At 33.1% G+C, this 72089-nt stretch overlaps 2 protein-coding genes and 1 long non-coding RNA gene across 6 annotated transcripts; 1 reads left to right on the top strand and 2 right to left on the bottom strand.

Moving 5' to 3' along the window:
• Window positions 1–12803: 12803 nt before the first annotated feature.
• LOC149539112 (uncharacterized) lies at window positions 12804–16175 on the bottom strand. Its single transcript, XM_089799109.1, has 2 exons — window positions 15274–16175; window positions 12804–13983 (listed from the first exon to the last, which is right to left on the bottom strand). The coding sequence occupies exons 1-2, from the start codon at window positions 15446–15448 to the stop codon at window positions 13139–13141; spliced, it is 1020 nt and encodes a 339-aa protein (XP_089655235.1). The 5' UTR covers window positions 15449–16175; the 3' UTR covers window positions 12804–13138.
• Window positions 13782–50074, top strand: LOC149539111 (uncharacterized). Of its 3 annotated transcripts, XR_016355880.1 has the most exons (5): window positions 13782–13870; window positions 14000–14043; window positions 14128–14177; window positions 14255–14334; window positions 49800–50074. It is a non-coding gene; the product is annotated as an uncharacterized LOC149539111 (long non-coding RNA). The 3 variants fall into 3 exon arrangements; XR_016355878.1 differs by having other exon boundaries at window positions 13868–14043; XR_016355879.1 differs by lacking the exon at window positions 49800–50074 and adding an exon at window positions 21418–21758 and having other exon boundaries at window positions 13868–14043.
• Window positions 50075–64951: 14877 nt separating this feature from the next.
• LOC149539110 (uncharacterized) lies at window positions 64952–70458 on the bottom strand. 2 transcript variants are annotated; one of them, XM_089800446.1, is made up of 3 exons: window positions 68122–70458; window positions 67452–67968; window positions 64952–66029 (listed from the first exon to the last, which is right to left on the bottom strand). In XM_089800446.1, exons 2-3 carry the CDS (start codon window positions 67636–67638, stop codon window positions 65203–65205), a joined length of 1014 nt encoding a protein of 337 aa, XP_089656572.1. In that variant the 5' UTR covers window positions 67639–67968; window positions 68122–70458; the 3' UTR covers window positions 64952–65202. The 2 variants fall into 2 exon arrangements, with proteins under 2 accessions (XP_089656572.1, XP_089656574.1); XM_089800448.1 differs by having other exon boundaries at window positions 67452–70458.
• Between the last annotated feature and the right edge of the window lie 1631 nt (window positions 70459–72089).

The following is a 72089-nucleotide window of genomic DNA, read 5'->3' as shown; positions in this document are numbered from 1 at the left end:
ATCAGATTTATCACTTACATTTGAACTTGGAGGTGAGGCACCTTGCACAAAGTTCCTTGGTGGAGTATTGGGTGTTGATTGAGTCCCTTGTTCCTTTAATTCATCACCACCTTGTAATATTGGTGCTCCTCTTGGGACTTGTTTGTTATCATTTTCATGCCATGAATCTTCTTCTTCAAATTTAACATCCCTGCTAATGATCAATTTCTTTGAAACAGGATTATACAATCTATAAGCCTTTGATTCTTCACTATAACCAATAAAGATGCATTTTTCACTTTTATCATCCAATTTCTTTCTCAATTCAGATGGAACTAATGAATAAGCAACATAGCCAAAAACTCTAAAATGGGATACTATATGTTTCTTACCATTCCATGCTTCTTGTGGAATTGTGTTCTTAACACTCTTTGTAGGACTCCTGTTCAAAATGTATACAGCACATGCTACTGCTTCTGCCAAAAACTCATTGGATAGATTTTTGGCCTTCAACATACTCCTTTCCATTTCTATTATGGTTATATTCTTCCTTTCTACTACACCATTTTGTTGTGGTGTGTACCTTGTGGTAAACTGCTTCTTAATTCCATGAAATCTGCAAAATTCAAGAAAAGCATTAGAATTGAATTCACCACCTCTATCAGATCGCAATACCTTGATGTAGTGACAACTTTGTTTTTCAACCAAATTTTTGAAATCCTTGAACTTTTCAAAAGCTTCACTTTTTTGTTTGAGAAAGTATATCCAAATCTTCCTACTAAAATCATCAATAAATGCAAGGAAATATATACTTCCTCCTAAAGATGGAGTTTGCATAGGTCCACATATATTAGTGTGAACTAATTCCAATGGTGCTCTTGCTCTATATGAACCTCCTACTGGGAAGCTTTCTCTATGTTGCTTTGCCAAAATACAACTTTCACATGAACTTGGTGGTTTCAATATTTGAGGCAATCCTTTCACCATATTCTTCTTTTGTAACAAACTCAAAGCATCAAAATGAAGATGACCATACCTCAAATGCCATAGCCATGACTGGTCTGAGTATAATTTCTTGAAACTAACTTCTTTTCCTCCTTGAATGCAATGAATCTGGAGGGGGAACATTTGATTTTGTGTCATGTTGACCCTTGCAATTAACTTGCCACTAGGATTTCTATCCAATATTGTGCAAACATCATTATCAAAAGAAACTTTGTAACCCTTTTGTACTAGTTGACCAACACTCATGAGATTGTGTTTTAATCTAGGCACAAAATACACATTAGGAATATATCTTTTTCCTCCATTTTTTGTCAAGACATTTATAACACCTTTTCCCATTACAGAGACTTTACTATCATTTCCTAGCTTTACTTCAGATTTTACAGAATCATCCAAGCTAGCAAACAAATCTTTATTTCCAGTCATATGGTTACTACATCCACTATCTAGGAACCATATATCACTAGAGCTTTCTTGAGCAACATTACAAGTTATAAATAAACTTCCTGAATTGTTATCAGATACATCTGAGTAATTAGCACCATTCTTTTCAATATCCTCTTGTTTCTTCCTACATTCACTTGCAATATGACCAAATCTCTTACAATAATGACACTGAATTTGAGATTTATCAAACCCTGATGATGGGTGTTGGAATGAACTTCTGCCATGTCCTCTATTAGAACTCTGAATGGATTGATTTGTTCTCTCTTCTTGATTTGGACTTCCACGTCCATCTATGCTTCTACCTCTTCCTCATCCTCTGTAGTTTGATCTTCCTCTTCCTCTGCCAAAAGATACCTGCGATCTAAATGCATTCTCCAAAGAAGAATTGTTATTTCTGTTCATTCTTGATTCAAGAGATAAAAGTGAGCCCATCAATTCATCAATAAATAGTATTGTCAAATCTTTAGATTCTTCAATGGCAACAACAATGGCATCAAATTTTCTAGGCAAACAACGAAGTATCTTTTCAACAACTTTTTGATATGTCAAGTCATCACCATATGATCTAATTTGATTAACCACATTCATTACTTGATTTAGAAATTGATCAACTGAGTCTGAATCCTTCATACACAAATTTTCAAAATCACACCTTAAAGTTTGCAATTTAGCAATCTTAACTTTTGATGTCCCTTGATATGCTATTTCTAAAATATCCCATGCAATTTTAGACTTTTTAGCAGCACAAACCTTAGGAAAAATTGATTCATCTAAAGATTGTTGAATTAGAAACAACGCTTTAGCATCCTTTTTCCTATTATCTTGTAATTTATCCTTTTCATCTTGTGTTAATGTAGACTCATCTTGTGGTTCAATAAAACCCTTTTCAATAAGATCCCATATGCCTTGAGAACAAAATAGTGTCTTCATTTTTATAGCCCAAAATTCATAATTTTTACCAGAAAATATTGGAATTTTTGGTTGAGCTATACTACTTCCTGAAGCCATATTAATACACAGTTACAACTGCACCTTACAATTTTAAACTTTGCTTTACAAAGCAAATCCACCAAACAAGTCTAAGCCAATGACATATAGCTTAAACAAACAACATTATAATGCTTATTTTCCCCTTTTAACAATTTTTTTAATCATTAGGCTTCACTCCAAAAAATCAGCTCATACCTTCTTCAAACATTAAACTGGGATATTTTCTTCTCTCAATCTTGGCAGCCACTAGTCTCCAACTTTAGAAGCTGATAATTATCTGCAATCAAGAAAACATTAGAAGCTTCATTCACTGCTACAGCAGTTATACATATCAACACATAATTCTTTTTTTCCTAAGCCCAGCTCTTCATGCTCTAATACCAATTTGAAGGCAAAGAGAGACAAATACACAGAGATAATAACTGATTTTATTGCCTTACTGCCTTGCACAAATGCATTACATAAAACCTCTATTTATAGAGATCTAAGAATACTCTAGAATCCACATAGAACATTTTAAACATGTTATATTATATTAAACATGGACTGTTATTTTGTGGGTTGGACGGTGGGCTAGAGCGCTAAGTTGTCTCTTATTTAATATGGATGGTGCTGGAGTGTTCTTTGATTGTGGATGGCTGAGTTGGGCTAGTTGTCTGCTTTTAATGGCAGAAATTACTAACTACTGCCAACATGTTTATGCATACACTTAATTGATAAATAATATATTAATTTATTAAAATAGTTAATTTTTTTTCACAAGATTATAAAATAAATTATTAGCATTTTTTATTTCAACAAAAGAACAATGTTTCTAAATATTGACTATAAAAATATTGAATAGCAGATAATAAAAGTACTTGAAATATAATGTGAATGACTTTACGATCTATCGTTTCCCAATCCAAGTTTAACACATAAATCATAGATTTAGTGCTATACTAATATAATTGAAAAGCCGTGGACCGGACATTTGGGTCCTCAATTTCAACTCCATAAAACATTGTACTTAGTAATGTGTGTGAACGTATAATGATCATTCGATGAACGAGTAGCTATTTTGCAGGTTCAATATTCTTCAGCTATCATAAAGCTCAGGGAATCGAGGTAAAAGTTGTGACAAATAGCCGCGTTAGGGAGAGTCAGGAGTAGGAGCGTTCACATTATGGGCGTTGAATGTGAATTGAGGTTGGGACTGAGTGGATCTTGAAGTTGCGGCTCAAACGTTCTATCCTACTTCCAACAAAAGCATCTTCATTATATTTGAATTGACGCGGAACTCATTGTTGGTTCCGGTGAAAGCGAGGGAAGATGTTTCTAGTTGAAAGTTCCAATTGGCCCTCCTTCCTCCTCCTCTAGAAGGTGCCCAGTCAATTGTTAATTCCTTTGTAACAGCTGTTTTATCCATTGTTTATCGACGCATGTTTCTTTGTAAGAACTTTTCTTTCCTCGTGTCACAAACTGATTCTCTATCAGGTGCAGTTAATGACTCACTCACGTCAAACGATAGGTTTTCAGTCGGCTTCCTTGCGTGGGACCTGGTTTTCGATCTCCCGAATGTAGGTGGTGGTGCGGTTCTTATGATTGTTCTTGCTACTCTACCTTGGCCTGTGGTTGTAGTACGTAGGAGCTTCTCGTGGGAGTAATGGATCACACTCGCCAATTGAGCTTCCTTTCTTGACATTTTATACAATACTTCTGGATAGCCTCTTCTCTGGCCTTGGGTTCTACGCACAAGAACCTTTTCTATAGTCCTTCAGCAAAGAAATAATTGGCATTATTACCATTTTCCTAAACTGTGGGGTGGGTCGAAGCACGTAGGATACTCATCGCACTGTCAGACAACCGTATGGTGTGTCCACCGTATGCTGAGATATCGTCTGGAGCATATGTGCATGTCAGCTTCTTGGACTGTCCAATGAAGGAGTTCCAAGGCTGCTCATAACCGTTTTGTTATGTGACAGTTAATGCATTAGATTGCATAAGGAAATGTAAGTGTGTATAAATCTCTGGATGTTTCGTTAGGATATGTATGGGTCATATTAGGTTGATTGTAACACAATCTGAGCCTGTTAACCATGCAAGAATCTGTAGTTCATTTTATGTAATATTGATTACTGTAATACAAAGAAGATGTTAGGATTCTTGGGTGGTGGGTTTTTTTCAAAAAGGGTTTCTCAGTCTCTTTTATTTATCTTGTGTGCATCGTATTTTCTATGTTCTTGTTTCTTCCATGTGCATCTCAATGTCATAAAGTTTATTAGAACTATTAATTGTTTCCCTTGTAAATTAGCATTAGGAAGTTGTTTTCACATGTTTCTTTTGTAACATGAACAAGCCTTTAATTTTCAGTTTTAGCCATTTTTGAATGATGATTGCTGACTTTAATGTGTAATCTTAATATTGGACTTCTATGGTGGAAGGTAAGATGAAGATTTACATTTGTACTATTGGGTTTTTCCTTGTTTAATAGCTCTCTCGAGAATAGAAAGGATTCCCAACATGCGAGTGATTGGAAGTGAGATTCCCACCCTCTCTTGCTTGGTACCTAGATATTCTCCTTTAATTCTTTAAATGATTTTGTTGATGATTCCCATATTTTACCAAGATTTTATTTCCTTCCCTTACAATTTTCATGAAGTCTACTCACAAATCTATTCCTAATGCCCAAAGCTATTTACTAAAGGTGGACATAGATCCTATTAAATTTTCTCATACTTCCTATGCTTGTGCTTTTGTAGATACTGGTCTATCAAAGGCTTTATCTAGTGAAATGTTGTTTAGGTGAATGAGCACCCATAGTATCAAATGATTATGGGGGCATTCATTTTTAGTGTAAACAATTTTTTCTACTTAACATTTGGCCTCTTTTTGCAAGCTCAAAATGTCTTCCTTAATTATGTGGGAGAATTTTCTCATCATCTCATTATGTTTACTAATAATGTGGTTGATGGTTTGGATGTGGATTGTTGACTCCTTTCATTTCTACTAATACTAAAGTCTATGAGATCACGTCTTCTTCTATTAATTTAAAGATGCTTCTTGTTATTCTTATCTAGCACTATTGGTTGATTATTGACCTTGTAGTTATATGTCTTCCTAATTATTTTTTGTCTCCTTAGGTCTCTCCTCCTTTTCCTTGCTCTCTTATCCAAGGGTGGAGTCTCTTTATTTTTATCTGATGGTGCACCATTTCCTTCTTTGATGTTGTTAATTTTAGATTATTTTTGTTCTTGGAATAGAATACAACGTAAGAGAAAATATCTTCCTAAGAAGTTCACTACTCCTTAGGTTCTTTCATAGGATGCAAAGTTATTAAAATTTAATACAAGCATGGATCTTACTTGATTTTACACTAGTTTTTCATTGTCCATGTACTTTTATGCTTATTCATCTTAAAATTAATTTTGTTTTATTAAGTTTATTTTTCTTCTACATTAGCTGCTATGATTTATATGAGTTAATGTGCTTAGTTTCATCCTCTCTTTCCCTACTTTATCTAGGTAGTTCTTGTTTTGTACGAAGGTCTAGACATTCTCAAAGCTTTGTCTTGTCTTAATAATAAAAGAAGTATCATTTATTTTAGCTATTTTCTTCCTCCCTCTCCTCCTAGTTCTATGATATATCTATTTATTATTTCATCATAAAATTGTGTTCTCTATTTTATCCAATTTGGTTGTATCCCTACTCACTCTTCCTCTCATATCTAAGTATCTATATCATATAGTAATTATGTATAGCAATTCACCATTATAGAAGCATCTTAGATCTACTTTTAATAGTCCTCCATGTAACTACCTTGTTGATTAATTTATTTTCTTAATATTACTAGCACATTTAATCCTACTAGTTACTCAATGTCAAATTGGTTTACCATCATCTCATTAATCTAGTGCTCACTATGTTCTATCTTTCCAAGAATATTCTCCTCCATCTTCTCAAACCTTATATTTATGTTAACCAACATCCTCTCTGAAACAATATAGGTTACTAGTACCCAATTTATTAGTCATTTTATTGTTACAAAAGTGGAAATCCTTTAAAAAAATATCATAGGCCCGATTGGGTAGCATTTTTCTTTACATTGACCTTGTATTCACAATGATCTCCATAAATCTACATTCATGGCTATGAAATTATTTGAAATATTTATGATATTTGGCACTTTACAATTATTAATCCTGTATAGAGTAATTTCTAAAAGGTCCACTATAAAAATATAAGCAAGTTATTTCCAACAAGAATCATATAATTTGAAAATTTACAATCAAAATATGAATATGTCCTATATAGAGAGAAAAATAATAAATATTACAAGGTATAACTAGATTTTATTATACACATAGTTTAAAATACTTAAATACATTTGTATTACATTTTTTAGTTGGTATTCAACACATAATTTGACCAAATTAAAAAATTCTTTTCCATAGAGAATTCATAGAGCTAGTTGGGGAAAAGGCTAAGGTGGGTTGATATATAGAAAGCTATTTGTAAACTCTTTTTTAAAAAAAACTGTTAGAAATTTTTTTTTTTCATAAATAGAATTAGGGATACTCTAGAAAGTGTTATGCATCATTCAAAAGAAATTCCTAACGAACTATATCTATAATTAAAGCATCAATGTAAGCCAAGAGCCTACAACACAATATTAAAGTATGAGTCTCTTTCCTTGGAGGTATTGGGTTCAAATCTATTTGAGTTGAATAAATAAATAATAATAGTTAACCAAAACACACAACAATTAATTTTGGCTTTGACCTCTTACTGATAAAAAAAAAAAAAATTAAAGTACCAATTTAGAGTTTATTTAATCAAACATGAAAGTTCATATTTTGAAAATTTTTGACTTTTCTAAAGAGTCTCTTGGAAATAAATATTTATTTTTTCTCTAAAAGTACTCAATATTTGACTTCTCTCTTAAAATTGATTGAATTTTTCGCAAAAGCTAAAATTAATTGATATATGATTATATCCTTAATAAATCAACCTCGTGGTTCACATAAGATATAGGGAACCTATGATATAGGTTACATGTTATACATTTTCCTTATTTAATTATTTATTTTATGCCAAATATATATTATGATAGTCCTTTAAAAACATTAACTTTTATGTCATCTAGGATTTTGAAGTGTCCTAAATGTCAACCATTTCATATAATTGGATGATGTCACAATGAATTTAGCATAATAGTGTGGATATTTTATGTTCAGTGCTAAAATGAAAGTGCTTTAATAGAATGTAGACTTCCACTTTATGAGGCACTAAGCCATTCAAATATGTGTGTGATGGAAGGATGGGGATTTTAATGTATCATTCAACTTATTATCCAAATTAGATTAGCAAGGACCCAAAAGGACAAGGGTTTTAATATGAAATTGAAGATGTAAAGAGGAATGTGATACAAAGAAATACGCTCTTTTAGATGCTTAATAGGATAATGTGAACTTGAATTATTTTCTTGGGAAATGTAGATTTATATGCTATGTGAATACTATCAGACCAATTAAGATGCAAATATAGGGTAAATATATGAAAGAAAATAAAATATAAAAGAATCACCTTAAAATATGTAGAGGAAGACATATTCATGCTACAAAACTTGAAGATCTAAATTGTATCAGAATATCCATCTATGGATCTTGGAATGAAATGATGAAAGGAACAAAACTCATAAATCTCCCCATAATTTGAAACCAAAGCACTAGGTCAACTTGGGAAGACATGCTATGACCACATTGACATAGTTCGCAATTCAAAAATTGATGACCCCAAAGAGCTTGCAAACTCTAGGTTCTAGATCACTAATCCTTTTTTATCCCAACTTGCAAATCAACACAGAAAAGAAAGGTTTGGTTGGTTTTGTTTGGGGAGGGCTTTCCTTAGTCAAGCCATAGGTTAAGGAATTAATCGTAAATGATAAATGTAAATGTGAATGACCATAAAGAACAAGATAAATATTTGGATTCAGCTTGCCCATGTGTATGTAATGAATTATAGATCATGAACTAGGAATGTAGGTTATCTCCACACTTTGCAATGTATCAACCATAATTACATCATGATTGCATGAATATAAATATGCATCAATGAAGAAGAAGATGCTTTAATCAATGTAGATCTCCTCCCTTGATGACCAACAATATGCTAGATCTTTAAGAGGAAATGCTCACAAAGGATTCTTCAATACTAGATAGAAATATCCTTGCTTAAATGCTTGAAAAGGGCTTGAATACTTGAACTCTTTGAATGTAAAAGGTAGAAATCTTCACTAGAGAGTAGGAGCTTGAATTTCTTGAATTATGATTAAGATGAGAAATGAAAATGAATCCCGCAAGCTTCCTTTAATCCTAGTTTTTAGGCAAGAAAATAACTCAGGCCAATGAGGGAGTAGAATTAAATAATTGGAAAACTTGAGGACTTTCAAGGCCGAATCCCACAATTACTAGGGACTAGGTCAACCAAGGTCTACCTAGTCCTAGACTAGGTCGACCTGGGAGGAATAGGTTGACCTAGTCTAGACTAGGTTGACTTGGATCACCTAGTCCTAGAGCATAGGTTAGAGGGGCCACAAAAAATGCCAGGAGAGGGTAGGAAGGTAAAAGATTGATATGGTCAAAAGGGTCAAAAATTGTACCTAGAAGAACATGTCAGAAAATGAGATGGACAAAAAAAAGTTAAATAGAAGAGGAGAAGATTGAACATAGGTCCATCCATGGTCCAAGACATGAATTATGGAAAAGTGTGTTAAAAGGTCTTAAAATCCAAGTCCATCCATTTTAAGATGGTAAATTTTCAAAATGACAAGTGTGCATTTTGGCCATTAATTTTACCATTAGTTGTGTCATTTTGTGGGCCTATCCCTTTTTGTGCTCACATATATATGTGGGGCTCAATAGCTTGCATCCTTTAATTTCCTCTATGGAAACCATTTTCTTACGATAAAATGGTATGGTTTTAACACATTTGTTAATAAATCCTAGAAATCATCCATCATAGGATATTGTGGATCACTTCACCTACCAATATGTTGCTTTTATAATATAAGGTGTGAGGCATTACCTATATTCCTTTCAATTATAATTATATCCATTAATATAGTTTTGGCATTGGTAGCTTCCACTATGTTGATTTTGTGATATTGAATTTTTAAAATCTTAAAAGGCATCACTCATTACATTTTAAATTTCTTTCCTAAAAGTATGTTTGACCATCTATTATAGTATCACATTTCTTTGCAATTCTATATATGCGACATCCAATAGAATTGGGATGGATTATAAATTACTTTAAGAAAATGACCCTACATAAATCATCTCAATTATCAACATAAATAATAAAGATTCTATTGTACGCTACTAAATCATGCTAAAATAGTGACATACATGCACATTAAATGGGTTATTTTAATGTATACACACACACACACACACATACATAAATTTGTATGTATATATATATATATATATGCATGTATATATAAAATGTGTGTGTGTGACACACACACACGCACACATGCATATGTATGTGCATATGCATATGCACATGTAGATACACACACACACACACACACACACACACACACACACACACACAAAACTTATCAATTGAGATTTATGTAAAAAAATATTTCTTAATCTTCTTTCTAGATAGCAAAGAAACTCCATGTATGTATCCAATACTATATTTCCTATAATAGGAAGATTTTATACAATAATATCTTGGTACAAAAATTCTAATTTTTTTTTTGAATATATGACCATTCTAATGAATATAACTTATAACTTTCTTTTTAATGGATGATAGGTAAAATTAAAAACTAATTATTGTTATTTTATTTTATTATTAATAAGTGGTCAAAAGATGGTTGTTGAGTAAGAAACAAAAGCTAAAATTTATCAGTAAATCACATGCATCACTATACCCCCTTTCTTAAAACCAAAAAAAACCCACATCAAAGTATCTCAGTATCTTTGTCTATTACAATCATCCAACATAGTATTATGTTCAAAATTAAGTGTCTAATAGGTCTAGATACAAGTATTAAAAGTAAACCAAGTCCATCTAAAGATTGTAGATGAAGCCCATGAGGAAGAGTTCAAGTAGTGTAAACACAAGTAAAATGTAAAATGGAGAGTTAAGCTATCTTTCTTCTCTTTCTCAAGCATTTCCAGCAACAAATATGATCAATCCTCTACAAATAACTAGTACAAGGATCTCATTGTATCAACACATGCAAAGGTTGCAAACCCACATTTCTTGATATGAAGGAGGCATAGAGTGATGGCCTATAAATGCATAACCTTGATAAAAATGTTGACCATATTATCAATTTTTTGATCAATGTTATCATGCCTCCTCACAAGTCTTTCAATTTTTCCCATGAGCTTGATGGTCACTTCAACACTTCTCTTTCCATCATCTCCCAAAGTTACTTGGGGATCATTCCCATCTTCTTCTTTGTCTTTATCCTAGTATTTAGCAGGGGAGGTGATACTACAAGGGTTAGGTGTTGTTAAAGATCTATCTCTATACTAAAGAAATGTAATTTTCTCTTATGGTAGTTTATATGTTGACCACAGACTTCAACATATTGATTCCAAAGCTCTTTTAATGTCTTGGCGTCACTTGTTATTATTTGCTAATTAGAATTCTCATATAAGAGACTCATGATTTACCATTGAGCTATAAGCTATTACACAATTTGTTTATATGCTATTTTATTTATAATTACGCTCTTTCAAAAAATATTTATTAATTTATTATAAATTTATAATTGAAACATTGAATGAAATAAATATAAAACATAAAAGATATAAAAATAAATAATAAATAAAATCAACCCAAAAACATATTTCCAAGTCAAATGCCCACTATGAATATTAATAATGTTTTTTAAATTTATTTAATAATATTAAATAGTTTAATTTAATAGGAAGGAATTATTACAATAAGTTTGGAAGAATTTGAAATGTCCAATTCTAATATATACCATGAATCTAATAAATTGAAGAGGCTTTTGCATGAAGACATAAATTATTTGCAACATTTCATATAGAAACACTCAATATTATTGGGTGAAAAATAAAAGTAATTAATTTTTTTATTAATAATAAGAGATAATAAAGATTTTAATCTTTGAATAATACTAATATTTTTTTTAATTATCAATTAATTTAATAAGATTGAATAATTTTAAATAAAGTTTATTGAAAAACTTATATCTTTAATTATTAAAATTTAACATGGCATGTCAAGATGTAAATAATTTTACTCAAATATTTAATAGTTTAATGTTTAAACTTGGAAGGAAAAAAAATATATGATAAAAACAATTCACATTAATAATTAGATATTATTTAAGAATTTCAATATTCGATAGTTCTAACATCTTATTTTAGACAATGTCTTGTCTCATTAAAATATCTAATAAAATTAAATTTATTTATTTATTTTTAGATGTTAAATAATATTATTCATTCCTAGAATAAAAATACATAGTTTAATAGAACAATACAAAACAAAAATCTTAGTTTTATAATCAAGATATTGTAAATTTAGATTAATAATTTGTATTTTAAGATGTACTTCACATAAATATTTTAGAAATAAAATTTATTTTTTATGATAATCATACATATTTAGAAATCCTATAAATGGTATCGTGTGATTATAATTTTAAATTTATAATTAAAATTTATTAGAATATAACAACATATATTGGAGAGAAGGGGAGAAAAAAGGAAACATGTAAGATAAAATTAGAAAGTCAAGAGACACCTTTACATTGACAATGGGGAGCACAAAACTATTAAGATCCCCCAAAAAATTGGAGAAACTAGTTTTAGTGTGGGTAGCGTGGATCTCCTAGTGTGGATCTCGTAGTCAACAAGAATACCCTGGACACTAATGACAATTCCCCCTTTGACTACCATTTCCCCTCTAGGAAGGAGAACTCTATGTGGTTAGATAATAGGATGTTGAACTCTTGTAGTTTCTTTTGTGGTCTTTAAACTTTATTCAACTAATAGTAGTTCTATCACTAAGCTCTCATTCCTTTTGATCTTATCACAAATTTTTTTATTACTTTTTAATATCAAAAATAATATATAATACACATGTATCTACCTACCTATCTATCTAGCTAAATTATGCATGCAAGTTAAAAGAATACTTTTCATTATTCATATATTGTCATTAATATATGTATAAGACTATATAAAAAAATTGAAACTTCAAAAATTCTCAACAAATTTTATAAATTGTATTACTTGATATGAAATTCTATTGATTTTTTCAATTAAATTTTGAAGTTCTATCAAAATCAATTTTATATTATAAAAAAATTATCTTTGAAGTAGTAGAGAAATCTAAAAGAATTATAAATCTAAAATTAAATATTTTTATTATATATTTGTAAAAGTAAGTTTCCAACACAAGATGTATTGCCGCGGTCATTTATTTCAGAAACCCTAGATCAGTAAATCCTTCCTTCTATCCTACTACATTAAACAGATGCACTTCCCTTGAATATTTCTTACTCCTTAGAATTAGTTAAAGGATTCCATGAATTCCACATAGAAAGTTCCATTATAAGTACCAAGTAGATATCCCATGAATATCAAGTACATATCCCACGACGATGAAATAACAACAAATTTATGAAAACAATTTACCCATACCTACAAGTTGAAATTCCTTTCCCGCTGTTGTATCACGGATCTTTGCACTGCAAGTTTTGCGGTGCATAACCCGTTGAGAGTTCCTTCTTAGATTGAACATTCTTCTCTTGCTGTTTCAGAGTGCTCACTGGATGAGTTAAAACTTGTGGAACAATCACCTGATGGCGTCGCTGATTATTTAGCATTACTGAGTCCCGTTGCGAATATATTGATGGATTCAAAGCAGGACTCCGGTAATATCGTTCATGAGATACGCGTTCACGGCTGTTTAAATGAGAAACATGAAATTGGTCTCCTTTCTGCCATTGATTTGCATCATTTGGAAGAACATTCTTAGCTTTGTTCAGATCTATTGTTGAACCACGCTCAGGAGACTGAGCCAAACATGTTGACGAATAACCGCGTCGAAGAAGGTCACATGAATTAGACGTCCGTGTTGACATTTGAGGGTTGAGTAGTGTGAATGGGAAAACACTGGAGGTTGAGGCTACGGCAGGATCTTCTATCTTCCTTCTTTTGAAAGCATCCTCATGATTACTTGATTTCACACGGAACTTGTTGTTGTCGGTGTCGTGGAAAGTGAGGGAGGCGGTTTCTGGAAAGTTCAACTTCGCCTTCCTTCCCCTGAAATATAAGGCAGCATCATCGTAGGCTTTGGCCGCATCTTCTGCTGTGGGGAATGTGCCCAGCCATATCCGAGCTGCCTTGTTCGGATCGCGGATCTCCGCTGCCCATTTACCCCATGGCCTTTGCCTCACTCCTCTGTAATGCACCTTTTCCTGCTCTTTCATTGTTTGAGATTTCTGTTTTGTAATTCGCGCAGGAGCATCATCTTTTCTTTGTAACGACTTATGACAATTCTGCTCCTCTTTCCTGCCTGAATTGCATGAAAGAGCCACAAAAACAACAGCGCGGCATCAGTATAAGGAATACACAGGTAATTAGTTGCATTTCTTGTTCCAATTGAGATAATTCTCCAAAGGTTATTGTATGTGATGATCTTCAATTGTTTCCTGTTTAGTCAAATGGAAACGCTCATGCATCAATTATTTTCTCTACGCATATTTCGAGGTAAGAGATTTTTTACTCCATTTATCAGAAATTGATTTTTAATTAGTCCAATCACTGACTCGTTAATCCGATTTCAGAATAGTTAAATCTTGGGTAAATTTCAGTTAAGGTGGGGGTCAACGCAATGAAGATTTTCCTGATATGTTCTTCCTAACAGGTTAGTACAAGCTTCTTTTCATTATTTTTTCAACACGTAATTGTTTCCAAATCATCAATTTTAGAATTTATTCATTTTTAGTTCAAGGAATATACGCATCGTTGATGTAATTTTTGTATAGGAGAATATTACAATCTTTAAATTTTGGCTGAAAATTTTACGCCGCCCTTAGGTTTAAGAGTATCGTTTACTTCTTCCTACCAGGTAAATACAAATTTAATTTATTCATTTGTTCAACTTCTACTGGTTTTTAAACAACCATTAAAGATTTTACTGATGTTTGTATCAAGAAATCGACTTGCCCTCGGTAAAACGATTTTGTTATAGGAGATTTGAATATCATTACATCTAAATTATAAAATGTTTTTAGAAAATTTTGCGAAGATCTGTATGTGTACTTATGTTAAATCGTTAACAAATTACTCTTTTCTTATTTGCATTTCGCTTAATACAAGTCGATACAACTGTGGAAGCTGTCTCCTTTTGTTAATGTAAATTTCAACTTTAAACAGTAATTCTACCCTAAAGTTTCCCGTAAACGGATAGGTCGGATAAGTCTGTTCTATATTTATGGCTAACTTCCATAACCTGTTGAATTTGATCATCTATGAGTATGCGGGCATACAAAAACTAGAAGTGATCAGCTACTTTTAATTGCTTACGTGCAAGAAGTAAATCAATCTTGGAACTATTTATGTGTTCTTCTAATTTGGCAATGAAGCAGCACCGGAAATCAGTTTTACGATCTTTTTACCGGTGATTGGAATAATTTTCTACATCCCCCCTCCTATTTTAAGGGTTCGGCGTCTCAATTCTTTTAACAGTTTTCCCCTCAATCTTCCGTCGCACTATGAAACCCCAGAAAACAATTTGTAGTGAAAAAGACATAAAGAAAAGAACAGCTAAGTGTAAAGTTTATTAAAATTTGAGGAGATGTACCAGGGAAGTAGTGAATAGAAGATTCTGTATCACCGCTGAAGGGTTTTGCGGAACCCGCCAAGTAGCGCACCTGATCATCTGCGTGTGTGTTCTCTTGAGAGAGTAGAAGATCTGCAATATTTTGAATGGGAAGGTTAGGAGCTCCAGCGTCTACAAGGGAGAGGGCAGATACCATGGCCAAAGTAGCATTTCTAGAGCGAGCAATGGCGGCGGAGGAGAAGGGAGTAGTTTTAACATCGAACCATTCTGGATTCGAACCCTCACAATACTCATTTCTTTGGCTCGCCACTTTGTTATCTGCAGCTGAACTAGTATAGGGTTTCAGCGTACCAGGTTTGATCTTTACGGCGGATTATTTTTCATATCAGATCTTGCCAAGTATGGGAAGCTGTTGACGCGTAAAGGAAGTTCTTTTGTCAACGTCTACCTAGAAACTTGGGATTAATTATAAACAATTAGGGATGGACTTGGAAGTCCACAGAAATTGTCGGCGGAAACCCTTTGCTTGATGCATTTTGGTTCACAGCACCTAACCCCTGCTCAATAATATTTTTTATTAAATGGAATAAGATTCTACGAATATCAACACTCAAACCAATGGCCTTGTATTTTTTTTAGTATCACTTAGAGGAAATAGGAATATTGTATTAATGGCAGGAGCCAGACGAGGACTTCACGTATACCTTGGAGAGCACACTAAACATTTCTCTGTTTCAATGGTATTCTCTGTTACCATTAATTCGTCAGCCTAAGCGTGTATACACTATTTGTCGCGTAAGATACCAAGTTTGCTCACCGTAAACTGATTTATCCACAGTTTCCGGGTTGAATTATCATAAATGACGATCATAAATCATCGCGGTTTATAACTGTGATACAATAATTAAAAGCCAGCGGCATATATGGGGTCTATTTTTTTTTTTATAATTTGTCAATGTTAAAGGATTATTTTCTTCAATTTCTATAATGACTTTTATTAAATTATTTTAATTTTTTTTACAATAATGTTTGTATTTTATTAATTTTATTGATATTTTTTAAGGGTCTTGGATTCTTGGTAAACTTCTTCAAACTCTTGGTAAACTTTTGTATTTTTACTAGTTTTTTAGTTTGTAGTGCAATTAGGTACCTCCTGAAAAGGAGTAGGAGATATCACTGCTCCCCAAAAAGGACTACAAGACATTGTCACCATATGTCAACCCAAAAACTATGGCTAATGTCGTGGACTATAAAACTCCCTTTCCATTCCTTTTTTCTTATGCAGAATATTTCTAATAAGAAGCTTAAATGCATATTTAATATAATTTTTTTCAAAGTAAATGCCATATATTCATGAAAGAACGTTATATAATTACATTTGTGGAAGAAATAGATATTTTATATATAAATAATAATTATAATTTAAACTTATTATTTGAATAAATTTATTAAGTGAAGTAATTTCTATATTGGATGACCTAGTTTGGTTTTGTACTTCTATCTTATGTAGACTTGATCACTTGAACGGATGAAAATGCACAAATTGCAATAATGTGAAGAACAATCCCAAAGTTTCTAAGACTCATTCAATAATCATATAGGTTAGAAATAAATAAAGGTGGTATATGTAGATTTAAATAGGCTAGTTCGTATTAGAACTACTAAACATTATTGAGAGATAAAAAGTTGTCTTTTCCTAACTTTTCAATGTTGTTGTATTGATACTAGTGTTATATCTTATAATATAAGCATGTTTAACTACTAATTGATATAAAATTTTCAAGAATTAATTTGGATGGATGCAAAATATATTCTTACCAATCAACTAGATGACATGAACTACTAAATTTGTTTTCAGAACTGTGAGAAAATAATAATTCAAAAAAATGATTCTTTTAAAGCTCGGTGGGAAACTAGGGTCAGGCAGGTGGGGGTAACCTTCTAAGGAACTCAAAATGGAAAATGTTGGTTCTTACTCAATTAACTTATAGGTCATGACTTCTTATGTGGCTAAACTCCTTGCCCTATTCCATGAGGTTGTTGTGCTTACTAGACAAAATGTGAGGAAGGTCATCATTGAAGGAGACACCTTGAACATCTTAAATATTATAAAAAATATGGTGATGATAGGATGGAATGGCAAAGATGTAATAGTTAAAATCAAACACCTGCTAAGAAACTTAGCTAAGGTGTCTTTTTAGCACACCTTCCAAGAGGGTAATAATGTCATCAATAGGTTGGCAAGCATGGGGAAATTTGTGCACATGCAAAATTTGGGAAGACATTATTTCCATCCCTGCCGAAATGTGCAATGTGATCTATCATTATCGTGCATTAATGAGTTGGTCATTATTATCCTTAATGGGGTCTGTTAGCCATTCCATTTTTATGAGTTGGATTGCTATTTTAGTCAATTGGTTCAAAGTAGCTGAGAGAAAATGCTTCATTTCATTATTCTTCCTACTTGTTGGCTTGCTAGTTCTTCAAGTGGTGTGTGTTAGCTCTATTCTGTAGAGTGATAGTATGGGTGGATACCCTTATCAAATAGAGCTAGACAAATGGGGAGAATACCAAAATGACAAGGAGCTCTAAGAGATCCTTCAGAAGGGTGGCTTGAATAATTATATTACTGGCATGAAGGGTTCCAACCTCAAGCTTTCTCAAAAAGTTGTGGAGTCTTTGGATAATGGTAAGGTCATCATAGGATGTCACATTCATCATCACTCCAGAGTCCATATCTTCCATCACTATTTTGAGTATGGAAGGCATCAAAATTATGAGATACACCAAAATGTCATTCATGGATGCTTTGGAAAGATTTATGGAGCTAGAGAAAAAATCCCTAAAAAGCATCATTAGTTTAATAGACAAGTAATGGCTAGGGAGTGGAAGGCTTTGGTGAAGGTAGTGATTCAATATGTGACTTGTGAGGGAAGGTATAAAAGGTTTCATGTCTATGACTTTCTCATGTTGAATCATTTTCATAGGGAGGACTTATTATATTTTCCTTTTAGGATTTTCTCCTCCTTTTTTTCATCCATTGAAAAATGTAAGGTTAAATAATACGAGTTTCGTTGGATTATGACCCTTTTGGGCTCACTTCACCTTGCCATTGAGCTAAATAATCAAATTTTTTAGGCTATTTCCTCTTTGGTGAGATAATCTCACACTCCTACTACTCTCGCTAGTGGTAGGGCTAGGATCCCCACCTCCTCCGAAAGCCAAGAATAAAAAATGATGAGCTCCCTGATTCTAAAGATGAAATTGTGGAAGTTTTAGAGGACTCTGAGAAAGTCTCCTCCACCACTTAAATTGATTTTACCCCAAATAATTTGTCCCAATTTTTTACCCCTATTTCCTTGGGTTCCTCTATTTACCCACCCTCCCTCATGGTTGATTTAAACTACCTTGATGATTGTACATTATCTATGGAACCCTCACTTGGACTACTTCCTAAAAAAGAGGATGGTACCATTGAATTGGATCTAGTCTTACCATCTACTCTGAGGAGATTTATTTATGCTGCAATAGGTTGAATGCAATGGTTAGGTGGGTCCTATTTCAAATGAACATTGCTTGAAGGAAGATCAACAAACTGGAGGACTTTGTGGAAGTGAAGAGAAAATTTTTAGATTGGATGGTTGGTCATAGGGATGAGGTCTAGTGGAAAGTGGGACGCGAATTGGGAGACAAGATCAATTGTTGGGAAAATTTGGAGGGACACATGGAGGAAATAGGAAAATAAGGTGCCCATTGAGCAATGGAGAAATGAGGTGCTCAAAGATTTGGTGGCAATTAAAAATGAGTAGGCCAAGTAGGGTGAGGAAATCAATAATCAAGTCATGTAGAGTATGAAGGACCAAACCAAAATGAAAGGGGGAATTGAGAATTTGAAGGCTCTCCGAGAGAAGAGAGTAGAAAAGAGGAAACAAAATGAGGAGTCTCCAAGAAAAGAGGAAGGTTGACAAGATACTTCTTTGGTGTTTAGTGTGTTCAAGCTTGCTAGCCCTATGTTCTCCTCGTTAGACCTACTCAAGGAGCTATAGAAATAGGTGGATGGTTTGTGTTCCTGGTTCATGATGATGGTTTTTCTAGTTAGTGATTACTGGTTTGTGTGGTACAATGCTTGGTGTTGGTTACAGGTTTGGTCTATTTTTGGGAACTTGTGTTATTAATTTTTTTTTTTTTTTTAATGTTTTAGCTAATGCTAAATTTGTCTGTCAGAACTTTATGGTTGGTTGGGGTTTTGTTTCAACCTAACATAGTTATGTTGTTCAATTTTATGGTACTTTGTTTGATGATGGTCCTAGTTAGTTAGCTATTTTTGTAGAGTCACTTTTTGTGATCTTTCTAGGCATTTGCTTAGAATTAATGTTACTTTTTGTTTATGGCTTTGAGCCCTTCCCTCTTTAATTGATGAGGACAATGATTCTTTTAAAGACATTGTGATTTAAAAAAATTAAAAGCACCATATTTATATGTCATTATATTAAGGACTATAAGTAGATAAAACATTCTCTAATATGGTTTTTTTTTTTTTTTTTTCTTGTGAGAACTAGTAGAAGAACTTAATGCAATATCTTTTTAACATAGAAAATGTATAATTTTTCTATATATTTTTTAATTATTTTTATTAATGATCAAGATAACCAGATATATATAAAACCTTTTTTTCATTTGATGAAAAAATGATTTATGTGTGATATATGTCAAATGCACTTCAACCCATTTTTCAATGTAACATTGTCTAATAAATGTGGACATTAAAATATTAAGTTATAATGAAGGATAATATTTGATTGTTCAAGACAATTTACTAAATTTAAAAATTCAGAATATCTTGATACTATGAAAGAATGGATTCCAATTATATCATCTGTTCTAATTATTCTTAACTTTTTTTATTTTCTATTTTAATATTTGAAAATTGTGAAAAAACAATTTTCAATATATGTATATCTCTCCATTTTCTTGTTTGATTTGCAAAGTCGAATATTCAATTTAAAATATATTTCTTCTGAGATTGAACAACTATTTTTTATACCTTTAATAATATCGTCAACATTATATGACTAATAAAATTGATTTTCACATAGATTTTCTCATATTTTGTTAATTTTTTAGGTTGAAAATTTCTACCAAGTTTTCCATATGACCATTTTTAATTTTCTATTTTCATATTTGAAAATTGTGGAAAATTTATTTTCAATATATGTATATCTCTCCATTTTCTTGTTTGATTTGCAAAGTTTAATTATCAATTTAAAATACATTTCTTATTAGATTGAACTACTACTTTTTATACCTTTAATAATATTGTCAACATTATATGAGTAATAAAATACATTTTCACATAGATTTTCTCATATTTTGTTAACTTTTTAGGTTGAAAATTTCTACCAAGTTTTCCATACAACATTTTTTATTTTCTATTTTAATATTTGAAAATTGTGGAGAAATTATTTTCAATATATTTATATCTTTGCATTTCCTTGTTTGATTTACAAAGTTGAATATTTAATTTTAAATATATTTCTTCATAGATTGAACAACTACTATTTATACCTTTAATAATATCGTCAACATTATATGAGTAATAAAATAAATTTTCACATAGATTTTCTCATATTTTGTTAACTTTTTAGGTTGAAAATTTCTACCATGTTTTCCATACAACATTTTTTATTTTCTATTTTAATATTTTAAAATAGTGGAAAATTTATTTTCTATATATGTATATCTCTCCATTTTCTTGTTTGATTTGCAAAGTTGAATATTTAATTTAAAATATATATCTTCTTAGATTGAACAACTAGTTTTTATACCTTTAATAATATCGTCAATATTATATGAGTAATAAAATAGATTTTCACATAGATTTTCTCATATTTTGTTAACTTTTTAGGTTGAAAATTTCTACCATGTTTTCCATACAACATTTTTTATTTTCTATTTTAATATTTGAAAATTGTGGAAAAATAATTTTCAATATATTTATATCTCTCCATTTTCTTTTTTGATTTGCAAAGTTGAATGTTTAACTTAAAATATATTTCTTCTTAGATTGAACAACTAATTTTTATACCTTTAATAATATTGTCAACATTATATGAGTAATAAAATAGATTTTCAGATAGATTTTCTAATATTTTGTTAACTTTTTAGGTTGAAAATTTCTACCAAGTTTTCCATACAAGAAGTTAAGGATATTTATATTAGATGGTAGAAGATATGAGAAGAATAATGGAGGTTCTTTCTCTTGGATAACTATATAGTGTGATTTATAGCAAGATCATATAGTTATCAAACACTTTGAAGAAATAATTATTATTTTTGTGTCTTTTTCTTATTTCATATGTTTATGTGTACTTTCATGTAATATTGAAGATAATATAGGAAGGAGATACAGAATGAGTACTCATTTAGCTGTAAGAAATCAATATGTACAATATTTTCAAATGTAATAACATTTCAATTTATTATACCTACTTGAATAGAGTAAAGTATATTGGCTGTGGGATATAACATTTTGTAGTAAGATTGCATTTAGTGAAAATGAGATTTCTATATATTAATGTAGTATAAACATTTAACCAAATCAACAATTTATTTCTATATTTAAATCTTATTCATAAATTATTCAAAAAGTCAATAAATAATCCAACTATTTATAGTCTAAGTAGTTATCTACTTGTATGGTCTATATTTCTCAGAATTAGGGATTCAATGCAGAAATACATCTATAGATATAGTCATATATTTTAGGAGTTATAGATTAGTGCTTCTCTTATTCTAATCTATCTATTCAGAACTACATGTACTTCCTATATTGTTTGTGCATTTATATTGTTTATTCCATGAACACAATGATGAGTTCTTCTTTGTATTCCTATCCAACCACTCATTTCTACATGAACAGTGTTCGCTCCATATCACATCTTCCATTCTTATAAATGCTCATCATACATCACACAATATTAAGAATTTTAATTAGACGTGTCAAAAGTAAAAGGATAGAAGTATTCCAAAGATCACCAAAGTCTGAAGTGAAAAGATTAAAGTGGGATTTGCATCAATATCATTTAAAACAATTAAATCTAATTGTGAGAAATCACCTAAAAACTCCTTCAATTCATCTAAAGATCCCAAGTGATTGTATCATCATAGCTGTTAGTCTTAAAGAAAAAAAGACTTATGTGATAAAAATAAGGAACTAAAATCTAAATATAAGACATAAAATAAAAATTAACTATATGAAGATTGTTACTAGTCTTGAGGCCAAAATTAGTCTCATAAACTCTGACACAGATACTAGGAAGAGGAAACAGAGTGCCCATAGATCTAGTAAATGCCTCCAAATGGAAAAGTTTAAGTCCCCTCCCAAAAAGGTCCTCATCTCGGAGTCTATTGAAAGTGACATTAAACCCCCTAAGAGGAAGAAACCCCACGAAGAAATTGGGAAGAAGTATGGCTCCAATCCTCCCTACCCATCTCATATTTTTGACACCCTAAAGGCTAACCCTTCCCAAGCTAGAAGCAATGGTTAGGACATTACTTCCCCTAGAAAGTACACCCCTTAGGGGGGGATCATAGCCATGACCGAATTTATTGTAGGGCTCGGCCTAACAAGCTTGAATAGTCAATGAAGGATTTGGTAGATAATCATATTGGCATCTTGCCAAAGATTTAAAACCCTAGCTGAGTTCTCCACTAAAGTGATGTATTCCGTGACTACCACCCTATACTTTCTCTAGATGAACAAGGACATGAAGGATAAGGGAAAGGAAAGCGAGACTTCCCACACCATATATGGCTTAGTAGCAGAGAACTGGATGAAGACCCTCCTGGATAAGCCTATCAAGGAGGAGGGGGTGACTAGAGATGGGGAGGGACCTAAGGTGAAGGATGTGGAGGAACTGGATAAGAAGGAAGGCAATTAGCCCAAATGGCTATTTTTCTTTTTTCTTTGATTTATTAATTAATCTAAACTTAATTTCCTATGGGGCTTTTTGTTATTTGTATAAGTATAATGCCTAGACTGATAGTAGTATGGTTTTTTAATGCTAGAATACATTTCTTGTTTATATGCTTGATCATAGTAGGACTGATGTTGTTAGGACTACTATGGATTATGGTAGTTTTTTGAAGCATAAACTACTATTGGTTAGATGATAGGGAGGTAACCTCTCACTAATCTTTTAGCCTTTTTGTACTCTAGGGTTAGCCCCCCATCTCTTATGGTTGTTATCTATATACTTCAAAAATGACGTGAATAAAATATGATTAAAATTATTCAATTTCTACAATCCATAGTTTGATATACAAATAAAATCAAATATGAACCCAACATTTAGAAGCTCATTTGAAAATACTTTGAGCGCTTCAGTCAATTCCGTGGACTTCAAACATTTTGTGAAGCATATGAAATCATGTAAAAATTAGAAGCAATTTACACATATCTACTATTGTGTTTTAAGTTACAGAGTTTATTCATATCTAGTTCTAGATTTGACGTATTGTCATCTAAACAATCTTCTATTTCTATGTCAGAATGTTACCAATCTATGAAAGTTAATTTTTGTTCTAAGTGTAACAGTTTATATGTACCAAACATATTGTTTTTCACTGAGACTAGGTCCACAACTAGAAGCTATCATATGAGAAAATCCATATCTTTATTCAATAATAAAATCTATAACTTCAAACTTTTTAATTCTAAGTTTAGACATGTGATGGTCTTATGATTGTGTCAAAATCAAGTTTCCTCTCTACATTGTAGGTTTGTTTATAAGAAAAAGTTATTTATATTTGGTTCATTTATTTTCACAATTTTAAAATATATGCTATTATTAAGATAAAAAAAATTAATTTTCATGGTAGAACTATTTTTAAAAGAAAATTATGTTGGAATGATGAAGTATCGTATGGTGGAAGTAAGGTCACCGTATCAAGAATGTATTTTTATGATGAATGGCATGTGCATAGTGATATTTCATACGTAGTTGGAGTACATAATGTATGTGTACAGGTGCTACAATCATGAACCAAGCATTAGGTGGTTTCCATAATGAGTATGGTAACCGCATAACCATGTGACCAATGTGGTGGTGTATGACAACACTTGGCAGTTGGACGAAGTTGGTAGATGGTTATGAGATGTAATGGTCTTTGTACCATATTATGAAACAAATTGTAGTATGTTTTAATGGCTGCAAGAATTTGTTAGAATGTTGAATGTTGAAATCCAATTGATTGTAAAGGAAATCTAAGCTTGTAAAATACTCAAAGTTGTTGTATGTAAGTTCTTACAGTAATACAAAAGTTTTCTTGTAGTTTTAGGTGGTGTGTTTTTTCACAGAATGGTTTCCCATGTTAAATCTTATTTTTTCTATGTCTTGCATTTGATATGTTTGATATTTTATTTACCTATACATCTCTACAATCCTGTTCTTACTTATTTCCCTATAATTTGGCATTTGGAAAGCATTTTCACATCGTTTCTTTCCTAACAAGTGGTATCAGAGCCTAGCTAGTTCTATTATCCTTGTCGGGTAGGGTTCGATTTTTTGTGCCAGTTTAGTTTCAGTGGGAGTTTGCAAGATTTTGTCTATAAATTGAGATGGTAGGTACACTAGGATGAGTGGACATTGAAAATTTCAATGGCACCAACTTTGACCTGTGTAAAATTAAAGTAGAAGATCTACTAGTTGGTTGAGATTTGTGGACTGTCGTGTTTGTTATTAAGCCTTCAGGCATGAAATCAAAAGATTAGAAACTAATGGATCAGAAGGCTAAAGGATTGATAAGACTGAGTCTTGAAAATTCAATTTTATCAAATGTCCATGAAGAGAAAATTGCACATTGCTTGTGCAATAAATTAGGAGACATGTAGTAGGGAAAATCCTTGTTAAACAAGATTTTCCTAAGGAAGAAATTGTAGTCCTTGAAGATGGATGGAAGAATGGCTATGGCAGATCAATTAAACTCATTTAATCTAGTGATTGCATAGTTAACATCTATTGGTATGCAAATTGATGAAGACAATTAGTGCATGTTACTGTTATGCACATTGCCTAATTTGTGCGATCATTTGGTAACAACTATCAAAAATATGACTACCAAGTTCAAAATGGATGTAGTAGTTGCTACACTTCTATCAGAGGAGATGCAAAAGAAGTCTACTGAGGAAACCAGAGAATCCCTGAGTGTACGAGGAAAATCTTAGGACAAAAGTAAGAAGAAGGATATGAAGTCAAAGTCTTAAGAGTGACCTGCCACTCCTAGAAAGAAGTCCAAGGTGAAGTGCTAGAATTATGGAAAGAAAGGTCATATCTGAAGGGATTGCAAGGAGGAGAAAAAGAAGAAGAAGAAATATGCTTCTAACACTAAGCCTTCTCAAAGTGACACTAATGTTTTTATAGCAGCCTTGGCAGTACCTGCATCCACCAACGTATGGTTAGTAGATTTAGGAGCATCCTCCACATGACTTCTCGTAAAGAATATTTCTTGAAGTATGAACCATATGATGGTGGAAAGGTATTCCTAGCGAGTGATTCCATACTAGAGATCACTATAAAAGGATGAGTTAGAATCTAGTTACTTGACAAAGTATATGAAATTGACGAAGTACTTCACATAACCAGTTTGGCTCAAAATCTACTTTCTATTAGTAAGTTGAAGGATGTTAGAGTCCAAGTAACATTTGTCCATGGTGGTTGCAAGATGACTAGGGGATCTATTTTTTAGCTAACGGTGAATGCAATGGAATACTGTATAAGTTAGATGCCAAACCTGTATGCCATAATAGTCTCTCTATCAAGTTTGATATAATCAATATAGAAACACATGGTGCAAATGTCATGGAAGTTAAACTTATTGTAGAGAAAAAAATGCTCTAGCATTATAGTCTTGGTCATATTGGTGAGAAAGGTTTAAAAACCTTGAAGAATAAAATATTGGTTGAGGGATTGGGTAATTATAACCTCAAATTTGATTTCTATGAACATTGCATATATGGAAAGTAAAATAGTGTTAAGTTTTATTCTAGTTCTTAAAAATCTTCTAGTTTGTTGAACTATATTCACTTTGATGTATTTGGTCTTGTGGATATTCCTTCTCTATCTAATTCAAGATATTATGTATTGTTTATTGATGATTATTCAAGAAGAACATTTATTTAATGTTTGAAAAATAAATTAGAAGTGTTAGTTTAGTTTAAGGAATTTTAAAACCTTGTTGAAAACCAAATTGGGAGAAAGATTAAATGTTTAAGAACAGATAATGGTGGTGAATTTTGCAATGCAAATTTTGAAAATTATGTGTAGATCATTGCATCAAGAGGCATAAGATGACACCTTATACTCTACATCAAAATGGAGTAGTAGAAGGGATGAATTAGTCATTGATGGAGAGAGCAGGGAGCATGATGGGAAGTGTTCATCTTGAATAGAATTTTTTGGCCAAAATAGTGGCAACAATGTATTACTTGTTGAACCATTCTTCTATGATAGTGCTAGTTGAAAAGACACCTATGGAAGCATGGTCTAGTAAGAAGCCCTAATTAAGACATTTATGTGTCTTTGGTTGTGAAGTGTATGCTTATGTGCTTGAAGTGAGTAGGTCAAAGCTGGATAACAAAGAAGTGAAGTGTATCTTTATCAGGAAAAATATTAGTGTGAAGGGATACAAATTGTGGAACCCTCTCACTAAAAAGGTATTGTATAATAGGAATGTTATCTTTCATAAGATGAAGCCTATCACACTAGAGCAACCAAAGAAGACTAAAAAGAGAAAGGAAGCAGTTCAAATCCCTTTAGCTTCCAAATGTGATGTATTATAGACTCCAAATGAAGTTGAGAATGAGAATCTAGAATTACCTAAGAATGAGTATGAGGATACCTCGAGTGATCATACAAGTGAAGAAGAACATGATCTTGAACCTCATGTTGAACTTTAAGAAGTTTCACCATAGGAAATAAGGAGATCTACTCAGGAGAGGTGACAACCTAAGAGGTAAAGTTATTCACTAGAGATGTAACTTACTTATTCTATCCTAAATTTTAATTGTCCAGGTATGCTTTTCTTATGGATGCTGATGAGCCTAGGACTGTCAAAGAAGAAATTAATATGCAAGATTCATATTCGTGGTTGTCATCCATGAAGGATGAAATGAAATCTTTGGAGAAGAATGAAACCTAGGATCTGGTACCCTTGCCTAAAGGTAGAAATCTTGTGGGATGTAAATGGGTGTTTAAGAAGAAGTATGGTCCAAAGGATAAGATTGACAAGTACAAGGAAATATTGGTTGTGAAGAGGTATTCTTGGAAAGAAGGGAATGATTATGGAGAAATATTTTCTCCTATAGCCAAGCCAATATCTATCAGATTGATGTTGTCACTTGTAGCACCACATGCCTTTGAAATTGAGTAGATGTATATAATATGACATTTCTTCATGGTGATCTTGAAGAAGAGATATACATGTCCCAAATAGAGTACTTTTCAAAAAAAGCTAAAGAACATCTGGTATATAAACTGAAAATGTCTCTATATAGTTTGAAATAGTAAACTCTTGTTAAATTTAGTTTTCTCTATGTCTTGCATATGATATGTTTGATAATTTATTTGCTTTCTCATCTCTATTTTAGAATTTTTGTTGCTTATTTCCCTCTCATTTAGCATTTAGAAAGTGTTTCCGCACCATTGCTATCCTAGCAAATTAAACCGAATTTCAATAATGTTGACAATGGATTTTTTGTTTATCAAAATCATTATGAATTTTCACCTCCTATATAAAAATTACTATATGATTAGACATGTTCACAATATTACGAAATAATTTAAAAAAATTAAAGTCGTATTTTCTTACAAGTGCTAGACACTTTTTGGGTCTCTCTGAACTTCACAATAGAACTACGAGGGAAAAACTATTTTTAAAATCTATTTACAAGCCATCCAAATAATTTTCTTCCTCCCATCTACAATTTTAAGGATTTTCCTACATATTTTCATACCCCTTTCCCCAAATTGTCAATTTCATTATGAACATTTAAATAAAAATATATAACGATAAAAGAAAATGTAAATTTTATTAACTTATTTTGAAAATAGATAGAAGTTTATCAACCTCAAGAAGATATACTAGGAAAGTTCCAAATCAAATTTTCTATCTCCAAAATAGTAATTTTTGTGGCATCTATCATAAAGCGTTGATCATTTCCATGTGTTTCCTTACCAGTGTTGAGCAAATCTTCAAATTTCCCAATGGAAAGAGTAAGATCTCCAACATCTACACGCAAGAGGATAGATATTATGGCCAAAGTGGCATGTGTATGTTTTTTTTTCATTGTTTAGTTCAGAAGGTGGAGAGAAGTTTTAAAGCAACTTGAGTTGGATATTCAACAAAACCTTTGTTTATATTATTCAAAAGAATATTTCTAAGTTTGTGCACGTGAGAAAAATAGGAAGTGATTTTATATATGATTAAAAGTCTAAGAAAGCAAGAAAACATTTGTTTCTTGCATGCTAAATGTAATTAGAAAACTTGTAATTGGATTGGATTCTATTATACTTCGGAAGAGAACATTTGTATTTAGGTTGAATAGAAGAGCCAACAAATGAAGGTTTTTATCCAAGCTAGGGTTTCCTAGGTATATCTATATTATTATCTATATTATTATTTGTGTGTGTTTTGCTTCTCTTATTTTTCTTTCACTATTTATTTTTAGTTAATTAACCCACAATATTAATTGTTATAAATCAGCTAGAGACTCTTTCTTTGAATTTATTGTGCAATTGATTGATAACTAGGTTATAACAAATTAATAGTGTAGAGTGAACAATATGAGTGGAGGAAAAGGGGGTAATTTTAACATTGAAGCATTCTAGGTTCCAATCATTATGAGATTCATCTTTTTGACTTGTCACTTTGAATCTAGGTAAAACTCTAGGGTTTGAACAATCCTTAGAATATTCCCCAAAATAGTTGCTACCACCTCTCCTTGTTGAAATCCAACCATATTAAACCTACTAGCTTTGATATTTTCATCAAATATTTTGTCACACTAGATCTTCAGAAATAATGACAATTATCAAAGTGTAGTAGAGGCATTGTATTAGAGATTTGCATCTTTGTCAATATCATCCTACAAACTTAAGGTAATCCAAAACTATCACAGGTAAGAGTCTTACAAATATTTCAATGAAAAAAACACACTTTTACGCTACATTAATAGAAAACAAGTCTCCAAAAGCTTTGACTTACATACTAATCTTAAAGACTACTACTGTCACATGCCTTAAAATTTCGATGTGGTCATGTATTTATTGGGGACTAAAATGTCCTACTCTACAATATCCAAACTATGTGAAATAAATTTTCTGACATTTTGTGAATATCAAACCTTAAACCAATGGACATGAATGACTTGGCTTTTTTTTAAATCTCTCAGCTTAACAATAATTGATAATTCTAGATTAATGGCAAAGGGTATCATACCAAGCCCTATACATGACTGATGTTTGTCCACATTCAATAGTTTATTTGCCAAAGGGGTTTACACACCATGAAAACTTAGGGTATTAGCTTTGTGTACCATTAAGCTGATTTGTATAACTTGATACCTAATGCATAGTTATAAACAATGGGTGTTTGGTAAAAAAATCAAAACTTAGTTTAATTATAATTAGTTAATAAATTGGTGATGGAGGGGGATTCAATGTTGATTATCAAAGCCATGAATGGAGAGGGCCAATGTAGTTGGAAGATCAAAAAGACAAGAGAAGAAATCTGCATATTGATGGAGGGGTGTTAAGAGGTCCATGCGGACCACTTCTACCATGAAGGAAATGGAGTGGTAGACGATTTGGAAAAAAATTGACACAACATCACAAGAATAATAAAATGGGAGTATGTCAGCCAAACCCGATCATCAACTCAAGTGATGATGGAAAACAAGTGTACTTCTCATAATGCCTTATGAATCATTAAAAAAGGTGGTGCGGTAATGTGAATTTGCATGGGTAGAAAAAACATCAGATTTATTTTTATAAAGTTAATCTTTCGCAAGATTGTGTGGAGATTTACTTTTGGTATCCCCTTACTAGGAGCATTAATTATTTATGGAAAAGGATGAGTAGTGTGGATTTAATTAGAGTTAAAAATTTGACTAGGAAGGATTATAAGGACACTTTAACCAAACCTCACTCCAACTACAATTGGAAATAGTTAATTTCAAAAGGAAAGCTACCAATCACATGTGCCATTGAGAGAGGGATTTTAAAAACTTTGAAACCTTGTGATATTATGATGGATTTTGGTTGCATTCACAATTCCAGCTTAGGTGTGAATTACTTAATATGTTGTGGCTACCACAATTTAGTCTACAACAAGGGGATGTTGGAAGACTCTAAGAAGTTGGTGATTGAGCTTGATGGAAAAATGGCTACGAGTGACCGCATTGAACTAGTGAAGATTGAAGATTACATTTAAAATAGCGAGGATGGATGGGTTTACCTATGGAAAGGAGGAGTGTTGTCATTCATGGAAGGCATTGAAAAGCATGAGGAACACATCTCCATGGAATTCATCAACTCTTGGAGTAACAAGAAGGTAAAAATTAATGGGATGGCATTTGAAATAATGGAGGAGCTTGTCGTTAGGGTTGGAGAATTATCCCTAGAGGGAAAGAACTAGTACAAGTAGGCTTGGGTGTCTAATGAAATGAGTCTAAGGAAGTTTTTCTGACATAAAAAGGAGTTGGTTTGCATGTGTGGTGGGTTTCGTAGAAAGGATCTTTCAGATCCCTAGGATGTGATTTTCTTTGCCATTATGAGATATATTACTCTTGAAGATCGGTTCTAGGTGTTCTATTACTACAACTTCCTCATTCTCAACCATTTTAGGAACCATAATTTAATTTCCTTTCCATGCCTTATTCTAAATTCCATGAATAAATGTGTTTTTAACGCTAGGAAAAATATAGAGGAAGGCAAACCCTTTTATATCATCCACTAGATATTCATGAAGAACTTTACAAACACCTCCTTGCCATAAAATTGTTGCTTCTTATCAATCTGCTAGCTACCATTTCTCCCCAAGTCTCCATGGACCCTAGCCCTAGCTCAAGTCATAAAAAACCCTAAAGGGCCTTGGTTCTAAGCTGAACATAAGTCCCATAGGGTCTAACATGGACATGAGGAGGAGAAATAAAATTGCTAGGAGAGCTAGTAAACAACTCCAAATGGAAAAATTTAAAATACCCCCTAAACAAGAATTTAGTTTGGAGTCCATTGAGAGTGAGAAAAAGGCTACCAAAAGGAAGAGGCAACACCTAGATACTAAGAAGAAGGTAACACCTAGCCTACCTAGACCCTCACAAATTTGAAACACCCTAGAAGCCATCCTAGCCTCGAATAGAAGCAGGGGGGGAGAATATCACCTCCCCTATGAAAGAACTACTCAAAGGAGGGGCGAAGAAAGGGAGACATAGTCATGGACAAAGCCAAAGCAAGGCTCGGCTCAAGAGGCTAGAGAATTTGATGAAGGAGCTTTTGGATAACCATATTGGCATCTGCAAAAAAATTGAAACCTTGGTGGAATTCACCATGAAGGTCGTGCACTATGTTGCCACCACTCTCTATTTTCTCTTGGTAAACAAGGACGTGAAATATTTGGGAAAAGAGAGTGAAACTACTTGCTCCATCTATGGTTTCGTAGTGGAGGATTAGCTGAAGATGTTTCTTAATAAACCCATCAAAGAGGAGGGGGTGGACTTGAACAAGGAAGAACCTAAGAAAAGGAAGGAGGAGGAACTAGGGGAGAAAGTAGACAATTAGCCCTTGGTTCTTTGTGTTTTTTTTAGTTTTTTATTTTTTGGATCCGTTGAACTTGATGCCCTTTGGGGATTTTATTATGTATTTGATCATGAACTGGACTAGTAGCAACAATAATTTTCCTTGCTTCTGGTATAAGTTTCTATATTATATGGTTATTAGGGAGGGGTTTGTTGATAAGGGTTACTTATTTTTGGAACTTTCCTTTAGTTGGTTTTTGAAGTATAAAACTAGTTTCGATTAGATATGTGGGAGGTGACTTCTAGCTATTCTTCAGGGTGTGTGCATGATCATGATGGGACAAACTATGGCCTTAAATGACAATGAAAAATTAGGACATCAATGCTATTTAACTTGATGTGAAATATTGAAGTAGTTATGAACTTGTTGCCAAGTTTTTGCCCTACCCTTGTAAAACTTCAAATCATTTGTATTTAAGTGAGTATGTGTTCAAGTGTGATGTCTAAGTATCCTTTAGGTTACTTGCTTCTCATGTTTCCTAAGTACCTCATTTTCTATAATTCTTGGGTAGCCTTGCATTGCCTTTCACCATCATCCGATGCAGGTTTTCTATTTTTCTAGTGTGCATGGGGTCTAGGTGATCTAGGTATGGTTGGGATGTGTTTTGGAAACTTCTTGATCAGAAGCAAGTTATCCATGTTTCACTATCTACTATATCTCCTCAACATCCTTTTCCCTATGGATTTCAAGTAGTCAAACTAGTTTTCCTCTTTGGTGAACTTAATCAAGTGTGTATCTGAAGGATGAAGTCATGTCAATGATTAACAAGATATGTATAGGATTATGTCATGAAGGAAAGACCCACAAAACCATGAAACAAAGCCAAGAATAAGACCAATCAGGTTGTAGAGGTAAATCCTTTTTTTCAAGAAGAAGAGCAGGTATTTGGCTTTTTTTGTTGTGCAATAATGGAAGCAAAAGTGTGATTTTTTTAAAATTATGAAGCTACAATTATTTATGTAAAATCTAAGCCTCTACATACAAGAAGTAAAAGCACAATGATGAATGAATTCTTTTGAGCTATTAATCAATGTGGCATGCTCAAGATCTAGCTTTGAAGCCATCACATTGAGGTTAAAGGTTAAAGTGTTATTAGTCTACTTCATTTTGGAAAATGTTGAGAGCAAAGAGGGGTTTTCCCTCCCCAGGTAATAAAAAAGGCCACTTCACTAATAGCTTTGAAAATAGAAAGACAAGCTACCTTAAAGTGCAAATATGTTTTGGAGATGCTCAAAAGATACTTTTGAAATAGTCAATGGTGAGAATATGACCCCTACATAAAGGAAAAGAAGTGTTAAATGCTTAAGGTAGAAAGTAAAAGAATGAAGTGCATCAGATAACAAAGGATCATTCCCCATGTTGTGATTCTAAATAGAAGGAAAGTGGGTTTACGAAAAATCTAAGTTTCTCTCTCTCTAGCATATGTTAATATTATCAAATATTTCTGCATTATGAATTTTGAAGTGAAATAAGGCACCCCTTGTAGAACTTAAGCACTTGTTTTGTTAAGTTATTTCTAATGATATCACTTTACTCTGAGTAAAGTAATAGAGCCTCCAAAAATGCAAGTTTTCATGTGAAAGTTAAGAGAAAATTTAAATAGTCACTTATCATGGAATTAAATGCAAATCCTATCATTATAATCATTGGCTACACTTAAGTTCATTAGTGTGGTGCCAACATTCTAATCCCTATACCTATTTTATTGGAATTTCCTAGGATTTATTTCTTCAAACATATTAAAATGGTTATTTATTGAGAACTATATCCTGTGTAATCATAATGACTGGTAATCAGAGTTGTGGGTTATGACAAGTTACTAGGCCTGGAGAGTGAGTTGAAAGAGCTAATAGATACATCATTCAAATTCTATGATTTGGATGATCTCCATAGGAGACTCAATTCTTATCCAATTCACATGATCACTCATAAGCTTAAAGAGAGCACTCTGGTTGAGGCATCTAGCTTTCTAATGGTAGTGCATGCACCAAAGATTATGAGGGAATGCATCAAGAGATATGACCCACAAATAAGGCATATTTTGTTTCCTAATCAATCCATCCTCATGTGGATCAAAAAGACATTAATGAAGTCCACATTCGACATTCTTGTAAAAGAGGAGTACTATGATATTGTCTTTGGCTCTTCTACATCTATGTTCAATGAGAGGAAGACCCTTAGATAGAAAGACATGCAGAGGACATGGGTCCAGATTGTTCACTCAAAGAAGAGAAAAATGCCCAAGATCATATTCAACACAAATTTGAAAAGAGAGATAGTAGATATTCTTCCTCTACTACACAAACTAAAAGGAAAAGAGAAGATCTTAGAGTTCATCAAGCACCATTTCTTCCTAGTGTAATCTATATGTGCTGAGGATATACAAATTTACTAGCTATAGATTACCTATGATGAGCTTTCCTTTTGGGTGAATTTGGCCAGAGGATTTAAACAATTTTACATGTCCTCCTATCTAATTTATGCCTTCTCTACTCACAACTTGTGACTTGACCTTCCTTGAATCCAAAACTATGACAAGCGCACTAAGTATATGAGTTCTACCCACATATGTAGCTGCAAAGAAGTTTCAAGTAGTATGTGGTCATAAATGATGCCTTCACAATGAGTCTATGCTAGGAATTGCAAGGATACCATGAAAGGAGATTCTCATCAGAAGAAATTTTGACTATTAGCCAATCTAGATGCTCATTCATCTAGTTTTTGAGCTTCTCTTACTTATGGATAGGTGCTTATAATGGTTTTCCCAAGAGACTTCCAAGGTATCTAGAAGACAAGGTAGTTCTAGTCAAATTATATCAACAGATTCTTGAAATGAAAACCTTGCATTCTAATATAAAGAAAAAAACTAGGATCCCTTTTCCCATAGTGGTTGTACCCTATTCTTGTGCTTCAAGATCTGATGCTTGAAATCTAGTCCAAAGTTTGAAGAACAAAATCAAATTGGTGGACTATGAGGTACTCGGGCTTCAATATGATCCAGTCAACTTTATAAGGGATCACTTGATGTTAGGATATGCCTTTAGCCGTGTTCTAGATATTGAGGACCTCTGGGTCGAGTGTCTCAAGGAATACTAGACTTGGGAGAAATTTTGGTCATAACTAATAATTGATGAGATTAAGTTATATAACGATTATGTTGGTATTTCTAACCTTGTAGATGATGGAGCCTATATGCACCCCACATGTTGAATAGTTGATGAATTAATAAAAGTTTTCATTGTTCTCTCTCCTTGGTGTTGTTTTTTGTGTTTTGTTTTTGTTGTGTTTACTCAGTGAAGTAGTTGGATAGTTGGGTGTGCCTTTGGCCCTAATTTTTCACCCTTCCTTGCATCAAGTGGTATTAGAGCTTCAAGTTCATCCTTGTGGAGATTGGATCATGTTGAACCCTCAGTTGAATTTGGTTGAAGGGTAGTGAATTTGATGATTTGACCTATAATTTGCAGAAGGTTATGATCTTGTAGGAACCTAATTGTAGAGATGGTTCGAGCTAGAGGAAATGTTGATAATGCCATATTGTATGTATTGAAACAATTTTTTTCCAGAAAAGATATCGTGGAGACATCCCAGAGGAGAGGAGCACATCTTGATGATGTGGATAATGATGAAGCAATGGCACCAAACCCTAATCTAGAACCTAAGGAAGATCAAGATGATGAAATATTATTGAGAGTATTGTCTAGAGCACATTCAAAGCCTATTGTAAAAGTTGTTCCTTATGATGGAAAATTGGACATCAATGCTATGTTGGATTTGATATCTAAAATGGAGAAGTTCTTTGAGTTTGAAAACACTCCTGATAATAGGAAAGTGAAAATTGTAATTACTAGGTTGAAAGGTCATGCCTCACTATGATGGGAATATTTGCAAACTAATAGAAAAAGGAGAGGAAAAGAGAAGATGAGGACTTGGATGAAAATGGTGAACAAGGTGAAGACCAAGTTCCTTCCTGTTGATTACCAAGTTAGCTTGTTGAGAAAGATGCAAAATTTAGGACACAGATGTGGATGATGATATTAATAAATTTTCAAGGTAGCTCAATGGATTGAGATCTAGAATTCAAGATGAGATCAATATTTTGAAATTGGAAAGTATGGAAGAAGCATATCAATATGCCTTGAAACCTGAGGATATCTTAACAAAGAAGCATGACAAAGAAAAAGAGGTAGAGGTGGTAGATTCTAGAGAGGTATAGCTATATCTTATGGAGAAGGTGGAAAATCTGACAATTTTGTGCAAGAAAAATAAAATTTGAATGGAAAAGTGATGGCAAAAGAAAGACTAGATGAAAAGGTGGTAGTCCTTACCATGGAGGTATTAGTTCTTATTGAAGAAGAGGTAATTCTTATTCTAGAGTTGGATTTCATGATAATTGATTTAGATGTGGCAAAGAACGACATAGATCCTTTGAGTGTAGGTCTTCTAGGAATGAACAAGGTAACATAAATGTTCTGATTCAAGGAGACATTAAGGGTTCACTAAGTGGACGTACGACTAGAGAAAATTTGATGGTGAGGAGAAATTTGTGTAATAAGGGAATTGACAAAGTACCTATCCTAAGGATAAGTCTATTAGAATTCTTTTAGAATAACTGAGAGGGCGGATGAATCAATTATTCAAGGTCCAATAATGTCCAATACAATTTTTTTAATAAAACGAGGGTGAATCAAAAGTACTAGCCTTTTTACTTTCTTATCAAATCCTTAATGACATATAATTGAAATTATCATGCATGCAATTAAACATTAAACAATCATGAAAAGTAAATATGCATCACCTCATAACAAAAAAGATTTTGGTGACCCAGAAACCCTCTAGGAATAAGAAGGTAAAACTGGGGTGGGGATGATACCCACAAAATTGATTTCAACCACTTCTTACGGTTTGCCTTGTTAAAGGCCTACCCTGTTAAAGGCTTTACAAACTGTCAGATGTGACCCTGTTAAAGGATTTCTACACCCTATTAGGAGTGTGCCCTATTAGAGGACTTAAGAACATTCAAATTAGAATGCCACCCTATTAAAGGATTTACATAGAGCTGTTAGACCCACCCAAGTCCATGGGATTTACAATCACCTTCTCAAAAGGATCTTTTATCCCCCTCTAAGGATCTCCTATCCTTCTCTTGAGGATCTCTTATCCTTCTTCTGGGGATCTTCTATCCTTTTCTTGAGGCTTATCTACCTAGATGTTAAGCTAACCTAGCAATGTAGGATTTCAATGTCTAATACAATGGTAAGAAAGTATTAGAAAAGTTTTGACCTAATAAAGATTGCAACTCTAACCTTGTATATTTTAGATCACTCTCCAGTTCTTTTGTTTGCTTGGCTTTTCTTCCTTACAGTACTGATAGCTTGTCCACCTTTCAAGATCTGTCTCCTTGAGTTCTTCCACTCGTTATGCCAAAGCACTCTATGGTCACTTGATCAACTCAGAGTCTTGATGCTATGTGCTTAATCCTCACTATGTCCTCTTCTTGACACTTCACACTAGTCTTCTCTTGGCTTCTTCACACGACCACACTTATGACCAACTCACTCTCTCACTCTTGATCTCTACCTTGTAACTCCTTATAAAGAAGTTCTATTCTTCTTTTTCTGCTCAAGTCTTCCCACTTATCAATTTGAATTGATTTTCAAAATTGTTTTCTCTCCAAACTGTTTCTTCAAGAAAATCCATCAGTATTTTCCTTGAATTGGTTTGCATGGTTTACATAATATTCTATGACATCTACTCATCATCCTTATCATCCAACTGATTCAAAAAATTCAATGTAATAAACTTATCATTACTAATCTGGTGAATCTTTTGACTTAACAAATAATGCAGCAACTTGGCATCATTAATTTATTGATGCTTGGCATTAACTGGGTTACTCGGTTTCTACTGCTATTTACTGATGCTTGTCACTATCTAGTTCTGGATTGCTTGACATCCTCTATAGTTTTTTGCTTTACTCAACACCTAAAGCTTTCTTGTATTGCTCAACTTCTACTATTTTCTTGAATCACTCAGCTTCTATTTACTTCGTAGTGCTTGGCTCCTGTTAGATCCTGAGTTACTCAGCACATGTTGAATTTTGTATAGCTCCGCATATGAACATCTATGTTACTCGCAATATATATTTTTCTGGATCACTTGGTACCTGAATGATTCTTGATTTTCTTGGCATCTGAAGAAATTTTCTCGGCATCCACTACCTTTATCTGATGCTTGGCACTCACAGATGAACTTAGTCAGTCATTGCAAATGGTTTAGTCAAACCTTGCATTTCGCAGTGTCCATTCCTTTTATCTTAAAGTATGTCATTAATACATGATTTCACAATTGTCTTAGTTGATCCTTATACTTCATTACAACATCATAACTTCAACCTTTCTCTAGGTGTTCTAGTTACATCTTGTTGATTAACTCCTCCTTCTCAATCAGCTAAGTGATAGTATTTGGATCACTTAAGAAATTGTCATTCCTATAGTTAGCAACTTTGACATCAATGAAAAACAATGATTGAAAGCATTCTTTACCAATTCCATCATTCTTCATTTAAAGATCTTTTCAATCATTTACAACAAAGTATTTTCAAGACTAGATGTAAAATGGCTAAAAAATGTTGTAAAGTGATCATTGCTAGTTGAAGTTTAACAAATTTTTCCTCAGAAGAGCTGGTTACAAAGTTTCGGTTGTAGAGGTTGAAGCATCCTAAAACCTATCATGTTTCATGGATCAAGGATGAGTATAAGATATTGGTAAGTGAATAATGTATTGCGATGTTCAAGATTGGACATTACTTTGATGAATTTTTATGTGATATTATGCCCATGGATTGTTGTCATATTTTGTTCAGAAGACCTTGGCAATATGATATATATGCTATACATAATGGAATATTAAATCAATATACTCTTTGGGTGAATGAGAGAAAGAAAATAGTGTTGCCTTAGATTGAAAGTCTAGATGAGGTCAATTTTACTACAATGAGAATTTGCATGGTTATTGGAAAGAAATTTGAAAAAGAAATGAAAAGAAACCTAGTTTTTTATCTATAATTTCTAGAGGACTGAGTTTTGGTGGTAGTGGTCAAGTGACAATAGAAGCTGGTAGAGACCAAGTGACAGTAGAAACTGGTAAAGGTCAATTACTAACAAAAATTGAAAACATTTTGAATGAGTACAAGGAGATTGTTGTAGAAGATATACCTAATGGTTTATTGCTAATAAGAAGTCTAAGTCATTGTATGGATCTAATTTCTAGAGCTAGTTTTATGAATAAAGCACCATATAGATTAACACCTACAAAGAATGAAGAACTTAACAAACAAGTGCATGAGATATTACAAAAGAGTGTTATCAAAGAAAGATTCAGTCCATGTGTTGTACCTACTATATTAGCACCTAAGAGGAATGGAGAAGGGAGCATGTGTACTGATTCTAGAGCTATTAGCAATATCATAGTGAAATATAGGTTTCTTATGCCAAGGATGGATGACATAATGGATTGTTTGAGTGGAGAAAAGTATTTTACCAAGATTTATTTAAAGAGTGGTTATCATCATATAAGAATCAGAGAAGGTAATGAATGGATGTCTACTTTCAAGACAAAAGATGGTTTGTATGAGTGGTTGGTAATGCCTTTTCATTTGTCTAATGCACCTAGTACTTTTATGAGGCTGATGAATGAAATTCTCAAGAGATTTGGGTAAGTTTGTGATTGTTTATTTGGATGACATTCTAATATTCAATAAGAATAAGGAAGAACATCTTGACCATGTTAAACAAGTATTGCAGAGATTGAAAGAGGAGAAGTTGATGATTAACTTGAAAAAGTGTTCATTTATACAAGAGGAGATTGTGTATTTGAGATTTTTGATTTCAGTTGATGGTTTGAGGATAGATCCTAAGAAGATAAAATCAATTTTGGAATGGCTTGCACCTTAGAATGTGAGTGAGGTAAGATCATTTCATGATTTGGCTAGTTTCTACATGAAGTTTATCAAGAATTTAAGTTGTGTTTCTAATGCTATGACTAAGACAATGAAAGGAGATAAAATGGAATTCGAGTGGACACATGGAGCTGATAAGAGTTTTGAGCCTTTGAAACAAAAGGTTTTTGAGTTACTTATATTGGCTTTGCCTGATTTCAATAAGGTATTTCAAATTGAATGTGATGCAAGTGGTAGTGCAATAGAAGTTGTGATGAGTCAAGAATTTAAACCTATTACTTTCTTTAGTGAGAAGTTGAATGATGCTAAAAGGAAGTATTATGTGTATGATCAATAGTTTTATACTATTGTTCAAGCCTTGAAGAAGTGGGGACATTATTTTATTCCTAAAGAGTTTGTGTTGTATACTGATCATAAAGCTTTACAATACTTGGGAAGTTAACATAGATTGAATCGGAGACATATGAAGTGTGTTGAGTACATGCAGAGTTTCACATAAATGTGATTAAGCATAGGAGTGAAGTCACTAATCAAGTTGTTGATACATTAAGAAGAAGAAGTTATTTGTTGACTGAGATGACTTGGTTAAATTTATTAGTTTGGATGAAATGAAAGAGATGTATGATACTAACCCTGATTTTCATGAGGAATGGTGTGAGTATAGAGAACAAAATCTATCAAATCACATGAGTAAAAATGATGAGTATTTCATTTAGGAAGGTATGTTGCTCAAAGGAATTCAGTTGTGTATACTAAGAATTTCTATGAAATTTAATTTGATTAAGGAAAAGCATTCTAGTGGGTTGGCTAGACATTTTGGAATCAAGGTAAGACACTGAGTTTGTTGAAGGATAAGTATTATTGGCCACAAACATATATAAGGATGTTTAGAAGTTTGTATACACCTATTTTTGTTCCTAAGAAACCTGGTAGTGACATTAGTATGGATTTATTTTCTTGGATTACCTAAGATAGTAAAAGGGTACATGATTTCATAATTTTTGTTGTGGATATATTTTTTGAAATGGCTCATTCCATACCATGTAAGAAGACATCAGATGCTAAGCATGTTGCTAAAATTTTTTACAAAGATATTATTAGATTGCATGGATTAACAAGAAGTAATATTTCTAACAAAGAGAGTATGTTTGTTGGTTTTTTTGGAGAACTTTGTGGAAGAAGATGGGTATTGAATTAAGATTTAGTTCTACATTCTATCCATAGATAGATGGATAGAAAAAGGTTGCGAATAGAAGCTTGGGTAATTTGTTGAGATCCTTAGTTGGAGATAAACCAAATAATTGGGAGCTGGTAATGGCATGAACTGAGTTTGTATATAATAATTTTGTGAATAGGAGTACAGGTAAAACACCTTTTGAGATTGTTACTAGAATGCAACCAAGAGAAATATCAGATTTGAGGGATGTCATTGGTGAAGAGAAAAGAAGTGTTCTAGGGGAAGAAATTGTTGGTTTTATGAAGTCTTTGCATAAGGAAGTGAAGTTGAGATTGGAACAAAGTAATAAAAAGTATAAGGAGAATGCTAATAAGTCTAGGAGACATCATATTTTGAAATTGGTGATGAGGTAATGGTTCATTTGGAGAAAGGAAAATTTCCTATTGGAACATACAGTAAGCTAAAAATGAAGAAGTTTGGGCCTTGTAAGATGTTGAGGAAGTTTAATAGTGGTAATGCTTGTGAAGTTGAGTTACCTAATGACATGGATATATCTCCTATATTCAATGTTGTTGATCTGTATAAGAATCATAAGTCAGATGATTAAGTTGTTGTATCATATGATTACCCTAAGAAGATGATTGAAGAGGTTGAATAGGTATTGGAGTAGAGAGTTGGTAAGAGCACACAATGAAAAGTACTATGAGTCTTTGGTAAAGTGGAAGAATAGACCAGTTGAAGATGCTACATGGATTTCTTAGTCTACGTCAAATTCAACTTAGGTTGTGACACTTACATGATTCAGGAGAATCATTTATTTCTACCCTAGTTGTCTGATGCAAGAGCATCCTATGTTGACATGTTATCTCGCTCATCTATGTTAACTCTATCAGTTACTGTCAACTTGTAGTCATTATCAAGTGCTAGCAATTATTTAGTATTGACCAAGTTATTTAGTGTTGGGTAAGTCATCCAGTGTTGGCCGAGTTTTCCAATTTTGGCCGAGTTTTCCAATGTAGTCCATGCGTTACTTCATGTACTGAGAGAACCCATTATTTTTTGATGCTTAGTTCCTTCTTTGACTAAGTTTTCATGATTAGTTCTTAGTATGAGTCGATTGTTGTATTTGATCTTCATCATGAATTTAATAGTCATATCTTGTCTTGGGATGTGTGTGAGCAATTTTAAGGTTGATATTTCTATTATGTAATGATCTAGAATCTTCTATAAGCCATTTGGAAACTATAAGTAAAGCTATTTAGTTTAGTTTAGAGAGGAAAAGACATAGAGGAGAAAAAAACAATGTTCTTGAGGTTATGTTTTCTATCTGGTCGTAACCCAGAAGGCCTTATAGTTGGGCATGTATGCTCAATAGTTGATGAATCAATAAAAGTGTTTGTTGTTCTCTCATGTTGGTGTTTTTTTCTATGTTTTTCTTCCATTGTATTTACTCAGCGAGGTGGTTAGACAGTTGGGTGTACCTTTGCCCTTGATTGTTCATCCTTCATTGCATCACCTACTCATCTCAATCATCTCTATAGATAAATCAAAGACATTTAAAGTATCTAAGATCATGTCATTGACTCTTCCTAAGGGTTGTTCACCTCTGCATGTCTTTCCTACTCCATCTATTCCTTCTATTTCAATGTTTGTTCCTTTAACTTGTTGATGTCCCCTTTTCAAAACCTATGGTTGTTGATCCTATTCCTTGTACTATCCCTCATAAGACTATTCATAAACAAAACATGCTTGTCAACATTGGAAGAACCATCAAGCTAAAGATAAGGCTAAAGCTCGTTCTCTTGCTTCTAAACCTACATCTTCATCTCAACCTTTACCTTCCCTTGATCAAACTATGTGTAAGTCTTTGCAGGAAGCTACACAAGGTAACATTTTGCATGATGATTCTATTCATTAAGATATGGAAGATACTTTAGATGATAGTAGCGATGAAGATATAATTAGTATGGATAGTGATTTTCCTAACATTTTTTCTATGCACAATTTACAAGATCCCTCATGGTAATGAACATGGTGATTCTCAAAGTCCTTGCTTAAAACTCTCTATGATACCTACTATTATGGATGTGGTTCCTCTTGCAAGTCACCATCCTTCCCTTAGTAGTTCATATTGAGATGGGAAGGCCACGCAGAACGCTTGATGTAACTCCATATATCATGATAATTTTTAGTGTTGTTGTGTCGTGTTTCTCTTGTGTTATGTTTTTTGTTTTCAATCATTGTCTTTTGATTTCTTTAGATGATCCTTGTTGTTTTGTTAAGCACAAGAGGATAAAGTGTTCTCTTTGTTGTATACATTCTTCTATTCATTTCTCTTTCCTCTATATCTTTTTGAATGTTATGTTGTATTTGTGCTATTGTTCATATGTGTGATCTTGTGTAGTTTTCTTGGTCTCTTATGATATGGTAGCATTGGTACATTTTGGTTTTCATGTTATTGGCCCTAAAAGACTCTTCTTCATATCTCTTTTGTCTCTTTTCTTCCATTATGTTGTGTTTTTCCTTCCTTTGTAGAATGATGCTATTTTCATACTTGACATAACATTGCATGTTATCATATGATCTTATTGACCCCTTAGTTAGTAGATCCCTTTTGTGCTTTATCTTTTTGTTATGCACATTTCCCTTGACATGTTTCTCCTCTAGGGGGAATATCATAGTGGAAATGTTCTTTTGTGCATGCATTTATACTTTCATGAAGGCTATTTCTCTCGTTAAGGCATTTGCAATCACCTTAACGTGGGGCCATATGTAGTCCTCTCATTCCTTTTTTTTCCATAGAATACAAATACATATATTGTGTATAGTTTGGAGTATAACACATCATGAAGAGGAATTATCTTTCCATTCTCCCTCTAAAACTGAACAGTCCCTTTCCCAACAGGGTTGAGTTTGGACAAGTTTCCCATAGAAATCTGGATGTTGGTGTCCTCCTGCTTGTAACTGGAGAAGTACTCTCTAACTCCTATCATATGAAATGATGCCCCACTATCTATATACCAAACACACTGTGAGGTTGAGCTAACCATACAAGCTATGAGTGCAAACTCATCTTCCATTCTGCTGGAGAGTTCTTCTGCACTTGCTGAAGCTGCCACCTGCTTCTTACCCGTTTTCCTCTCTGGGAAATCACTGATATAGTGGCCAAACTCATGACATCCAAAGCACTTGACCTTAGAAAGGTCCTTCTTCTTCTTTTCACTTTGTGAATTTGATCCTTTGCTAGATCCCTTCTTTGCTTTCCCTTTACCCGCTAGGGCAACGTTCTCTTGTTCCACCTCATTTTTCTGACTCTTGTTGGCCCCATTGACAAGACTTAGTCTAAACTCCTCCTGAGTGAAATCAGTCCATAGTCGATCCCAACTCGGTAAAGTATCTCATCCACTGACAACTTGAACAAAGACACTCCATTGTTTAGTAAACCCATTTAGGGCTATTCTCACTAGCTCATCATCACTAGGGCTATCTCCAACAGCTGCTAACTCATCCTTGACAAGTCTAAGCTTGGTGAGGTAACTTGTGAAGTCTTCTCCCTGATTCATCTGGGTATTCTTTAGCTTCTCTTTGAGAATCAACTTCCTGTTGGTGGTAGCATTCTGGTACAGATTTAGAATGGCGTCCCACATCTTCTTTGTTGTATCTAGCTCCGAGATATGTGAAACAATATGATCCTTGACACCATCAAGGATAATCCTCCTCGCTTTGGCATCGTCCTTCCTATATGCTGTAAGCTGTGTTGCATCCGTTGGTATAGGTACACCACTGGTAGCATAATCCTTGATACCATTCTCTTCCAACAATAAAGAAATTCTCGCCTTCTAGACACCAAAAGGTTAAGCCCCATCCAATCTGTCCTGATCTCTCAAACCAGCTGAAGCCATCTCAAGGGTTTAAATCAATAATAAATTTAAAGAGATCAAAATTTCTTTCCTAGGGAAAAACTCTTCTACCCTTAACAATGCTCTGATACCATGTGAAAAATCAAACTATTGCAGTCACTGATTATTAATCTCCTATCACAAATGATTATTAAACTGCTGAAAATAAATTCTCAGCTAATATCAAAAAATAACACAACTGCAACTTCACTTATAAAATACGGAAATAAATGCGCAACACAATGAACACAATATTTTCGGACAAATTGTCCCTAGAAAAACCCCTAAGGGAAAACTAGTTCTACATATGAGGAATTATATTAAACTTTAGCAAATCAAGAGATACAAAATTCCTTGCCTCTCATTGGCAGAACTCCGACAACCTCCTAATTTCTCCTGCTGATATTCCCCACTGCTATCCCCATGCTAACACTGCGTCCTTGCTAACACTGCAAGACTATTTGCTAACACTGCAAACTGCTTCACCAAAGCTTTTTTTCCAAATGACCTAATGACCCCTTTCTATACTACTCCTGTTGGTAAACCAATGACCGAGATTAAATCTAATCAACGGCTGAGATTAAGACAACTCGACAGTCAATAATAGAATTGGTTGCAAAGTGTCCAAAAGGAATCACTAAAATTAGTAAATAATAACCATTTACTAATTTTTGGCAAGTGGACAAACAGCTGTCCAAACCACCCATAAATACAACCGCTATTCATAGATAAAGACGAACATCACTATTGCAGTCACTGATTATTAATCTCCTATCACAAATGATTATTAAACTGCTGAAAATAAATTCTCAGCTAATATCGAAAAATAACACAACTGCAACTTCACTTATAAAATACGGAAAGAAATGCGCAACACAATGAACACAATATTTTTGGACAAATTGTCCCTGGAAAAGCCCCTAAGGGAAAACCAGTTCTACAGATGAGGAATTATATTAAACTTCAGCAAATTAAGAGATACAAAATTCTTTGCCTCTCACTGGCAGAACTCTGACAACCTCCTAATTTCTCCCGCTGATATTCCCCACTGCTATCCCCGCGCTAACACTGCGCCCTTGCTAACACTGCAAGACTGTTTGCTAACACTGCAAACTGCTTCACCAAAGCTTCTTTTCCAAATGACCTAATGACCCCTTTCTATACTACTCCTGTTGGTAAACCAACAACCGAGATTAAATCTAACCAACGGCTGAGATTAAGACAACTCGACAGCCAATAATAAAATTGGTTGCAAAGTGTCCAAAAGGAATCACTAAAATTAGTAAATAATAACCATTTACTAATTTTTGGCAAGTGGACAAACAGCTGTCCAAACCACCCATAAATACAACCGCTATTCATAGATAAGGACGAACAGCTGTCCAAGCTACCCATAAATAGTGCTGCTATTTTCGGGTCAAAAATAACAGCTGTCCAACTAACAATAATTAACATTTATCTCCCTGCATATACTGTGCAGCTGAAAGATTGCTTGATTGCACTGTTTATAGGGGAGCTGTCAGCTTTGTACCATGTGCAGATTTGTTTTTGAACTTTGGCGGACAGCATCACAAAGCTTAGGAAATTGGCAGCTTTCTGACAATTGATCTCGTTGGGGAAATTATAGTTTGCTTTCACATTTGAACCTTTAGTATGAACTGTGATTCATAATTAATAATTTTATTGATTGAAGGTTCAGAATCTTTAAAAAAATTCAGACTCTCAATCTCGTAAAATTTTCCTTTTTAATATAATAATATTTAACTTTTTAAACAATGACATTATTAGGTAAACATTATAAATATAAATCAACTTTTATTAACTTATAGCCAATTCAATCTCTAATATAAAATGGATCTTTTAAATATTAACATGAAAAATAGAATCGTGAGTGAATAAATGAATTTTGAGTCCAAAGTAAATCTGATGATGTTATATGCTTCTCATAAGGCAGTTTTAAAAGATAAGATAAACATACTGCTCAAGTCATTCATTTAAAAATCTCTAGATCATTCCTTCACATTCTCCAATCCAACTCCTTAAAACATATGTACATATAACCGTGTGGACGAAGAATATTGGTATTTCGAAGACCACCAAATATGTAAAAGAATACCAAGGTATTGCTTTTTATTCATCTTTCGCATTTATAAATTGCGATGATTTATGATTGTAAGGAAGCATTTCATTCAAAGCTATATTATGTTACTTGGACACAACGGGTAAATATAGCTTGCAAGCTACTACTTTTTTCATCCGACATGATATTTATGACAATAATATTGGCTGACGGTAGGCAAACCTGTGATAGATGGTGTGTACACGTTTAGACTGACGAAGGATACATAGCAGAAAATACGATTGATCGAAGGTTTATGTGTAACTCTCTGGGTCCCAAAATAATGTCCCATTTACTTGTAAAGCTAGTAGATTTGAAACAGCCAAATGAAACCTTCAGAAAAAAGCCTTCCTATCTTTCACTTGAAGACGCCACGAATTTTGTGTGAAGTAAAATAATGGATGTCGGACGAAACATCCATCTGCATCTTCGATACTTAGCCAGTTTTTTTTGAGTTCAAAATACTTAGCCAGTTTTTTTTTAGTTCAAAATACTTAGCCAGTTTTTTTTGAGTTCAAAATACTTAGCCAGTTTTTTTTTAGTTCAAAATACTTAGCCAGTTTTTTTTGAGTTCAAAATACTTAGCCAGTTTTTTTTGAGTTCAAAATCAAACCTCAAATGTGAACGCTGACTACTTGAGACTGTCCGCAACGCGACTAATTGTCTGAACGTCTCAGCTTCCGCGTAGGTCAAGATTAATTCTCCAAAGACAACAGCTGTCGTTCACATGATGCAATCAAGTTTGTCGGTCTTAAAGGTTTACCCGATTTCGACAATAAATATATTTATTTTTACATTTTAAGTTTCTTTTATAATTTGCTCATAGGTGTTTTTAATTAAATGTAGCGGGTAGGTGTAATACGTCACGCTCAGAAAAAGCAAGAGAAAAGTTTTCGCGGTGTCTCGCGTGGAGAAAGAAACAGGCGCATAGAAAAACTAAACGAAATTTGGAGAATTCATAAAATAAAAAGCTTGATTTGCTAAAGATTTTGGCCGCTGTTTTAGGAGGTATCATTTCACACGGGTAAAAATAGTTGACCAATCTGATATCAGAAAATTTTATTTATTTTTATTTTATGGAGATTCTGCTTTTTCGTCCGGGGCATGATTCCGGCTTCATCCCTTTTAAATGTCGAGGGCCTTGCACTCACCAAGACTTATCCCTGGTGGGCTCTATGTGAACCTTTGGCTTTCATTTTTTGTGGGGTGCGCCAAGCTACTGGGGTAGTGCAATACCTTGTGAGCAAACTACCACAATGGGCCTTCCCCCTCACGAAATTAACTTCATGTATAGTTAAATTTTGTTTTCATTCCCTAATCAATGATTCAATATGTGTATCTATTTTGTTTGTTTATGACTTTTTAAAATTTTCTCCATACTCCCAATCATGCTAAAGAAATGAGGAAGTGTAACTAATAAATTTAAGCATATTTCTTGGAAGATTGTTATTGTTATTATTTATTTAATTAGTAGATTTAACTAACAAATATTTTTTATAATTGAAGTGTTAAGAAAAATATTTTTAAAATAATTGTTTTCCTTTAATTTGTATTTAAAAAAAAATTATGAAAAATATGAAAATCTTTATATATAAATCTTAGTTTTAAATATATAATTTCTTTTTAAACCTCTTTAAATAATAAATATTTTGTGCGTATATAAAAATAAAAGTGAAAAAATCCAACATTAATTTTTCAACTATTTTACAATTGATCCACCTTAAGCTCCTAAAAATAATATATAATAATTTAGACTTAAATATAATCTTATATTATTTTCTATAAATCAATTTATGTTAATTTAGATGTCAAAATATATATATTTTAAGAATAATTAGAATTGTTTTATTAAATACATATATGTGTATGTCTGTATTTACAAAGAGCTAGGCTCATATAGAGAGAGCTTACTCCTTAGATCTTTCTACAAAGGTTATATAAAAAACATATTCAATATATTTATGTAGGTTGCTTTTTTATTTTACCTCTTTGTCATTGTGAAATCTATGAAATAATAATCAAATACTCATAGAATTTAAAGAATTTAGTAAAATATATTTGGTTCGGAAAGATTGATATAAAATAAGACAATGTGGAGAGCATTTCTATGAATTGGTATAATTGTTTTAAACTTTGTACAAGAATTTTGAATTTTAGAATAATAATTAAAGCAAAATAATTTTGTTTCAACTTTTTTTTTTAAATTAAATAATTTGAACTATAACTATATGTCTAAAAAAAAATCGTATATTAAAGGAAAATAAGTTAACAAAAGTATAATGAGTAATTCTTATCTAGATTTGTAAAAATCTTGATTTCTCCAATTCCACTAACCAAACGGACCCATCTATTTATTCTGAAGTCACTATTTATGAAACCCAAGTAAATAAGTTTGACTCAAAAATTCTGATAACAATATCAGAACATATAATCCAATCCACATATATATATATATATATATATGAGTTGTCAAGAACGAACTGGCTATTTATCTCCTAGCAACTACTTCACAGCTAAACGATTGCTTGATTGCATCATGCAGGTAGAACATTGGTTGATTGCGTCATGCGAAAGAGAGTTGTGAGCTTTGTACAGATCAATTCTTGAATTATCATAAACCTCAGGAAATTGAGGCAAAGGTTCTGACAAATTGCCGCGTTCGGGAGTCAGAAGAAGGAGCGTTCACATTTTAAGCGTTGAATGTGAATTGAGAATCAGTGGGTTTTAAAGCTGCGCCTGAAACTTACCCATCCAGCGACTTTCCGTAAATGTATTTTCAATATTTGAATTGACATGAAAGTGAGGGAGGCTGTTTCAAGAAACTTCTATTTGGTCCTCCTTCCTCCTTCTCTAGAAGGTGCCCAGTCAATTATTTCCTTTGTAACCGTTGTTTAATCAAAATGTTCGTTCATCGATTATTTTTGGACGCATGTTTCGTTGTAAGAACTCATCTTTTCTCCTGTGTCCGAAATTGATTCCTTAGCAGGTGCGGTTAACGACTCACTCACGTTTGTTCTTGCACTATAGTACAATGTAAGAAGGCTTTATGGGAGGAGTTTCCTTATTGTTTTTTCCAACGTGCATCATTTCCATCTTTGATGTTTGCAGTTATAGATGATTTTCCTTGCACTATAGTACGATGTAAGAAGAAAAGCCTTTTTAGAAAAATTCATTACTTCTTATGTTGTGTCCTAAGATGTAAATTTGACTCTTCTTCAAATTAATTTTCTTTTATTAGATTTTGGTTTCTTCTATACTAATTATTATATTTTCTATAAATTATTGTGCTTGATCCCATCTTTGTTTTCCCAACTTTATTCTAGGATACTTCTTGTTGTACCGAGATTTGCTCTTTCTCAAAAACATGTTTTATCTTAATGAAAAAAGAAGCTATTTATTGTTTCCTCGTTAAAATGTATTTCCTCTTTTATCCAATTCACTTCTACCCTAATGCACTTTCCCTCCCATATCTAAGAACTCTTTGCACCTACTAATTATGTATAACAAGATACCACCATAGGAGCATCTTAGATTTACTTTTAACAATCCTCTATGAAACTACCTTGTTGATTAATTAATATTAACACTACATTTAATCCCTCTAGTTAGTCAATATTAAACTACCTTACCATAATTCCCATAATTTATTGTTCACTATGCTTTATCTTTTCAATTATTTTCTTCACTATCTTCTCAAGCTTGAGATCTCTCTTAACCATCATCCTCTCAACACCTCTATAAGTTAATAGTCTCTAATTTATTAGCCATTTTATTGTTACACAAGTGAAAGTGCCCAAGCAATTTTTTTTAAAATCTTAAGGCCCACTAAGTAGCATCATGATTTACACTCATCTTGTATTTCATAGCGATCTCTATGAACCTACATTCATGGCCATGGAATAATCTAAAATATTTGTTATATTTGTCCTTCTTCAATAATTAATGCTGCCCAAATTAATTTTTAGATGGCCTACAATTACCAAAATTATAAGTTATTTCTAGCAACAATTATTATGATTTAAAAATCCACAACTTTAAAGATGAATATGTCCTAAATATAGAGTGAGAAAATTAAGATGACAATGTATAACTATATTTGCATTATTATGTGTAATTCATATTCACATCACTTGATCAAAATTATTAGGTTCTTTTCCATAATGAATTCATGGAGCTAATTGAGAAAAGGCTATGATGAATTCAAATATGACTACCTTCAAACTCTTTTTACAAAAAAGATCTTAGAAAATTTCAGTTCATCAATGAAATTAGGTATACTCTATAAATTGTTATGAATCATTCAAATGGAGTCAAAACACCACTTAGCAATGTTATTGTTTCATCAATAATGAAAAGAAATATTTTTTGAAAAATCTGATGTATAATCTTTCATTTGCATTAAATAATTAAATATTCTATAATGTTTTAGACATTTCTCTTATTTTCTTAGGAAATAATTTATTATTATACTAGGTGTAAGAACTTTTTTTCTATATTTGTCAAAAATTCATATCTAAACTATCTAATATACTTAAGTAGAAAAAAATACATAATATAATTATAATGTATTTTTTAATTTTCTTATTCTTAAACAATGCTTAAAAAGAACTTTATTATTACATATTATACATGATATAGTTTTAATAATTACACTATTTCAGTTCATTCACTTAGATAATATCATTTTACTCTTCATGAGTGGACTATTGTCTTAGAGGTCTTGGATACAAATGTACTTCAAATGTATTCCATCTTAACAAATCCATAAAAAAATTCAAATAGTTTTATATCTGATTTTAAATAATATCTTTGGACTATTATAATGTCCAATACTATATAATACACTTTATGAAATTATAAATATTTAATAGATAAATTATTTAACATACTAATTCTCTCTCTCACACGTATATATAACCCATTATTCATAATCTTATAGATCTATTAATTAAAAATTGCTTTTTAAGATTAAAAGAAATCTCAATCTAACATAAATAAAAATAAGTTTCTAACACAAGATGTATTCCCGCAGTCATTTATTAATAAAATCCTTCTTTCCATCCTACTACGTTTAAAAGAGGTACTTGTCTTAAATATTTCTTAGTCCTTAGAAATAGTTAAAGGATTCCATGAAGTCCTTATAAAAACATTCATTATAAGCACTCAGTAGATATCCCACACGGATGAGATGGTATATTTGAGTGAATGTGAATTCAGAAACAAATTGAGAACAAGTTATCCATACCTACAAGTTGAACTTCCTCTCGTGCTCTTGTATCATGGATTTTGGCACTGAAAATCTTTCCACTTAGATTGAATATATATTCGATCGACTTCATTTTCTTGAAAAAGATTCTTCTCTTGCTGCTTCAGAGTGTACGACGTATGGGGTAAATCTTGAGGAACAATCACCTGATGGCCGCGACGGTCCTGATACCGTTGATTATCTAGCGTTGCCCAGACCCGATCTGAATATACCGAGGGATTCAAAGCAGAACTCCCGTAATAATGTCCATGATCTATACATTCATTGCTGTTTAAATAAGAAACATGATGTTGGTCTCGTCGCTGCAATCGAATTGCATCATTTGAAAGAACGTTGTTAACTTTGAAGTTCAGATCCATTCTTGAACCATTCTCAGGAGACTCAGGCAAATACGTTGACGAAAAGCCGCGTCGAAGAAAGTCACATGAATTAGACGTTGGTGTTGACATTTGAGGATTGAGTGTGAATGGGGAAACACTGGATGTTGAGACTACGGCAGGATCGTCTATTTTCCTTCGTTTAGAAGCATCCTCATTACTCGATTTCACACGCAACTTATTGTCGGTTTCGTGGAAAGTGAGGGGGGCGGTTTCTGGAAAGTTCAATTTAGCCTTCCTACCTCTGAAATTTAAGGCAGCATAATCGTAGGCTTTGGCCGCATCTTCTGCTGTGGTGAAGGTGCCCAGCCATATCCGAGCTGCCTTCTTTGGATCGCGGATCTCCGCCGCCCATTTACCCCACGGCCTTTGCCTCACTCCTCTGTAATGCACCTTTTCAAGCTCTTTCATTCCTTGAGATTTTTGTTTTCTAACTTGCGCAAGAGAATCATTTTTTATTTGTAATGATCTATGAAAACTCTGCTCCTCTTTCTTTCCTGAATTGCATGAAACAGCCACAAAAATAACAGCACGGCATCAGTATAAGCAACAAAGAGGTAATTAGTTATATTTCTTGTTCAATTTTGAAGATTCTCTTGCTGTAATATTTTAATGTGATGAGCGTCAATTGTTTCCTCTTTAAAGGCGGTCAAATGGAAATGCTCATTCACCAATTATTTTCTCTACGCATATTTCGAGGTGAGTAATTTCCCCTCATTTCTGACGAATTGATTTTTAATCACTGCAATCACTAACTCAGTAACCCTTCTCCAGAATAATTAAATCTTGGGTACATTTCCATTTAGCTGAGTGGTCGACGCAATGAAGATTTTTCTGTTATCTTCTTCCTAACAGGTTAGTACAAACTTATTTTCATTATTTTTTTTTCCAACTCGTACAGGCTTCCAAATGAAGGAATGAATTTATCGTCAATGTAATTTTTTTGTAGTCATAGAATTTAATCATTATTTAGTTGAAGGAATGAATTTATCGTTGATGTAATTATTTTTATAGTAGAGTTTACAATGTTTTCATTGTATTCAAAATGAAAATTTAAAGCCTCTTGATCCTACCAGGTTTTTACAAACACCCTTTATTCAATTGTTCAATTTCTACAGGCTATTAAACAACCATTAAAGAATTTATCCATGTTAGCTTAAGTAATCGACTTACCCACGTTGATATGATTTTGTTATGTGAGATTTCTATATCACTGTATACAAAATGAAAATGTTAGCTAGCAGAAAATTTTGCGAAGATCTCATTGTGTATTTCCGTTGATCATTAGCATTAAGTATAACACACTACTCTTTTCGTATTAATTTTTACTGAAAGCGACTTGATACAGTTGTATCATTTCAATAATGAAAATCACAAATTTAAACTTTGATTGTAACCGAACAGTCTCATTTTGGAAGCCGTCATCCGCTAGCTCTGTTGTAATATTTTGGCTAATTTCCACCCTTGGGAATTTGCTCTTCTATGAGTAGGCGGGTTTGCAGAATTAGGAATCAAGTAGTTATCGCTTAAATGCAACAACACAATCATATCTAGTGTTTATTTTTGTGTTCTTGTGCATTTGGCAATGAAGAAGCGCCGGAAATCAGTTTTACGATCTATTTATCAGTGATTGGGACAATTTTCTACGTTCTGTATCCTATTTTAGGGGTTTGTCTTAAAAAAAATTGACAGAATTCCCTCAATCCTTCGTTGCATTATGAAAACCCAGAAAACAAATTGTTCTCAAAAAATTTAAAGGAAAGAACAAGTTATGCAAAAGTAAATTAACCTTGAGGTGATGTACCAGGGGAGTAGTGAATAGAAGATTCTGTATCACCGCTGAAGGGTTTTGCGGAACCCGCCAAGTAGCGCACCTGATCATCTGCGTGTGTGTTCTCTTGAGAGAGTAGAAGATCTGCAATATTTTGAATGGGAAGATTAGGAGCTCCAGCGTCTACAAGGGAGAGGGCAGATACCATGGCCAAAGTAGCATTTCTAGAGCGAGCAATGGCGGCGGAGGAGAAGGGAGTAGTTTTAACATCGAACCATTCTGGATTCGAACCCTCACAATACTCATCTCTTTGGCTCGCCACTTTGTTATCTGCAGCTGAACCAGTATAGGGTTTCAGCATACCAGGTTTGATCTTTACGCCATATTATTTTTCATATCAGATCTTGCGAAGTATGGGAAGGTGTTGACGCGTAAAAGAAGCGCTTTTGTCAACGTCTACCTAGAAACATGGGATTAATTATAAAGAATTTAGGGATGGAGTTGGAAGTGCAAAGAAAATGTTGGCGTTTCGATGGAGTTTCCACTGACGCAAAGTTCTCCTTCATAGCACCAGATGACCCGTCCTAAATAATAATTTGTATAAAATGTAACGAAATTCTATGAATATCAAACCTCAAACCAATGGCCGTGTATGGTCTCGCATTTTTTTCGTAGCGGAAATAGAAATATTGTATTGAACGCAGAGGTTAGTTGGCTACGAGTCAGACGAGGACTTCACGTAGACCTTGGAAAGCACACCAAACGGTTGTTCAATGGTATTCTCTGTTACCATTAATTCGTCAGCCTAAGCGTGTACATACTATTTGTCGCGTAAGACACCAGGTTTGCTTACCGTAAACTGATTTATCCACTGTTCCGTGTTGAATTACTTTTAATACCTGATTCGTGACAATCATAAATCATCGTTAAATATAACTGCGACACAAAAATTAAAAGCCAGCGGCATACACGGGGTGTCTTTTTTCCCTTTTTCTATTTGTCAATTTGAACGGTTTATTTTACTCGATTCCCGTAATGATTTCGTTTATTAATTTTGATTTATTTTTAACAATAGTGTTCTGTTTTACTAATAAATAATTAATATATTATTTCAAAGTAAATATCATTTATTGATTTGTTTAATTATACTAGCTTATATATATATATATATATATATATATATATATATAAAGTCAAGAGATATCCTTCTTGAGGTGCCTATTTTCATAATTCTATAATTTTCACCATCGCATGATTTGAGACTCTTGATTTGCCTCATTTTTACTTCCATTTCCTCTCCATAACTTTCATGATTTTAATTATATTTAGTCTATTTCTATTTCATTTTAACATGTAAATGAACGTCAATCTTTTTTCAAAATGGAAAATGTTTACATTCAAGATTGCTGCCACTATAGAAAGCCTCTCGGCTTAATTAAAAGAATTAAATATTTTATATATAAAAAGCTTATAATTTAGATTGATAATGAAATAAAAATTTAATTGAAGCGAATTTATGGGTACATTACAATTTGATATTTGACCTAGTTTTGATCTTGTGATGCTTGTCTTTGTAGAGTTGATCACAAACGGATGAAAATGTACAAATTACAATAAGGAGAAAATCAATCACAAAGGCTCTAACACTCATTCAATATTCATAAAGGTTAAAATAAATACAAGTGTTATATGTAGATTTAAGTAGACCAGTTCATTAAGAATGATAAGTATTATTGAAGGATATGAAATTGTGATTTTTTAAATTTTAGTAAATGATGGTATATTCCAACTAATATTTTATTTTCTAATATAAGCATGTTGCTACTAATGGACCTAAATTATGCAAGAATTAATGCAAATTAAGTTTTTATCAATCAATTAGACAACATGATTTATTTAATTTTTTTTTTGAACAAGAAGAATATGACAATCTCAAACTATAATTTTTTATAAAGACTAAGCTTTATAACATTAAATAAAGCCTAATCGTTAAAACATTAAATATAGTTACTTTTATGCCATTCTTATTAAGGAAGTAAAGTTGCATAGATTTTTCTTTAAGAGTAGAATGATTTATTTATCTTGTTTGTCGTGAGAAATATTTGAACAACTTTATGCAATACTTTTTTAATAGAAAATGTAAAATTTTCTAATATGTCATTTAATTATTTCTTTATTAATTAGGACAATCACAAATATATACATCATCAAATGCATTTAAATCTATTTTTAAATGTCATCATGTGTAATAAAGGTGGACTATAAAATATTAAAATATAATGAAGGATAATCTTTTATTGCTAAGGAAAATTTATAAAATTTTAAAATCAAGGTTATTTTGATAATATTAAAAATTGATTAAATTTATAACTTGTTTATACTTCATATTTACTTTGCAAAGTTGAATATTGATAGTAAAATCTATTTTTTGAAGATTGAACAACTACTAACTTTTATACTTTAAAAAATATTATCAACATTGTTTGAACAATATAATAGATTTTTACATTGATTTTTCTCATATTTTCTTAACTTGTTAGGTTGAAATTTCTACCTAATTTTGAATGTAATTTAATTTTTATTATTTATATGAAATGATAGTATATATGAGATGGTAGAAGATGTGACAAGAATAATGGAGGTCCTCTCTTTTATAACTCTATGGATTGATATATAGTGTGATCATATAGTTATCAAACACTTTGAAGAATTCTTTTTCTTGTAGGTGTGTTTTGATATATACTAATCAAATATTTATTTTCAAGAAATGTCTAATCCCCCACTAGCCTAGAGTGATAGTAACTTATAGAGTGATATCCTACAAACTTTCCAACATGTGATAGATGACCAGATGAATGAGGGGATCATGTGTAAGCTCAAAGAGTAAGGAGTCAAAGTAGTTGTTTTTAGTCTGAATTAGTACAAAGCCCTTAGCCCTGATGGGTTCACCCCTGCCTTCTTCTAGGTTTTCTGGGACATTGTTAAGTATGACATTGTTCATTCCATAGGGGATGTTTTTAGAATGGGAAAGCTATTGAAGGAACTCAATCAAACCTTCATTGTTATCATTCCTAATATTGAGGATTCTCAAAGGATGGAAGACTTTAGAATGATCAACCTTTGCAATATGATCCACAAGATCTTTGCTAAAGCTATGGTGAATCACCTCAAGCCCCTCCCGGATAAATTCTATAGTCCTCATTAGAATGACTTTGTGCCTAGAAGAAAGATTCTTGATGTGGTCATGACTACCCATGAGGTGATACAATCAATGGGAAAATCTAAAAATCCAAGTATGGCCCTTAAAATTTATATTTCTAAAGCCTATGATAAAGTCAAACATAAATTTTTGTTTGCCATTCTTGCCAAAATTGGCTTTAATGAGAGGGTCCTAAGAATTATTAAGAATGCTGGGACTTTTGTTAATGCATAAACTACTACAAAAGTAAAGTTTATTTTTTCAACACTTGTGCCAGTTTATGGGAAAAGGTTACTAGTATCCTTGGATGTCAAGGGGTGACCCTCCCTTACACCTATCTTGTTCTACCACTCATTGTTAAGGAGATCCCAAACCATTTCGAAATGGTCTTGTGGAACATTTGGAAAGAAAGTTGGCAAACTAGAAATGGAAAATATTGAGTAATGCTAGGAAACCTCAACTCCTCTCAACCTCCCTACAAGGCATCCCAGTCTATTTCGTATCTATTCTGAAACTCCAAGGTAGATTCAAAGATATCATTGAGAAAATTCAACATAAGTTCCCATGGTCTAGAACTAAGGAAAAGACAAGAATGAGCCTGGTTAGCTGGGAGAGTTTACAAACTAAAAACTCAAGGAGTACTAAATCTAAGAAGAATTAAACAAATGAATAAGAATCTATTTACCAAAATTAGCTAGAAGTTGGTGAATTCCTAGGATAGTTGATGTAACATCATAATGGCCAAATACGTTGGGGGATTGTCTTCCCACCAATTTATAAGGGCACGGGCTCTACCCCAAGGCTCTAGAATAAAATTGTTCACACCCAGAAGATCCTAACAAAGGGATGTCATTGGATCATGTGGAATGGTAATTCAATAGACTTCTAGGAAGATCAGTGGAAACATGAGGACCCCCTCAAGTTTTCCCCTCTGCATGAGATGTGCACTAGAATGTATGGCCCTTGAACTCAAGACTTTATCACCGTTGAAAAAAAATGGACCACTTTTCAAAATCTCTAGCCAAGGGAGTTGATTTTAGCTCAAGAACTACAGGATCTCTTGCACACCTATATGATTCCCCTCATTTCGGTTGAGGACTTCTTTGTGTGGAAACTCACACCCTCAAGGGAGTTTATTGTTAACTCTATTTATCATAGTAGGCTAGCAAGGGAAGGGGCACATGCCGATTGGAAAACTGCTTGACACCCTTGGATACTACCTAAAATAAACTTCTTTTGGTGTTCGACTCTACATGGGGTGATCCTCACTACTAACAACCTCTAGTGGTGTGGTTGCCAACTATTGCATCTTATGCCTTGAAGATGTTGAATCCAATCTACCCCTACTCATCCACTATCATTTTTACATTGACGTTAGGAGGGAGGATCTTGCTTTATGGGGAGTCAGTTGGTGTATGGATAATGGGTTGAAGCAATTTGCCCACTGGGAGGGCCTAACTACCTACCTTTATCTTAGAAACCATTGGTTGATTCTCCCACCTTATGTCTCATGGAAAATATGGAAGGAGTGGAACAATAGGATTTTTAGGGAGCAAGCCACAATTAACATAGGGGTGGCTCAATAAATTATTAGGCTTGTAAAGGAATGCAACAGGATCTAGCGCTTGAAACCACCTCCCTACCCCTCATTCCCTGAGTGAAACTGATAGGAATTGGGCATTGTATTGGGCATTGTCTTGGGACATGGGACTGATGGTAGCATAATTTGAAAATTCCAAAATCCAAGCAAGAAAGTAGATGGTCTGGCACCCCCCCTGAGTCCTAGATGTCCTAGATAAAGTTAAATCTTGATGGGTTGGCCATAATGGGCAGCATCGCTATGGGGGGTATCCTACAGAAAAACATGGGAAAGTTGGTGGTTACTTATTCAGATAACTATGGTGAAGGTTCTAATAATAAAGCTGAGATGATTGCGCTTCTCTAGGGTTTGAGAATGGTGAGAACTCAGGGAGTCACTAAGTTGGTCATAGAGGTGGACTCTATGTTAATCATCAAAGATGCTAAGGGAGAGGTAAAATGCAATTGGTTGATTAAAATCATTATCAATGAAATAAAAGGGATGATGGAAGATTATCAAGATATTTGCGTGAAACATATATATCGGGAAGGAAACAACGTGGTGGATGACCTTGCGAAAGCTGGCCATGGTGTCATGTAGTTAGTGGAATGGAATGACACCAATTTATTGCCATCATCAACAGTGTACCTTCAGTAATGACACATGAAATATCAAATTAGGTTGCATGTCTCCTTTCCTACACATGGTCATGGGTATGTGGTGCTCAGTAAAGGGTTTTTTTGGCATGCTTAAATGTTGATTAATATTTATGTTCTGACCACCGTCAACATTGATGACTATAGTAAAAGGATGCAAAGGGGGGACTCGACGAGATTTGAAGATCAATTTCATAATTATCATAAAGACAAGTTGGTTAATTCCCACATTTGGTACAACTGGCGATGGTTATTTGCGGATGGAAATGATCTACCCACATGTACTATTTTGGGAGTTTTTTTTATGGAAACATTATGGATTCATGATGACTATGCAATGTCTTTTCATTTTCTCCATTGTGGCTTGGCATTTTATATTTTGCAACTCTAAAACCTAGTGGAAGGCTATGTCATCAGAGGAGATGGTTGTGGACTTGGACAACAATATGGACACTAGTGACCATATTGAACCACTAGGTGTGGAGGAGTGTATCAGAAACAGTGAAGCAATGATGGTCTACTTGTAGGAGGGGGGCCTTTTACCTTATATGGAGGGCATGGTTAAACAAAATGAGGTCATCTGGATACAATTCTATCAAACTTGGAAGGATAGAAAAGTTACTGTTAATGACATGAGTTTTGAGATTTCTGAAGAAAACATTACGAGGGCTAGGGATTTTCTACTAGATGGCAAGAAATGGTGGAGGCAAGCTAAGGTCAATGAGGAGGCAAGTTTGCAAAAATTCTTCAAATCCAAGGGGGAACCAACAAGATTGCATGGTGGGTTTGTGCAAGTTGCCCTCCCTAAGCCTTAGGATACCATTTACTATGCGATTATCAGATACATTAACTTGGAGAACTGCTACCAGGTACTATATTATTATCATTTTTCTATCCTTAATCATTTCAAAAATCTTGACCTTATCTCCTTTCTATTTCTGTTAATGCATTCACTGGAGGGTAGTATCTTTAAGGCTAGAAGGAAACACAAGGAGGGGAAACCCTTCTACGTTATCCACTAGAACCTAATGACTAAAATTTTCATCCAGCACCTATCTCAAAATCCCCCTCTCCTGCTCAACCCCCTAGCCTCTATCACCCCTCAGATCTCCTTGGACCATAGCCCTAGCTCTACTCTTAAGAGGCCCAAGAAAGGTCACACCACTGAGGTCAAAATTAAGCCTGAGGTTAGAATTAGCATTTTTGAGTTAGACTCAAATTCCAAGAAGGGCAAGTAGTGTGCTAGGAGAACGAATAAGAATCTATAGATGGAGAAATTCAAGAGCCCCTCAAAGTATGAATCTAGCTCTAGCTCCTCTAATAGCGAGGAGAAAATTGCTAAAAAGGAAGACACCACCAGGACATCAAACCTAGCTCCATCTCTATCAACCCTTCTCATGTCTCTAATACCTTGGAAGCTACCTTGGCTCGTAGTGGGGGAGAAGACATCACTTCTCCTAAGAAATCTAACCCTAAGGTTACTAGGAAGAAAGGAAAACATAGTCACACCAAGATGCGGTTGGAGAAGCTTGAGATGGCTATGAGGGACTTGGTAGATAACCATACCACTATATGCCATAGATTCAAAATCCTAGTGGAGTTTTCCACCAGGGTGATGCACTGCATGACCACAACCCCATACTTCCTATAGGCTAACAAAGAGGAACAAGACCTGGGAAAGACTACTGAGACAACTCGATCCATTTATCAGTTCTTAGTGGATGATTGGTTGAAAACCATTTTGGACAAACCAATGAAAGTGGAGGTGGAGGATGTAGTGGGGGAACCTTCTGAGGAGAAGAAGAATGGTAACAAGGAGAAGGAAGAGGGCATCTAGCGTGGGTTCTAATGTGTTTTATTTGTATTTTTTATGATTATGTCTTTGAACTTTACACTCCACGGGGTTTTTTGGACAATGTCGATTAAGTGGTCCAAAAGTAGCAATGTTTTTTAAATGCTACTAGTTTATAATTTAGTTTCTTATGCATAGGATTTCAAGGAAAATGATTAATGACAATTTGGCTCTTAAAGTTTTATGGTTTTTGATGTTTAAAGTTGGTATAGGATGGACTTCTAGGATGTAACCGCTGTCTAGTTCTCAACCTTATTTGTACTTTAGGGTTCACCCCCCATCTTTTTGGCTACTATCAACTCCTTCAAAAACTAAATTCCAAAAGATAAAATTCAAGAAATGTTTTCAATTAATTCCCACCCATATTAAAGTAAGGATTTCTTAAATGAAATATAACATAAGATCTCGAGGAAAAAGGGATAAGGCTGATCAAACTAAGTCATCCTTAATGACCAAGACTATTTAAGAATATTGAATAAAATAGTGAAAGTCCCAAATTTACAACAAATAATGTACTTTAACTTGTTTAGAATTTAAATAGAGATGAACCATAAATCATAAATAGTAAAATATTATGATAAAATAAAATTTTTGTGGTCCTTTCAAATTTGTGAGAAAAAGTAAGACTAAGAGTTATCCACCTAAACAACAAGGTCTCCTATATAGGCCTTATGAGTATCAAAGGGATTTGATCCCTTAGACATCCCCTACTATAGAACCCCTAGTACCATTGGAGCAAAGTATTACCCATGGTACCCCCAAGATTGCCTTTGTGTTGATAGTTAAAATTCTCCCCCCTATAGCCAAAAATAAGAAAGATGAGCCCATTGGCATTAACACTCAAGAAGAAATTGTGGTGGTCTTTGATGGTTTTCTAAAGGACTCTTCCTTGGGCACAAAACCTTAATGGACCTTGCAAAATTCTACCCAAATTTTCACTCTCTTCTTCCTAAGCTCCATAATGTACCCTCCCTCCTTTTTGATTGATTTGATATACCATGGTGAACATCTGGTGTCTTGAAAACACTCTACAGACTTTGTTCATAAAAATAAGTCTGGTTCTATGGATTTGGAAACACTTGGTCTCCACTCGATTGAATAGGATTTATGCTATAATATGTTGAAATCTTAGGCTAAATGGCTTCTCCTGTGGATGCATTTTGATCACAAAATAATGAATAGGTTGGAAGTCATATAGGAGGTAGAGAGAAAATTGGTTCGACACGATTGGGAGCAAATCAAGGAGCAGATGATGGATCTTTGGAACATGTTTCCCTTGGAGGAAGAGAAGGATGAAATGTTGAAGGCTCTTATGAAAATGAAGAAAGGTAAGGACTAAGCTTTGTGAGCAAATTAAAAATTTGATAGCCCACATTAATTCTATTTAGGGAAAGATGGAGACCAACATTGGTGGCCTAAAACTTCATATTGCAGAATGGATGGAAAAGAAAAAGGACAAAACCTTGAGAAAAGTAGAAGGTAATGTGGTGGCCTGCTAGAGGACAATCAAGACTATGCCTTCCCTTCTTCCCAAGTTATGTTTCATGAGCAACTCAACAAGTTGCAAAGGTAGTTGGTTGGCCTTCCTCTTTTGCCTCTCGAGGATGTATTCTAGGTCCCTAAAGTTTGGTTTCTCATGTTGCTTGTTTCAAGTGGGTGGTGTGTGATGGTTTGATGTGGCTAGTTCAATACCCCATGGATGGTGCATGATGCTTCTACTAGTTCTTTGTTGTTGGACGCTCATTTTTGGATAGCTTGGTCCATCTTTTTAGCCTTATTGGCATTGGCTAGGTTTTATTTGTCTAGTTAGTTGTTTTTTGTTGCTGGTTTTGGTTCTATACTTTAGGTGCCACATTTTGTGATCTATATTTATGTCTCTAGAATTGATGTTATTTTTATTGTAATGGATTTGAACCCTTAGATCTAAACGATATATTCAATATAACTAATGCTTGATAAGTACTTACTTGCATCAACTATTTATTAACATATTTAAATATTATTAAAAAATATCGTACATACAAAACACAAACATAACTCATTGCTATTAGATATTTAAAATGAAGTGTTCCTTTTTTTAAAAGAGAAATATAAAATTTCACAAATAAAAAAAGTTTTAATGGAGTGGAAATATTTGTATGTACTATATTTCTTAGAATTAAGGATTTAATGCATACGATATATGTATAGCTATAGTCATATATTTCAGAAGCTCTAGACCAATGCTTCAGTTTCTCTAATCAGAAAACGGCCATGGAGGATCTTGATGAAAAGGAGGAGGACCTAGAGGAGAAGGAGGAGAGCTAGCCCTTGTGCTTGTTGTTACTTTATTTTGTTTTATGTTATGTTTAATTATGAACTCTATTCTCTTGATGGTATTTTTAGTTATTATGGATATTAATTGTGTTATAAGAAGCATTTGTATTATCAACTTGTGGTTCTTTTTTTGGCATAGTATTAATGTTAAGGGCAGTAAAGGGGATACTAGTTTTTTGAAGGTTAATACTAGGGGGTTAAACATTAAGATGTTTTTGATATTTTATATGTCTAGAAAAGGGATTTGTTAGATTATAGGGGGTAACTTCAGGCTGGTCTCCACCCCTTTATACCATAGGCTCTACCCCACTCTTTTGGCTACTATATAGATACATAAAAAATCAGTAGTTACTCGTATTCTTATCCACCTAGTTATTTATGGGTGAATAATATTTCTTCCATATCACATCTTCCATTATTATAGATGGCCAGTATACATTGCACAGTATTGAGAACTTTAAATAGAAATGTCATCTGAAGATAACAAGTGACCATAGTTAGTCTTTAATGCGATAAAATAAGAAGAAACATAAAATACAAATTAATTGTCTATCTTAGAATATGAAAGATATTATTCAGTTTTTTACAATTTATAATTTGATATACAAAATCAAAATTTGAAATTATAATTGAAAGAAATATGATCACAATACTTAAAAGTTCAAGTTCATTTGAATATTCATTAAGCACCTTATTTGATTTATATTAAAAATTAAGCTTGAGAAAAGTAACTCAACTTTATCAATATAACACTTCTGGTTTACAATCTTAAACTATACCAAAATTTAAAGAATCTATCAAATAAAATGTTAAAATCTTTGTACATTTTATCTATATCTGCTACGTTTCTTGAAATATTAATATCACCCACCGTAGAACGAGACTGAAGTACACTTCTGTCGTGAGATTCGTTTCATCTGTTCTATCTGTCATGGATCTTTGCAGTGAAAATTATGTGGTGTAAGAGCAGCTGAGCAGTCACCGCTAGAATGAACAGGTGTTTGATGGACAACAGTTTCTTGAAAAGGATTCTGCTCTCCGTCGTGTGTTAGAACGTAGGCTGGCTGAGGTAAATGTTGCAGAACAATCATCTGTTGCTGTTGCTTCTGGTGCAATTGATTACCCAGCATTCCCGAGGCATAATCTGTATATATTGATGAACTAAATGTGGGCTTCCCATTAAATTCTTCATAATCGATAACTTGATGGTTTTGCAAATAAGGAAAATGAAACTCGTCTGATTGCACTGGAGATGTTTTAAAGCTGGAACATTGCTGAATTGCATCATATGAAAGAAATCTATTAGATTTTTGAACATCAATTGCTGAATTGTCGTTTTGAAAATATAGAGTAGCAGCAGCCCCGCGTTCAGCTATATTCGGCGTTGACTTTTGGGGGTTGAGTATGGATGGAGAATCAGTTGATATTGAGGTTGCGGTCAAGTCTTGTGTCCTCCTTCCATTAAATAGATCTTCGTTATTTGAGCTCGCACTCAACTTCTTGTTGGCTTCTGGAAAGTTCAGTTTGGCCTTGTTACCTCTGAAATTTAGGGCAGCGTCATCGTAGGCTTTAGCTGCATCTTCTGCTGTGGGGAATGTGCCCAGCCATATCCGAGCTGCCTTGTTCGGATCGCGGATCTCCGCTGCCCATTTGCCCCAGGGTCTTTGCCTTACTCCTCTGTAATGTACCTTTCTCTTCTGCTTCACCGATTCAGAATTTCGTTTTGGTATTTGTCCGACCACTTCATATTTCCTTCCTGGATAGAACTAAACACTCATCAAATTAACAAGCAGTGCGTCAAGATTGAAGCTCTGAAACTTCAAACTAGTTATACTTTTTGCTCAAATCAGAAAATTCTGTAGCAGTAGTTAGATGCCGATGTGCATCCATTTTTTCTTCTTTAAAGGTCTTATACGCATTTATGTTCATTTACCAATTATTATCAATTATTAATCTTAGATAAAATTTTGAAGTAAAATTTATTACAGATATCAGATTTGTACAATCTTATTATATTTAGATTAAACGTTTCTGGAATCAATTCTGTATGTATTTTATCATCAACATTTAGAATTTCACACTTTCTAATCCATCATATCCTAATGATTGGAAAAATTGAAGATAAAAATACATACACAATACACAATAAAATAGAGAAACTTATATTTTTCCCTCATTTTGCATAAATTGATTTCTAATCACTGCAATCACTCGCCCATTGATGTGTTGTGAGCAGCACTAAACAGGTATACATCAATTGAGCTGAGAAGGCGAGGGAAAGACAATGCCTTTTGTATAATGTATAGAATTATTATGTTATCTTCTTCCACCCAGGTTAGTGCAGACTTAATTTATTCATTTCTTCATCTCCTGCAATTTTTTATTTTACTTACAGAATTTTTTCATGTTTCCTTCTAGAATGGACTCATCGGCTATGTAACGATATTTTCCAAAATGAAAGAAGTCGGAATTTTACGAAGTGATGAAAATTAATTTTTGCTCTGAGTGTTTCGGCTATCATATGAGCAGATCTGTATCTATATTCAGCAATACAATTTATGACTATAAACTTTTTAAATCCAAGTTTAGACATTGGATGGTCTTATGGTTGTTTCAAAATCAGGTTTCCTCACTGCACTGTAGGTGTGTCTATAAGAACGTGTTATTTATCTTTAGAATTTGTTTTCAAATTTTTTATATTACTAAGTAAATTAAATCAAAAATTTTGCTAGATCTATATTTTAAAAAGGAACCAAGCCTAATTTCTATAATGTAGACAATAAATCTGTTCTTTCATCCACCTTATCTAAAATCGTAATATATTTCCACATTGTGTTTAAATATCTTCTATATGAGCAGCAGCCTTACAATATTAGGAAATAATTAAATAGGGCTTTAAAGCGGAAAAAATTAAAAATATAATTCTTTAACAAATGCTAGACTCCTTTTGGTTCTCTGAGCTTGGCAACAGAACTGCTCGGAAAATACTGCTTCTTACAAGCGATTCTAATCATTTATGTCCTTCGCTCTTCAATTTTAGGGGTTTAAATATTTTCGTAACCGTTTCCCCAGAAACGTCAGTTGCGTTATGAACATTCAAATAAGCAAAGATAATGGTATAAACTAGTAAATCTAAAGTTTATTGACCTATTTTGAGTAAAGATAGAAATTTATTAACCTCGAGAAGATGTGCCAGCAAGGTTCCGAATGGAAGTTTCTCTCTCCATGCTGGTAGCTTTTGTACTGCCCGTCAATAAGTGTTGACAATTCCTGTGTCTTTTCTTTCCAGTGTCGAGAAAATCGTCAATTTTTCCGGCGGTAAGAGAAAGATCTCGAGCATCTACACGCGAGAGGGCAGAAATCATGGCCAAAGTGGCATGTGTAGAGCGAGCAATATGGGTGGAGGAAAAGGGGGTAATTTTAACATTGAACCATTCTGGATTCCAATCCTTACAAGATTCATCTTTTTGACTCGCCACTTTGCACTCAAATAAAACTCTAGGGTTTCAACAATCCTCAGAATATTCCCCAAAACGGTGGCTGCCGCCTCTCGTTATTGAAATCCGGCCATATTACCTACCGGCTTTAATCTCTCAATCAGATATCTTCTCACACCAGATCTTCAGAATTAATGGCAACTGTTGAAGTGTAGCAGAGGCACTGTATTAGGGTTTTACATTTTTGTCAACATCTGCCTGCAAAACTTAAAGTAATCCAAAACTATCGTAGGTAAGGAGTCTTACAAATCTTTCAATGAAAACAACAAGCTTTTACACTACACTATTAGAGAAACAGTCCCGGAAGCTTTGACTTATACAAAAATCTTAAAGGCCACTACTGCTACATACCTTTGAATTTCGATGCAGCCATGTATTTTCTGGGCACTGCAATGTTGTGGTCAACTATATCCAAACGCGTGAAATGAATTTTCTGAAATTCTGCGAATATCAAACCTTAAATCAGTGGACAGGAACGGCTTGGCTTTATTTTGAATCTCTTGGCTTAAGAGTAAATGAGAATTGTAGATTAATGGTGGAGGGTATCGTGGCAGGCCCTGTACGTGAGTGTTGTCTGTCCACGTTCAACGGTATTCTCCGTCAAAGGGTGTATGCGCCAGGACAACTTATAGACGTATTAGCTTCGTGTACCATCAGCACAATTTGTATAGCTTGATACAACTAATAGGTGTTTGGTAAACAAATCAAAATTTAGTTTAATTATAAGTAGCAGTTGCATCTTTGAAGGGTGCGAGGGTTAAGGCCATAGTCTTGTATACATTTGATGATATTCTTGAATAGTTACTATATCATGTTTCTTGTTATAATTAAGTTTTGTAATTTCAGTAAAATATTTGATAGGACATTACCTTTTTATTACTTTGTGTAGTGAAAATTACCTTTTATTACTTTGTGTAGTTAAAATAAGTACACTTTTTTTGGAGTGAAATATGATTTAGGCAATTTTCTTCTTTTTCCATATAAATATATATTCATTTCTTTCTATTTTTGGAGTATTTGTCAAAGACTAAAGTGTGTCCATCCATTGATTTCACTCTAGATATAGTTATAAAAATAAGACCTTGTCTCTCAATTGTGCCAATATCGACTATTACTTTTTGTAGCATAGGCCTTAGGATTTATGTATAGTGATAATCTAGGACATGGTGATTGGAAGTTTTCTTTGATTGACCAAAGTGATAGGTATTATTAGTATACATTTAGGATCTTCATGGTTCCATGGTGGCCCATTATAAGTATCAAAACATGCTACAACATACATTGGCATGTCTAGTGACCTACAACCTAGCCTATAAATCATATTAGTAACCTCGCTAGAATAACTTCATTAACAAGTTCTACTTCTATCCAAATGTTCTTTGTAAGGACAATGCACTTCCCGAGCTACAAAGCAATATATGTTTCTCTGGTTATTCATCACATATCTAATTATAGTCTTTTTTCATGAAATTTATCATTCTATTTATTGTGTCTAGGTTATTCAGTGATTCAAATATCTTTTATTGGGTAATTTTATTGCTTCATTAGAAAAAAGAAAATGTATAGATCTATCAAATTCTTTATTTTCATGTCTACTTATTAATTGTATATCTATATGACTCATTAGAAGCCCCCAATCAAGTTGTGTTGGTTTTATATCTCGTATGTTATATAGTAGTTGGCAAATTATACTTTCTTGTTATTCTCACCTTCTTGTTAAAAATTGTTTGTAATGTAATAATTATTGTAAACTAGTCCCATAGTAACTTTGCTTCTTTATTCTCTTTTCTCTTACTTCCATATGCCATTTTTATATATAATTCTCTTGAAAACTTTGGACTTTCATACCTACCAAAAAGTCACATATAAATACAACCTTTAATAGAGAAAAAATTGGATTATTTTTAAAACTTTGTGCCCTTTAAATTCCTCTATTACTTCCTTCTAGTGTGAAATTCTCCAAAGAATCAAGAAATATCTTTTTACCAATTTTGTATGAAAGCATGGTCATAGTAAAGCAATTGTGTGACATTAACATTATGCCTAATAAACCCGATGTGAATTTTTTGGTAAATGTTGTATTTGTAGCAAGGGAAATTGGACATAATATTTATATAGTGAGTACAAAGGTTAAAGGAAAATTGGATTTATTTGGCTTGATAGGAGTAACAATCATACCAACTTGCACCATATGAGACATCCACGATTCAAATTTTAAGACAACTATGAAAACCCAAAAAATATTTCATATAATAATATTGACTTTGGATTTTGATGATTAAAAACCCCCTACCTCTTTCACTAACATATATTTATGTATATACCATCTCTCTCTCTCTCTCTCTCTCTCTCTCTCTCTCTCTCTCTCTCTCTCACACACACACACACACACACACACACACACACACACACACACACACACTCATTATTCATTTTAATCAATCTACCCATGCCTCTGTCTACCTCTTTCTCCTTCTTTATCCCTATTATCCTTTAATCTATCATTTCCTATATGAAATGAAGAACCTATTTTATTCAAATAACAATCCAAAATTGCCTCTATCTCATCACATATATCTTTTCTTCTTCACATTTCTCTATATTTTCCTATCTTTTTATATCTTCATCTCCCTCTTTCCATCTCAATCTCCATATCCATCTATCTTCACCTCTCTGCCTATGATACATAAGAATCCATGAAAAAAATTTGGAAATTAAAAAAAAAGAAGCGGACAAATTTACCATTTTATCTTTCTATCTCTCGTTTCCCCCTACTCTCTCTTTCCCCCTCTCTCCTATACCACTCCCCTCTCTCTCCCTTCCTCTCTCTCCCTCTCCCTCTCCCTCTCCCTCTCTACACACACACAACTCACTACCCTCCTCCTTGTTCACCCATCTCTCCTTATCTCTCCTTGTATCAAGCTACCCTTATTGGAAGTCTAGGGTGAAGTTTTTCAATCAATTTAATTTTAAGAAAATAAGTTAAACAAAATCAAAGATGAAATATTAGAACGATTATCAAGTGTTTGCCTATCCAACATATGAATAAAATGGTTCATAAAATTTTTAATAGTACATCTCACAATTTATTTTTTTTGAATTTTTTAGATCTAATTTCAAAATCAACCCCCTTCTAAACCAAATATTATCATATTTTTTATATTAATCTAAATTTTATATGTAAATAATTGCATATTTAATATATATTATTAAAAAAATTAATGTCATAAAATTAGATGATATAATTATTCTACATAAGTTAAAAATGTTTTAGGTAAATAAAATTTAAATATATATTCTATAGAATAAATATGAGATAAATTTCAATTTCAAGTAAAAAATTATGTAAAATAAAATCATTTTAATTTAATTTTATGTATATAAAATAAAATATATATAGTTTATGAAAATTGTAGAAAATAATACGTGGTGTTTTAAGATGACAATCCTAAAATTAGGTAAATCATTTTCCTATATGGATAGTTGATTAATAAATTAGATGTGGATGTCTAACTAAACTCTACTAGAACAAATATGTGATCTTATTTTCTTGATGGTCATTGATATTCTATGAGGGGACATGTAACATTTTCAAGATTTGGACAAGAGATAACTTATTTGTCATTTTTTCTAAGAAATCTTCAAAATTCAAATAATTAATATTTGAATACGAAGTTGTGTGTTTTGTACTTAAAATTTATTGTGTTTGTGATGGTATTGGGTAGTGGAGGTGGCTAATTATTTTGGGTTCGAAGCTAATCTAGCAAAATAATGGACATTGAAATTAAATTAAATGAAGAACTAACATTCTTCACAAAAGTTGTATCCAAACATGAACTTAAGTTTAAAAACTATCATTGAACTAAGTTCATCTAGTTGTATTAAAATGTTTGTATAGCTAATAACTACATTCCAAATGCATGTCCAAACAAAAATTATTTTAATTCCTTCAAATGCTTTTACCTATTTTTCCTTATGTATTGATGAAGTATAAATACATTGAAAATTACTAATTTAATGGGTTAGTGTTAAAAAATTGTTAGTTTAATGTATTGAATCATGTAGATTATATATGGATTTTGAAACTAATTACCATACTAAAGAATTTGAAATTATAAGTGCTCTCTATAAGGTGCTGTTTTACATTATTGGCTTTTCTCAATTAGTTTGTCATGGGAAGTCTTGATATAAATGCTCTCATATTATTTCATAAAGATGTTTTTAAATTTCCATATCTCTTTTAGAAATTGTAACAAAATTATGACATCACTTACAATTAAATTCCAAGATAATATAGGCTTTTGAACTTTTTTTCCATG

The sequence above is a fragment of the Cupressus sempervirens genome, chromosome 9 (assembly GCF_028749045.1).
Source record: "Cupressus sempervirens isolate cs-2001-9-10 chromosome 9, ASM2874904v1, whole genome shotgun sequence".
Classification (NCBI taxonomy): domain Eukaryota; kingdom Viridiplantae; phylum Streptophyta; class Pinopsida; order Cupressales; family Cupressaceae; genus Cupressus; species Cupressus sempervirens.
Note: the sequence above shows the minus strand (reverse complement) of the source record. Positions and strands in the feature narration are given on the sequence as shown.

Bases quoted from the DNA above. Each gene is read 5' to 3' on its own strand.
- LOC149539112 (XM_089799109.1), bottom strand. From the start codon at position 15,448: ATGGTATCTGCCCTCTCCCTTGTAGACGCTGGAGCTCCTAACCTTCCC. The intron at 13,984-15,273 runs GTACATCTCCTC...CATGCAATTCAG, and splicing joins TTCTATTCACTACTTCCCTG to GCAGGAAAGAGGAGCAGAAT.
- LOC149539110 (XM_089800448.1), bottom strand. From the start codon at position 67,638: ATGATTTCTGCCCTCTCGCGTGTAGATGCTCGAGATCTTTCTCTTACC. The intron at 66,030-67,451 runs GTTAATAAATTT...AGTTCTATCCAG, and splicing joins TGCTGGCACATCTTCTCGAG to GAAGGAAATATGAAGTGGTC.